The sequence below is a fragment of the Lontra canadensis genome, unplaced genomic scaffold, assembly GCF_010015895.1.
Source record: "Lontra canadensis isolate GAN:19392208 unplaced genomic scaffold, GSC_riverotter_1.0 scaffold45, whole genome shotgun sequence".
NCBI lineage: Eukaryota > Metazoa > Chordata > Mammalia > Carnivora > Mustelidae > Lontra > Lontra canadensis.
This window is the reverse complement of record NW_022631039.1, coordinates 5,567,532-5,635,815: the sequence shown is the minus strand read 5'-3', so window position 1 is coordinate 5,635,815 and position 68,284 is coordinate 5,567,532. Positions and strand designations below refer to the sequence as shown.

General features: G+C 55.4%; 3 protein-coding genes and 1 long non-coding RNA gene across 7 annotated transcripts in view; 3 read left to right on the top strand and 1 right to left on the bottom strand.

Moving 5' to 3' along the window:
* EIF4H (eukaryotic translation initiation factor 4H) overlaps positions 1-4,145 on the top strand; it is a 21,819-nt gene extending 17,674 nt beyond the window's left edge. Inside the window, exons 5-6 of the mRNA XM_032872421.1 lie at positions 3,578-3,715; positions 4,006-4,145. Coding sequence (XP_032728312.1) covers positions 3,578-3,715; positions 4,006-4,145 — 278 coding nt within the window. The remainder of the gene's footprint in view (positions 1-3,577; positions 3,716-4,005) is intronic.
* Positions 4,146-11,359: 7,214 nt separating this feature from the next.
* On the top strand, positions 11,360-25,799 carry LAT2 (linker for activation of T cells family member 2). 4 transcript variants are annotated; one of them, XM_032872419.1, is made up of 13 exons: positions 11,360-11,440; positions 15,139-15,261; positions 15,667-15,706; positions 18,209-18,252; positions 18,403-18,463; positions 18,675-18,712; positions 18,984-19,019; positions 19,102-19,144; positions 19,552-19,607; positions 20,648-20,716; positions 20,966-21,037; positions 21,443-21,564; positions 25,196-25,415. In XM_032872419.1, exons 2-12 carry the CDS (start codon positions 15,150-15,152, stop codon positions 21,544-21,546), a joined length of 675 nt encoding a protein of 224 aa, XP_032728310.1. In that variant the 5' UTR covers positions 11,360-11,440; positions 15,139-15,149; the 3' UTR covers positions 21,547-21,564; positions 25,196-25,415. The 4 variants fall into 4 exon arrangements, with proteins under 4 accessions (XP_032728310.1, XP_032728309.1, XP_032728308.1 ...); XM_032872418.1 differs by lacking the exons at positions 11,360-11,440; positions 25,196-25,415 and adding exons at positions 12,502-12,589; positions 25,653-25,799; XM_032872417.1 differs by lacking the exon at positions 11,360-11,440 and adding an exon at positions 12,566-12,589.
* Positions 25,800-27,089: 1,290 nt separating this feature from the next.
* On the bottom strand, positions 27,090-43,453 carry RFC2 (replication factor C subunit 2). Its single transcript, XM_032872415.1, has 11 exons — positions 43,319-43,453; positions 40,458-40,527; positions 37,724-37,765; positions 37,292-37,398; positions 35,808-35,909; positions 35,159-35,259; positions 32,604-32,761; positions 32,337-32,402; positions 30,866-30,946; positions 29,023-29,136; positions 27,090-27,497 (listed from the first exon to the last, which is right to left on the bottom strand). The coding sequence occupies exons 1-11, from the start codon at positions 43,423-43,425 to the stop codon at positions 27,387-27,389; spliced, it is 1,059 nt and encodes a 352-aa protein (XP_032728306.1). The 5' UTR covers positions 43,426-43,453; the 3' UTR covers positions 27,090-27,386.
* Positions 43,454-47,489: 4,036 nt separating this feature from the next.
* LOC116876332 lies at positions 47,490-51,847 on the top strand. The gene is made up of 4 exons (XR_004384375.1): positions 47,490-47,503; positions 48,375-48,423; positions 50,421-50,726; positions 51,834-51,847. It is a non-coding gene; the product is annotated as an uncharacterized LOC116876332 (long non-coding RNA).
* Positions 51,848-68,284: the final 16,437 nt, after the last annotated feature.

The window sequence follows — 68,284 nt, the reverse complement described above, 5'->3', positions numbered from 1 at the left end:
TTTTGTTTCTGTTGGAGGCAAGAACTCTTCTCTTAACTCCTGTGAGTTTCTCATCGCGTGAGTTGTCATCTTTCGGTGAATTTTTCCGTGTTTGTGCAGCAAGGTAATGGTACAGCCTCAGCTTTTCTGGTGTGTATCTCAGGAATGGGTGACCCTGGAGAATCTAGGGGTGGGTGGGATCCCCCGGGATGACTTCCTTTCTGGGATCAGCATTTACAGTATTGCCATTTACCTTTTGCAGTGGCCTTGCTGTGAGCAGCCTGGCCAGACCACTCCATTAGCTCATGGTGTAGGTGACCTTTTCCTGAAAGGTCTCCAGGCGAGCACCCAGCCTCTGTCGGCAGCGGAGTGTGTGGGATAGGACCGGAGAAGCTCCCCGCTGTGGGCCGGTGGACTGAGCCATGGCCCGGCTCGGCCTTGCCTCAGCCTGCAGTTCTCGTCGGCGCCTTCATCTCAGGAGCCCCCTGGGCGGCGCGGGTGTGCACGGACACATGGAAGCACGCTTGCCTCCAGAACTACTTGCAGGAATAGTCCGGAGGCTTTGGAAGCTTACGGGAGGCCTCGTGTCACTATGATTCTTGGTGGCCCCCTCTTGCGTGGTTGAAGTCGTGGAACTCCGCTCCCTCCTTGGTGGGCCAGATCCACTTCACTGTTGTCTTAACTGACCCGGGGCCGCATGGCTCCCCTCATGAGGTCGATTTGCATGTCGGGCCTCTGCTTTGAAGGGCTGATCTCCTAAACATTTCTTAAACTCTATGTTGTTTGTTGTGGTGGTTTTTGTTTTTAGTTAAATAACTCACACAGGTAATAAAAATGGCAGTTGTCATAGAATGGTAAAACCATGAGAAACAAGTCTGTCATCTTTCCTATGAATTCTGCTCTCCCCAGGGTCTCCTAAGATAACATCAGTGTCCCCACCCACCCTGTTTCACCCTCCCCTCTCCCCATCAAACCAAATTGAGCATAAAGTATTTGGTGAGTATGGGAAGAAGTAGGACAAGCTGTTGTAGACCAAAATTCTTTAACATTCTTTTCAGTCCCACTAGAACTAAACAGATTACTGCTTATGTCCGTTGCATAACTCGGTTTCTTACAGCCAGTCAGAAATGAGCTTATTCATAAAAATACAGTCTGATCCAGTAAACCTGTAATTTTACGTATAAGCTGGTCTCTGATTGAAACACGCCGCAGAGGCCTTGCAGACTCCCTCCAGGTGCAGCCGTTAGTGGCCTGAGGAGTAGTGGTCTCGGACCTGCCAGTTTTGGATTCCTGGTACTGGTGGAACAGCCGTCGAGCTTGTGACTTGGGAAGCGTGGAGGTTACCTAAGGAACAGTCGCCTTAGTTGGATTTTTCCTGTCGGAAGCTGAGAACACAGACAGAGGCTGCCTCGACACCCGGCAGGGCCCATGTCCCACGGCAGGGTTTTGGTGGTCTTTAAAACCACATGTGCCCACACAGCGGAGTTAATGCCTATATGCGTTATTTGTGAAAATCGTCTTTTTTTTTGCTCTTTAAAAGAACGTTATTTTTATTTACTTTTTTATTTTTTAAAGATTTTATTTATTTATTTGACAGAGAGAGATCACAAGTAGGAAGAGAAGCAGGCAGGGAGAGAGGAGGAAGCAGGCTCCCCGCTGAGCAGAGAGCCCAATGCTATGCATGGGGCTGGATCCTAGGACCCTGGGATCGTGACCTGAGCCGAAGGCAGAGGCTTAACCTCGGGAGCCACCCAGGTGCCCCGAACGTTGCTGTTTTTAAAATCACACGTGCTTGTTACAAAAAAAAGACTCAAGCAATACAAAATACAAAGAAGAAAGCAAATAAAGTCCCACCACCAGAAGTAGCCTGTGCGTTAAACTTTGTTTAAAAAAAAACCTTACAAGGTTCTCAAGAATGCTGTGCTGCCTAAAAACATCTGTCTCCACACTTAATTAAATGGCATTCTTGAGTGCCAGACCTTGCTTTAAACTTCATCCTCTTCCCTGCTCCTTATCAGAAGAGATTTTGAAAAAAGGTTGTCACTTGCCATTCATGGGCTCCGGTTTTTCCTCTGCCAAACCCTGCCTCGCGCTCCTGGACAGAGCGGTTGTGTGTCTCTGCCTTGTCGGTGGGAGTGGGAGCTGACCTGTGTTGCACACTGGTAGCAGGAATTACTCGTGTAGGGGAAGTGACTTCCGTACCCACGTGGGAAGGTGCGCTTCCTAGTTTATTGGAGGAAAGTGTCAGGCTGAGTGTTTGAATACCGGTTATGCTCATTTAACCAACACTGTGAGCTCTGGTTCGAAGGATTCTGTAAAGAATCTTACCCCAGCTGTATGCCTCCCAGTGCGTTTTGCCCATCTCAGTGCTCCGGTTGGCCCGAATCTGTTTGAAATCGTTTTCATTTCTTGTTAAAATTGACGTTGTCCGACTGTTTCTGAGCCGGGTTTCGGGTAACTTGATCTCTGCCCCAGTCCCTTGGCCGCCCTTGCAAACATCGTATTCTCCACATTCAAGGGAGTTAGGGTTAAAAGCCTTGAGAACCCCAGGTGAGCAGACACCAGACCATTGCCCCCGGGGCAAGAGGCAGGGTCAGCGTCCTGAGAGTCTCTGGTCATGACGCTTTTGTCCGCCGATCAGCACATACCTTCTGCTGTGGATTTCTGTTTGAAAGACCCTTACTTCACCTTATTTCACGTGTGCTCTTGATTTGTGGTTCATCCGACCATGAACTCACAGCAGCCAGGACGCCGCCCGAGTGGAGCTGACCTAACGCAATTTTCCAGATGGGGTGTGGGACCGCCTCCTTGCGCTGCGAAGACTGGGCGACCCTGCCACGCTCCAGCCGGGGGCCGCTTAAAACAGTGCGGCCGCCAGAAAACCTGGCACCAAACAGATTGAAAAGACAGAGTCTGAGCTGAAACAAGAAGGCCAAGCATTGCCTCCGTTCAGCCTTAGCTGCAGGACACACGTCGGGGCGCTTGGGGGCTCAGTCGCTAAGCGTCTGCCTTTGACTCTGGCCATGATCCCAGAGTCCCGGGATCGAGCCCCGCATCGGGCTCTCTGCTCAGCGGGGAGTCTGCTTCTCTCTGCCTGCCTCTCTGCCTGCTTGTGATCTCTGTCAAATAAATAAAATCCTTATAAAACAAAACAAAAATATATAAATAAAAGGCTGCTTAGCTCAACCCCCCTCTAGATGGAAGTGTTTCAGTGAAATGTGAACCTAGAGAAAAGTTGAGGCTGTTAAAGCCTGCGGAGAAAATCCTCTCCACCCGGCTGAGCCGCGTCTGGCTCTGCAGCACTGGGGAGGAGGCGCAGCTCCCAGCAGGCCCCGGGAGCCCGGCCGTCCTCTCCTCCACAGCGGAGCAGGTGTGCGGGTGGGGGGCGAGGTGCCCCGTGCCCCGGTGCGCCCCCCTCTTACGGGGGCGAGCCCAGCACATACGTGCTTGGTTGACAACACAGGTGCCTGCATTTGCGCTGTATTTCACAAAAGCTGCCGATGTTGGATGAACTAAAGAATTTCAGACCAAACCGGCTGCGTGGGCAGCTCTGAGCCAGTAGCTGAGAAAGTAACGCAGTGTCCCCTTCCTTCTTCAGGCTTCAGGGATGACTTCTTAGGAGGCAGGGGCGGGAGTCGCCCCGGTGACCGGCGAACGGGCCCGCCGATGGGGAGTCGGTTCAGAGACGGCCCTCCCCTCCGAGGGTCCAACATGGACTTCAGAGAACCCACAGAAGGTAGGACGCTGCTTCCTCCCCGGAGGGTGTCTAGCCGGGGTGCGCTGGCTGTGCCCCCCCCCCCACAGGCCTTCCCGTGCCCCAGGCAGTGGCTTCTGTGGCCCAGCCCGTAGTCTTAAGTAGCGAGCTGACCTACGATGTTCGGGGCGCGCTGGGTCTTCGTGGCTGGCTTGCTGGTTAGGAAGCAGGCCGAGTCGGGGCTGGGGGGCAGGGGGGCCGCAGGCGGGCCATTTCACCCGCACGGGGAAGGGGTCCGTTCTCGGTCAACCATGTTGGCTTTTGTCCCGCAGAGGAAAGAGCACAGAGGCCGCGGCTGCAGCTGAAGCCTCGCACCGTCGCAACGCCGCTCAATCAAGTAGCCAACCCCAACTCCGCCATCTTCGGGGGCGCCCGGCCCAGAGAGGAGGTCGTTCAGAAGGAGCAGGAATGAGCGCGCGGCGGGAGTGGGGTGCGGGGGGTTAGCGCGAGACCACAGCCCGGCCAGCCCCCGGCCGGCGCTCCTGCAGCCACCGTCCTGCGCCTGACCCCGTCCCCCTCTCACAGCGGAAACAGAGCTCGTGAGCGCATGTCGGCAGTTAACAAGTGGTTTTTAGTACATCCTTGGCTTTGCTGAACCTATCTCGTGCCTGTCTCGTGCTTGCTTTCTTTTTTTTCCTGCCACTCCTTGCCTCTCTCCCTTCTGTCCTCTCTCCTTCCTGCTCCTTGTTTCCTTCCTGCACATGAGCGTCTCCCGAGCGATGACGGCAGCCACCCGTGGGCGTTCTCTGGATGGAGGCGCTGCTCCATTTTTCTCCTGTGCTTTCTCTCTTTACTTTAGACGCACTGGCCAGACCCGGTGGTTTCTTTGAGTTTTCTCGGCGCTTCTCTCCTGACCTGCATGTTGAGTTGAGTTCTGTATTGCTGTGGCTTCCAAGGGGGGGAGACCAGGGAGGAAGTCACAGATTGGATAGCTTCTTGTTTTTATTCCGCTGTGATCAACATATACAGAATTTGAGGCACCTTGTTTCCAAAACAAGGATAAAATACCCGTTGATCCTTGAAAATTCCTTCTGTCCCTATTTATAAGCAGCCCTGTCTCTGCGGCTCCCTCGCTGCGGAGCTGACCCGAGCAGAAGAGGCTCCTCTCAAACGTGGAACCCGGAAGAAGGGGTAGCAGCGTGGCGGGCCGGAGAGGACCCGCCGAGCGCACCGCTGTGTTCACAGCCAGTGGTGTGCCTTCAGCACGCTGTGCGGGCTGGGTCCCTCCTTTCCGCCGGCCAGGGTGCTCTGGGGGGACCGAAGGGCGGCGGGCGGTGGCAGAGCCACACCGGGCTGCCCTGACCGCGTGGACGTGGCCGCTCCTCTGGTCCCCGCTGTGTGTGGAGCCCGCATCTCTCCCTTGTGTTCCTCTGTTCTTTGGTGTAGCAGCGAGCTCCTGGGCTTCCCGGCTTCCCTGGATTTTATAATGAAAACGGGCCTACAGTCTGGCACTTTACTGTTTTGCTTGATGAATTGAGGATTTTACTATGCAGAGCCGACAGGGACGTCCGGGTAGCCGGCGCTCAGCCACCGGGTCTCCTCTTGGGGGCAGAGCTGCTTGTCCCCACACAGTGAGTTCGGCACTTGGGGGGGGAGGGGGTGGCCGTGGCTTCGGAGCTGGAAAGCCTGCGCGTGAACAGCTCGGTTCTGCAGCGCCCAGTCCCGCTCCGGGCCGCGGGGAGCAGCTCGGGGCCGGCCAGCGGCTGGAGCCCGGGGAGGAGAGCCCCGCGCGCGTGCCCGCCGCGTCTCTGTCCCGGGGTCTCAGCAGTTACAGAACTCTCTCTCCTGTCCTTCCTTCCCCTGCCTCCTCTGCTTCTGAAATAAGAACCATTTGTGTGACACCAATGCTTAACTTACGAAAGACATGCATTATGTGGTTGTAGCCAGACCCGATGCTTTAGGTGACCTGCTTACATCTTCCGTGGGAAAAGATTAAGAACAAAACACATTCATCTAAACTTCTGGGCCACCCGGTTGACTTTTAAACGTAAGAACGGAATTCCAGACACTTCACACATTCAGCTATATGACCGAAAGGAAATCTATGGATATGGTATTTTGTGAATGATCTTTTAAATAAAAGAAAACCTTACGTAATATTTAATGCTTGTCCTTATTTTTGAGTTCTTTCCCGCTGCCCTCAACGTGAAATTGGCGCCGTTTTAAAGTCGGGAAGCGGCAGCCGAGTCTCGCGGCACAGGCTGCGGCTGCACGAGCCACGCGTCTCTTGCTTTGGGAACGTAGAGGAATCGTGAGATTCTTTGCAGAGCCAGTGATGATTAGAAGCAGCACACCAGGGTCTTCCCTTTTTTCCCTCACTTCCTAAGAACGTGATTTCCTGAACAGAGACCTTGTGTGCACAGGTGTGTGGCATGGTGTTTGATAAGGTTTTCAAGGCCGTTTCTGCCCAGAATGGGAGAAATCGCTGTTTGCACGAGGGGTCCCTGCTTTGAATAATGCTTGTGTTTAGCGGAAGTTCTGGGTGCTCCTGGGGACGGCGGTGGGGCCTGCTTCGTGGCCAGCGGGTGATAGGTTGTCGGGGGCACTGCTGGGCCGTTCTGTGGCCCAGGGGACAAGGTGCAGAGCTTTGCCGTGTCAGGGAGAGGCCCGGCTGGCGGCGAGGGTGCTGGCAGACGACTTGGCCTGCTGCAGGGAGGCGAGGCTTGCCGGCGGCTCACCCTGCAGGGGGAGGGCAGGCACTGTTCTGGTGCGAGCAAGCGTGGCTGTCCGTGTGGACTGCCCTCCTGCCCAGCCTGGAGGAGAGGACTTGATGCTCGCTGGTGTTTTCTCTAAGAGAGAGGGTCCCTGAGACCAAAAACCCTTTGCCCCACGTATCGTTGGGCCAGTGGCCGGAGGCTCGAAGCCCAGCTCCAGGAGGCTTCTTTTCAAAGGTCACTTGGATCCCAATTCTGAAGGGCCTGTGGCGGGTTCAGACCCTGGGGTCATCCGGGTTTCCAGAGGTTTCTTGGGACTGAAGCGCAACTCCCGTCCGGCTGTCTTCCTCCCTCTCTCTCCCTGTGACTTCCCCATGGGTGTGATCGGGACAAGCTCCTCTTTCTTGGCCCCTGGCGTTTGTGCCGTGCAAAGACGGCAGCTTAATACCCGCCTCCCATCCCGAAGTAACGGAATTGAGAGAGGAGGGTGTGTCTTTGCCCAAATCAGCACCTAAGCAAATGGGTTCATTTTCACAAAGGTTTGCGCACAGTATGAATGTTCCAGAGATAGGTTTCCGTCTGCATTGTTTTTGGGGTTTTTTTTGTCCCTGCTGTTTGGTTTTCTTTTTTTTTTAAAGATTTTATTTATGTGACAGACGCAGCGAGAGGGAACACAAGCAGGGGGAGTAGGCGGGAGAGGGAGAGAGAGAAGCAGGCTTCCTGCAAGCAGGGAGCCCAATGCGGAGCTCGATCCCAGGACCCTGGGATCACGACCTGAGCCGAAGGCAGAGGCTTTAACCCACGGAGCCCCCCAGGCGCCCCCCGTCCGCTGTTCTTAAACTGCCCTCAGAGAAACCAGATGTAGTGGGATGTCAAGCAGGGCCGTTTTAATAAGGGGCTCAGGTTTCTGAGAATGTTCTTACCTCAGAGCCCATCTTGTCAGGGGCCAGACTGTTTCTCCCAGTGCCAGGAGAGGAGAAGTTTGCATACCCAACTTCCAGAAGCCAGGGCTTCCCATCCTGACCGAATCGTCTTGTTCAGGGAGGTCCTAGCAGGAGGCAGAAAGGAGGAGGTCAGGAGACGTGCGTTCGGGTCCCAGGAGGGTGCTGGCATTGTGGCCTGGCCTCTGCTCCCAGTTCAGGATCTTCAGGAAGGGCCTGGCTTTCTCGCTGAAGGAGGTTACTTGGTCGTCACTTGGGCGAGAACCAGTTTCCACCAGCCTCTAAAGGAGCTCCTGCTTGAGACTCCGTAGGAACAGATCATGTGGGCAGTGAGATGGTGCCCTGTGGCCCTTAAGGGTTCTTGCACCTGGTGGTTCCTATATTTTTCCGTTCTCTGTGCCCAACATGGGGCTTGAACTTAGGACTTTGGGATTCAGAGTCGCACGGTCCACCGACTGGGCCAGCCAGCACCCCCCGCCCCCCCCACCCGTTGCTTTAAAGCCTTCCTTACAACTGGCTCTTCTCACAAGTCCTTAAAATACTGTTGTTTCCTTCTGTCCTTTTCTCAGATTCCGCCCGGCTGCGGGGGTCATGTGGGGCCACTAGCCTGTGCAAGGTCTGCTCTCCGGGCGATCATCACGGCAGTAGGACCTGCTGGGGCCCATTGTCGTGCGCGGGGCTCCTTGGTCTCACGGAGAACGGGGCAGGCCTTCCGTGCCAGCCCCTCCTCCAGGTCTCGCCCTGTGGACTTCTCACCAGTGCTCTTACCGGGAAGTCCCGCGGGGAGGCAGACAGGGTGTCCCCTCCCGGAGCACCCTTGTCAGCCATCCTCAGTGTGTCACAGGTGGCTCTCCTGCCCTATGCTCCCCAGATCCGGTGTGCCCGGCACGCAGGGCCATGAAACGGCCCCCGGCTGCGGGGAGGCTGTGTGGCCGGCAGGTTGCGGCGGGGGCCGGGGGGGGCGTGCTCCTGGTGCTTCCTCGGGTCTGCCCTTTAGGTCCACAGGCTTCTAAATCCACACATCTTAGTTCCTTCTGCAGTTTTTGGCCATGAACATGAACCAAAATAACGTACTTGACTCTAACCTACTACTAATCTCTGCCCGCCTCCGCAGCCACCCCCAAGGTGCAAAATACCAAACACAAATGAAAGCACACTATTTCACAATGGCAAGTGGTGTTCCATTTGGAATTCTGTTCACGGTGGAAGGCAAGGTGACCATTAGTAACATCATTAGCGGCCCAGAAGCTTATCTTTCTGAATGGGACGGGGCGGGAGAGAAACGTGGGAAGCTTTTCAGGCAGCCCAGGGATTCTGCAAATAGCCACGATTCCCTTGGACTTGGTAGAGGGATTGCTGACATGCATTACCCTCTAGTCGAAATTAAGAGTGTGCTCACTAGATAACCTTTTTAAAGTACTCTCTCAAAATACAAATAAAATAAGAATGCTATCCTGCCGCACTAGCAGTCCCGGCTAGTAAGTCAAGATCACACGGAGGAAAAAAAAAAAAACAACACGCCCCCACGCCTGCCATCACGACCCGACAGACCAGTGGCTAGAGAGTTTGTGTCCTGCAGAGGAGCGTGTAAGTCGGAACTACACTTGGGGACTTCACTTGGGAATGGAATGTCCCCGTGTTCTAGAGCCCAGTGGTTCCCCTCCCTGGTATGAGCCCCAGAGAAAGCACATTCACAGCAGCAGAAGCTGTGTTCAGATGACGGAATGGCCCGGAGGCGCACACAGCATCGGGTCACAACGCAATAGAGGGAAAATAAGCCCGACGCGGTCAGATGGCCTGGTGCTCATAAAAAGTACAAACCACTTCAAGAACCTACCTACACCTAGAGGACAAAGCAAAAGAAGCAGGTCCTGAGGTCGGGGGAAGCAGAAGGATGAGGATACTCTAGGTTCCTTTGGGTAGTGAGTTCACAACCACAAATAAACGTCAGATTTGGCTCGGGAGGAGAGGGTAAACGGAGGCTCGTTGGCACCTTAAGACGTGGAGTTGGGGGTGGCAGAGATATGTGGGGCTCCAGGGCGTTCTAGAATGTCGTACACTCTTCGGTGATTTTTCTGAAAAAAAAAAAAAAAAATGGCACAGCGTCCCATCAGCCTTTAGGATATCTATGACCCCAGAAGACTCTCAGCTTGGAATTGCTGAGGTTTTAGAGCTGTCGCTTTGCTACCTGGGGATCTTGATTGGGTCCCGAGTGTGCGCACAGCCGGCCCCTTGGTGAGCTGAAAAGCCAGTGTGTCTGGAGTGATGACGGTTTGGGGATGGATGGTGGTGATGGTTGCACAACACTGGGAAGGTAATGGTACCAAATCATAAACGGTCATGAGAAACCTGTAATACAAAAAAAACTACTGAATTATAAAAAAAAAAAAAAATTGAAACCTTTGATGCAACTGGATGTGAACTGTCATTTTTCGAAGCCTATTTTCTAAGTCACAACTCTGACTTATAAATAACATAGGACCTTGGAGGACTTTGAAAATTGACCAGAAGGGGGACAGCCTCCTTTTTCCACGCAGGTACAAAAAGGTACAAAAATTATTGGAGATGGGAAACGGGCTTGGAGAGGGTCTGAGGGCTCCCAGGTCCCACTGCAAATTGACCTGGAGACTTTGCCAGTGGTGAGAGGTCACGTCTGCCATTGCCAAGGCCCAGGACAGAAGTCAGGCATAGGACAGCTCCTTCCCATCAGACGGGGAGCCTCTGTCAGTCTCTGCCACCTGGAAACCCCTGGGCAGGCACCCAGTCCAGGGGTCAAGGGGCACCAACGCCAGCCCACGTGAGTGGGGACTGGGCAGGTGGTCCCATCAGGAGGGCTGCTGGCGTGCACCCACCGACCTCCCTGCACTTGCGGGTGCTGGGAAGACAACAGACTGCAGACTGGGGTTCAAATCCAGCATAGCTTCCGTGGGCCTCCAGGCTCATCGCCTGGGTAAGTGACATCCAAGGGGCCAGTTACCAAGGGAACCGAATACAGCGTTGCCCGGCGTGGGGCAAGGGAGTGTGGCGGTGCCCGCACAGGTCTGGGAGTCAGCTGCAGGAGGATGAGGATAGGCGCCCGGGGCAAGGCCCACAGGATTTCCCACATCAAGGCCGGGCAGGTGCACTACCCTTCTTCCCCACGGGGTGGCAGCCCCGGGCAGCCCTGGCCCTGGCCCGCTGGTGCCTTTGGGGCTGGGCCTCCTGAGCCCTGGCCGCCCCGGACAGGCCGGAAGAGAAGCCCAGTCCTCCCGCCTGGGGAGGCGAGGGGCCCTGGGACCAGGAAGCCCAGGTCTGAAATGCCAGACTGATGGGGGTTTCCCTGGGGTCTCCTGGGAGTGTCGGTGCCACCAGGGGTTTGATGGCCTTGGGCCAGTCACTTACTGCCCAGTAACAGGAGACACGGAAGCGCCCCGTATGTTTATGGGCCCCCCCAGGAGCCGGCGATGGCAGGACTAGCAGCCGCAGGAGGGCGACTCTGGGAACTGTGGGGGAGGGGAGCAGGGGGGAGCCATGGCTCGTGGCTCGTTCCCCCCTTCTCCAGCCCTTCACCTCGCCTCCCCGTCCCGCTTCCTCTGACACGTGCCCTATGACATCTTTTTCTGTGTGTGTGTCTCTCTCCGGGCCTCTCCCTCTCCGGGTGTGTATGTGTGTGTTGGTGTGGGGTTCAGTGTGTGTCTGTCCGTGGCTTCCTGCTCTCTGGCCGCCTGTGTGTGTCCGAGGGCTCACCCCACTCCGCTCTCCCTCTCCCCGTCCCTCTGAGTGTCTCTTCCTCTTTGTGTGACTCAAGGTTCCGTGTGTGTGTGTGTGTGTGTGTGTGTGTGCGTGTGTCTGTCCGTGCGTCTGTCCTCTCTGAGCCTGGGCTGGTGTCTGTCTCTTGCTCTCGCCCCTCCGCCTGTCTCTCAGCGTCTCTCCCTGTCTCTGCGAGTGTCTCTGCGGCCCCGTCTGTGCAGGCAGCCGGGTCCGGCCGAGCAGCGGATGTGAGGGATGATTCAGGGCTGACAGGAAGCCCGCCGCCTCGCCCACTGCCCGCCAGTATCCGCGGTGTCGGCGTCCGCTCAGCAGGTGTGCCGGCTCGGCATGAGGGCGCCGCAGTGACAGGCCCCGGCTCTCAGGTGAGTCTTCCTCGGCAGTGCCCGGGGCCCGGCCCGGCCCGGCGTGGGGGGCCCCGAGGCTGCCTCCCACCAACCCTCCACGGGGGTGGGAATGGCCCTACGGGGCCTGCGGGGGGGCTGGGGGGTTGGGAAGTTGCTAGAATATCTGGCTCTCCCTCACTTGGGCCCCTGGCTGGGGACCCTCCTCTCGCAACCCTGCTCGGGTCTGGGGCTCCAGCACTTTCCCACCCTCGCCTTCCCCAGCCCAGCCTACACGGGCCTGGCGGGGGGGAAATCTCGTGGCAGGAGTAGGGGGGGTCTCATTGCTTCCAGAGACCCGGTGAGGGGCCAGACCCATGAGCCTTGGTTTCTTCATCTGCGAAATGGGACTGAAACATCCCTGCCGCTAGGCTGTGGGAGGACGGGTGAGACTCTCTGGGCAAGTGTGCCCAGAGCCCGCCCCAGACCAGAGGGAAGCAGCCTTCCCCCTACGCCGCCGCCCCTGCCCTGCCCCAGCCTGGCCCACCAGCCCTCGGCTGCGGAGCTCCTTGACCCCGGCCGCCACCCTCCCCCACCTCTGCCCCAGGACCAGGGCTGCCCGGGCCCCCGCAGTGGCCACCTGAGCCTCCGGAGCCTCCATTAGAGGCCCCTGGGTCAGCCTCAGCTGAAGGCCTAGATGACGGGGGAAACGGAACAGAGCCCGGCAGATAAACCCCCCCAGGGCTCGGACCCAACCTCTTTCTCCTACCCCATAGGCCACCCTGTGGCCCAGGGAGGCCTCCTTCCGCAGGTGCGGCCTGAGGCGGGCTGGGAGTTGGGGCAGGAGGGTCTCTGAGGGCCTTTCCCGCTGGCCCGGCCCAGCCCCGAGGGCTTTCCCCCAGCTCGGCTGTTGCAAACTTTGTTCATCTGAAAACTGCGTACTTCCCTTTGTGCTATTTTGGCCTGTGTACCACGGCCTGTGGCCGCCTAGCTCCCCGCCCGACCCAGCCCTGCCTGCCCCTTGGGGCCCTTCTGGGGGCTCAGCCTCCTCCCCTAGCCCTCTTCCGCCAGCTCAGAACCTGGGTGGGAAAGCCAGGCCTGGAGGCAGGTTGCCTCCGTCTGGGGGCCGCCGACGGCCTGTTCCTCAAATCGGTCTCTCTTTTAAAAAAGATTTCATGGTTCTTACAAAAGGTAATACAAGACAGTGGTCAAAGAGCAGGGAGGGCCTTGGGGGTCGGCCTGGCCCAAGCTTGGGGATCCTGGCTCCGGGATTGGCTCGCTGGATGAACTTGGACCAAGTACTCCCTCTCTGGACCTCGCTCTCCCTCCCCGGCATCGCCCACGGTGTGTCTTGGTGTGTCTGGGACAACGGAGGGGCTGGGGCGGATCCCAGCCTACCCTGGGGTCCCGGCGTGATGGCCCACGTGCGGGGTAGGGGGCCGGTGGAGGGAGGCTCAGGCCCGCGTGCAGGGGTGGGGAACAGACAGGGATTCTCTGATAAGGTTGTTGCAATGCCCACCTCCTAGAGGCGGCCCCGTCCCCTTCCACAGAGACCCTGATGACGGCAAGTCACTGTAGCCATCCAGCCGTGTCTCCCCCACCTTCGTGCCTCATGACAGACCTGAGGGATGCATGTCATTATTTCCCTGCTCCATCCTGAAGGCCAGCGATGATAGACTTAATGGCGGAGGTCCCCTCGGCGCTCTCGTGCTCGCCTCTCCTCTCTCCCCCGTGCCAGGCGGGTGGGGTGGACCTGGCCTAGGGGGCAACTGGCCCCTGCTGCTTGTCCCAGGAGAGCAGGGGCATCCAGGAAGCAAGAGGGCTCTCTGGGGGCCGGGATGCCCTGGGATGGTGGGCCGCCCTTCCCCGGGACGGCGGCCTCAAGGGCCAGGCCTCGGGAGCATGAGGGAGTTCTCCAAACCAGAAACAGGGGCCTGCACAGGCTTCTCTCCGGGAAGCCCAAAAGCAGAGCCAGGCTGCTTATCATCTGCCAGCAGTTCTTTGGGAAAGGCCCTGGGTTGGTCCCCATTTTACAGATGAGAAGACTGAGGCTAACAGATCCCGAGGCACAGGCAGAAGTCCTCCCTCCACCGCCCGGTGCTCGCAGCCCTGCACCACCTCTAGGGCCCTTGGGCTGCGGCTTGAGGCCCAGCAGAGAGCCTGCCCCAGTGTGGCCTTGGTGGGTGGAAGCAGGAGGCTGTGCAGGCTGGGGGACAGGGTCCAGTCCCTGAGCACAGGGGTTCCCCACGGATGCCCTCCTATCCCATCACGAGGTTTGGGAATTCTGGAGTTCCCGCTGACTCACTTGGTGTTCGAGGAAGGAGAGCCGACTTCACTGGGACAGCCCCGATGGGGGCTCAGTGTGGCTCAGGCCTCCTTGTCATGTGTGCCATGAGGGCTCAGGAAGCTCAGGGAGGTGAGGGGGACAGCCCAGTGCAGCCGAGGCCTCAGGGGAGCCCAAAACAGGAGCTGGGCAGTACAGAGCTCAGCTTCTCCCTGCGCCTCGCCTTTCCCAGCTGTAAAGTGGGGAGAAGCCCTCCTCCCGGGGGGCCGAGCCTGCAGAAACAGACATGCACAGAGGGGACGCTCCTGGGGCAGGGCTTCCTCGGAAACCCCGCTATGGCCCTCAGTTGTGTCCCTGGCCACAGCCAGGAGACTGACTGGGTCTCTCGGGATGCCAAGATTCTCCTTGGAAACCCCCACAAGAGGGCTGTACTTGTCCTCCCTGGCCTGGGTGTGTGGCTGCCTATGGCTCGGTCAAGGACAGGCCATCACAGCTTGGCTCCTCCACTGGAGCCGGTCACTGACCCAGCAAGGGCCCATTGCCAGGCTGGGTTCCGAGGCTCCTTTCCCCGCAGGGTCCCCCCTCCCAGCACATCCCACCTCCACCAGCCCTGGGCAGCCCACCCAGTCTCTCCCCAGAGCACCCTTCTTTCCCTACCGCCCTCAAGAACCCCTCGGTGTTTAAAGAACGAAACCCCAGGAAGCCTGGGTGGCTCAGTCGATTAAGCGTCTGCCTTTGGCTCAGGTCGTGATCTCAGGGTCCTGGGATCGAGCCCCGCATCGGGCTCTCTGCTCAGCGGGGAGTCTTCTTCTCCCTCTGCCTGCTGCTCCCCTGCTTGTGCTCTCTCTGTCCCTCTCTCTCTGACAAATAAATGAATGAAATCTTAGAAAGGAAGGAAATCCCACTCCCAGCTCCCCTGAGAGGCATGGAGAGGGACAGAGAAGTGCCCTGGGGTGTGTGCGGGCTCCCAGGTCTCCTGTATGGAAGGGACCAAGGACTGAGGTCAGGGAGCAAAGCTGGGTTTGCAGGAGGCAACAGGTGAGGCAGTCCGGAGACTGGAGTTGGAATCCCGTCTTTCTCCTGTGCAGCCGGGATCCCCAGCCTCAGTTTCTGTATCTGTGAAATGTTGGGAGCCTCTCCCGCCACGGGTGGTTGTGTAGATTAAGCGAGGGCACTTTGGGACATATACACATGGGGCGGTCTGGTGGGTCCCCAGAACCTTCCAGCACTTACCAAGTGTGGGGGATGGCCCTGGGGGCCCGGGATGGAGGTCTGGGCTCAGATGGGGGCGCAGGCCTGGCTGTGGCCTGACTCAGTCCTCGGACAGGGAGGGGAGATAGTGCTCCCATGGCCTGGCTCCACTGCAGGGCTGTCAGGGGCTGGGGGTGACAGACACCCGACAGGGTGGGGCTTGGGGGGCTCTGGAGAGCTGGTCACAGGGGGTCCTACGTTGCAGCACTGCCGGACATGTGGCCAGGAGTGGACATGAACGTGGAGAGCGAGCTGCTGTGGCCCGGGGTGGCCCTGTTGCTGCTGCTGGGGACGGTGGCCAGCTTGTGTGTGCGCTGCTCCCGCCCAGGTAAGGGCACATGGCGGGGACAGGGGTGGGGTCCCCAGCCCTGGCTGTGGTCCAAAGGCGGTCAAACAAGTTTCACAAGGCAGGGAGGAGAGCCCTGAACCACCCGTGAAGACGGTGGGTCTGGCTCACTGTGGGGCTTTGGTTTTGTTGCGGCTGGGAATATTCTGGAAAAACGGGGTTGGGGGGGCTGCTGTGCTGCCTGCAGCATCCACCTTCTCCAGGCTCTGCTCTCCTAATAGCAAACATCCTATCCATGACGGGTGGCCCACAGGGGTGGGCGGGCCAGCCCCCACGTCCCATCCGAGGCCTGCCCAGGGCACAGGAGAGACAAGAGGAGGGGGGATGTCCGATCTCAGTTCCCACCCCAGCCTGGGGTCGCTCGCTAATCCGGGCTTGTTCTTGCAGCGGTGAAGAAGTCTGAGAAGATCTATGAGCAGAGGAGCCCGTGAGTGTCTCAGTGTCCCCAGCCCAGGGACTTTGTGTCCCCTGACTGTGGGCAAGCACATAGGCTTCCCCTCGTGTTGTCCACGCACCTCTGCCCTCAGCCCTCGCTCCCGCCGCCTCCACACTGGGCTCTAATGGGTCCAGAGCAGTTCAGGGAGGGAGGGAGGGACGGAGGGAGGAACCCGCGGGGCTCTCCACGCACTGTCCCCTCTTCCCTCCCCACCCCAACCTGGGCCCGGGAGAGCTTTGGGGAAATGGGGTGCCACTCTCTGGCGGGCCCCCCTCTATCTCCAGAGATCCACCCTCTGCCCCCAGCCTGGGGGAGCCCACCGGGCTGGTGCTGGGGCTTGACAGAGAGCCCTGCCCTCCCCGGCAATGTGGGGAGCAGAGACCGGGCACAGAGAAAATGTGAGCCACGCACAAGTCTCCCTGGAAAAGGCCAGCCGAGCTCTGGGAGGACGTGGTGGGCTGTCCTCGGGGGCTCGGGAGGAAGGCCTGAAGGGGGAGGTGGGGAGGATGTTAAGAAAGAAGGCAAAAAGGGACATGGCAGGGAGAGAACGGGGTGGGTGGTTCTCCCTGCAGGACTGGGGTGGACACTTTCTTCTGGGGACAAGGTGGCACGTGTGGGCATATCTGGAGAGGCGTGAGATGGATGAGGAGGGAGGAGAGCCTCGACTGTTGGGGAGAACCCATGGCCTCTGTCCTAAGGGCAGAGGGGAGCCACAGAGGAGCTGGGAGGAAGGAGGTAGGGGTAGAGAGGAAATGGGGTGGGGGGGTTCACTGACCCCAGGCCAGGCAGTGGGGTCCGGGCGGGATGGAGCTCCAGGCACCCCCGGGGCTAGCGAGCCACTCTATGTATGAGCCCTGGGAGGGTCAGCCGTGCTGGACACTGCCAACCACCACTGTGGCCCAAGGACAACCCAGGGAGGGAGGAGGGCCGCCACTGGTGTCCTTGCACTGAGCAGAAAAGTGACCGACGGAGCGCCTGGGGGCCTCTGAGACCTGCGTGCGACATGCACACGGGCCAGCACGCCTGCTCACACCCACCTGCCACCCCCCCATTGCTGTCCAGGGGAGCGCTCCTCTCCCTGCTGCCCGTGGTGTGTGTGTGTGTGTGTGTGTGTGTGTGTGTGTGTGCACGCGCACGCGCACACACACTCTCGCCAGGGGAAGGAACTCACGTACAAATGCACACACACACCCTTTCTCATTTCCTTTTGCAACTGAAAAGCCACAATGAAGTTTGAAAATAGAATGTCCCCATCCATGCCCACCCCTGGGGCCGGGGCTGGGCTTTTTCAGGCTTTTCTGGCCACTTGGTCCTCCAGATGACCAGCCTACGGTCTTCACTGGGGCTGCCCCCCACCGCCCCGCCCCTGCCCCCAGGCAGGCCTCCCTAGTCTCTCCTCCTCTCTGCCCTCCTCTCTCAGTGCCTGCCCACTCCGGGCCTCTGATCGATGATAGAAACATAGGCTGTTTGAGCCAGAAATGAAACCACCTCATAATGGGAAGTGGAAGGCTGGGCCTGGGCAGGAGGAAGCCGCGGGGGCAAACTTGGGTTCTCCCCACTTCTCTTGGGTTGAGTTCTGCCCGTGCAGTTAGGACATCCTTCCTAAATCAGGTCACCCTGACCCCTCCCCAGGCCCCCTACACCAGAGCTCCTGGAAGGCTGGGCCAGGTGCCCCTTCTGGTCCAGAGGAGGAACCCAAAAGGCTTTAATGTCTAGCTAATCTGCTCTACCATCCTTAGCAGTGGCTTCCATCCTCAAGGGGACTTCACGCTCCAAAATGGCAGCTAGAGCACCAGTCCTCACCTGTGTGTTCCAGGCAGTAGTAAGAAGGAAGGACAAGGACAAAAAGGGTGCACTTCTGTTGGCAATGCCTCCTCTAAAATCCCAACAATCTTGGCTTGCGTTTCATTAACTAGAGCTTAATCACATGGCCACACTCAGGCACGAGAGAGGCTGGAAGATACAGTCTTCTAGATGGACCTATATAAAAATCCATTTCAGAGGAGGAAGGAAATGCCGGGCATGGCCAGCTACCTTGCTGTGTCTGCTAAGCCTTGAAGTTACCTCGCCAGTTATGTGGGAGTGAATGGTGTGTTTGAACCTCTCAGGAAGGCTGGTTACCCTCTGGTTGATGTCCCTGAAGAGTCGCCGGACCCTCACCTCAGAATCAGAGGGCCACTGCCCCAGCCCTGCCCACAGCCCTTCTGGACCATCTCCGGGGGTCCTGGGGAGGCCGTGGAGGCTGCTGGCTCCAGCTCGGGGCTGTACGAGAAGCGTGGACGCCCGGTGGGCAGGGTTGGGGAGCAGTCCAGAGAATGGGGGCTTCGGGGAGCCCTGGATCTGGGGCCCAGAGAGGGGTCAGCTCCTCCTCTCTCTCTTGCCCTGGTCTGCCCCTCCCCACTCTGGTCCTCGTCCCTGTGTCTCTTCTGTCTCTCTGTCCCTTGGGCTGTGGGGGGCCAGGCCCTGGTTCAGCACAGCTCCGTGTTTTTCCAGGGAGGAGGACCAACAGAACTTTGCAGTGGCCCGGACCTATTCCTGTGAGTCCCCGAACCTAAGGGTCCAGGGACGAGGCTCAGGGTTGGGGTAGTCCATCTGGGGACTGCGGCCAGGCCCGATCTCGTGGCATGGGGGGACGGCGCTGGCAGGCTGGCCTGGGGGCCCAACCAACACCCCTTTGTCTTTTGCAGTGGTCAGGCAAGCCTGGCCTGGGGCCCTGGTGGACATGGACTCCGACGTGGCCCTAACAAGGTAGGACTAAGCGCCCTATCCCAGGCCAGGAGGGGTCACAGCCCCATAGGAGGCCATGGGAAGGTCCCCACCTGGCTGAGCTCAGGCCAAGCCCTTGGACCTCGGAGCCCCAGAGCTGGACAGTGAGGTTCCCACGAGGCCGTGGTTCCGAAACCCTGGGGCCTCTTCCCCACCGGCCCCCCTCAGCCCCTCCCTCGCCCTTTTCCTGCAGGAAGGACAAGCTGCTGCGCTTCTCCCCCAGCCTCGAGGGTGAGTGGGCCTCAGACACAGGGGTGGGGCAGGGGTGAGGCGGGCTTGAGGCAGGTGAACATCACGTGGGACAGGTGCCGCGCGGGGAGGCCCAAGGGCCCGGGGGAGTTGGGCCAGGAGGGCCCGGGGTTGGCCTGGCCGGGGAGGAGGCGGAGAGCAGGTGTGAAGGTGGGAAGGCAGGAAACACCTGGGCCCTTGGAGGCCCTTCCCTGGGGCGGGGGTGGGGCGGGGGCGGGAGGAAGCCGTGAGCCCAGCCCAGCCTTTCTTCCAGATTCTGAGTCCTCCAGGTACCAGAACTTCAGCAAAGGTGGGTGGGATCCCGGGACGCGGGGGCTGCGGTGGGGCCCGAGGTCCGAGCGCTCAGGCCTGACCCTTGCCTCCTCCTGCAGGGACCAGACTCGGACCCAGATCTGGCCCTGATGCGGCCCACACGTGAGTGGCCTTCTCTGGCCGGCGCCTCCCCCCTCCCCTCTCACCCCCAAACGTCCTCCCTCTAGGAAAGCTTCCTGCCCTAGAAGCCACGGGGGGGCCGAGGAAGGTGCTCGGTAGCCCACTTCCCCTCATGGGGCCATGTCCCTCCTTTGTGGGGACAGGGATGTGGCCCGGCTCTAGGGCATCACCCAGAGATAAGTTCCATGAATCTCAGAGAGCAAGAATCAGGGATGTCTCTCTGTCTCACGGATGGGTCACCTGAGGCCCAGGGAAGACGGAGACTTGCCTTGAGTCACCAGTCAGGCCAACTGGAGCCACACGGGGTGGCGGCTAGAGCATCCGCCATGACCCCCTCGGCCCAAACCCCGGCCTGCCCAGCCACCTCTGTGTCTGTGTCTTCTTGCCAGAGACCCCATTTCCATGGACTATTACAACTGGGGGCAGTTCTGGAAGCCCCAGGAAGGTGAGGGGGAGGAGGCAGGGAGGAGGGGGCTGGGGAACGGGGGGACGCAGGCGGTGGGGGCAGGTGCCCCAGAGCAGAGTAGGGAAGGGGTGTGTGTGGGAGGCAGGGAGGGGAGAAAGCAGCAGAGGTGAGGGAACAAGAAGGGGAGCTGGGAGGAGGTAGCGGGGGGAGTCTGAGTCCCTCGTCACTCAGGGGCCCCCTCAGGGCTGGGCAGCCCCTGATGAATGCTGTGGGACCTCGGAGGAAGGCCCCGGGCCAGGCAGCCATGCTGATACTCGGAGCCCTACAGGCTCTAAGGAGGCTGGGATCTTTGGACCTTAACACCTCAGCTTTAGGAAGGAGAAACTAAGGACCGAGGCGGGCAGGGCCTGCTGGGAGGAGCTCAGGTCCAGGCTTGAAGCCCACACCCACCCCAGGCTCCTGCCTGGGCCACCCTGGGCTGCAGGGGTGGGGCACATGGCAGGCAGAGAGAGGGGTCCTCTTCTCCCCACCCCACCCCTGCTGAATATGGGAGGGACCCTCCTCCCTTGACGCCGCTTTGGCACAGATGGCTGCCACCCGGTGGCGCAGCAGTTGGAGCTCAGCTTGCAGGGGCGACGAGGGGGTGCCAGGCTCTGCTAGGCCACACTCCGCCTAGGCCCACCCTGCCTGCCTGAAGGTTAGTCTTTAGGACAGCCTAGGCCTGCTTCCTGTCTCTCCTCGGGCCCCCAGTGGCTTGCCCTGCCCCTCCCTGCCCGGTAGCAATGGGCCTTCCTCCCTCCAACTGTCCAACTGCCTGATTGCAAACCCGCCCCTCATGTCCCCTCCCCCCGTGCATCTGGGGTGAACTTGGAGGACCAGGAAGGAGCCCAGGGTGGAGGCCACTGGAGCCAGGCCAGCGTCCACTAAGAATCTTGTCCAGGAGAATGTTCCGAGACCCCGTGGGGGACACATTGGGTAGGGGGCTTGGCAGGACAGGCCAAGACAGGATGGAGGGAGGAGGAGCCAGGCCCGCCGGGCAGGGCCCCCCAGCAACCTGACCCTCACCCCTTCCCTGGCAGATGACGACAACGAGGATGCCAATTCCTACGAGAACGTGCTCATCTGTACGCAGAAGGAGCCCGACTCAGGTGAGGCTGCGGCCCGGGGACTGGGCAGGGAGGCCGGCCTCCTGTGCTGGGCCCACCTGTGCCGGTCAAAGTCACCGCCCGCCTCCAACCCAGAAGGTTCACCCTTTGCAGGAGCACCTGGGTGAGGCCCCAGGGGTCCCGGCCTCAGTGAGCATGCGCAGACAGGGTGCCTTCTTCCCCTGAGGGGCCCGACGACCAGCCACAGCGGCGGCCGCCTGTGCCAGCCCCTCTCCCGGGGTCTCCTTGCAGGTGACGAGGGATCGGAGGACTACCAGAACTCCGCATCCATCCGGCAGTGGCGGGAGTCCAGGAGGGCTGTGGGTATGTTGGGGGAGAGCAGGGGCTCCGGACTGGGGGGGCCTGGCCTGGGAGGATCGGGCAGGTGGGGTGTGGGGAGGGAGGGAGCATCGGTCGTGGGTGGGGGGCTGGCCTGGGAGGATGGGGGCCGGGCAGGCTCCCCTGCAGCTCTTGTAGCTGATTTCACAATGCAGCCTCTGGTCCATCCGTGGCCACCGTGGCCTGGAACCATGCCAGGCCCCCTGGGTGGAGATCTCTGGCAAACCCCAGAGATGGGACCGGTGCAGTGTTCTGTGTAGCATTTCCTGTAGGCTGTTCTGCGGCATCTGGGGGCCTGGGCCCGAGCCCCTGGCCGGGGGAACAGGTGTGGGTGTGTCCACATGACCCGTCTGCCCCCCGTCTGCCCCCCATCTGCCCGCTGGTCCACAGAGCGAGCCCCGAGGGAAGAGCCTCTGACCCTGGCAGGCAGCCCAGATGAGGACGGCGACGACCCCGATTACGTGAATCAGAGTGTGGCAGCCACAGAAGCCTAGGAAGGCTCTGGAAGGAAGGTACGGCCACTCCTCTCCAGTGGCCTCCGCCCAGGGTGGTGGACCTCACAGGCCTGAAGGGGCCCCATCCCATCCCAAGGGAAAAACAGGGCTGGTGAGCCACGGCGGGGGTCAAGGGGTTGCACCCATGGGTGCTGAAATGGCGGGCTCTGGAGGGTGTTGGGACTGAGCTCCTGAGCTGTCTGTGCCCACCCTGCCCCCAACACCACGGCAGGCCTGGTGACGTCACAGCCCCACGGCAGCCACAAGGGCCTCAGTCCTCTGTCGGGGGTGTCAGGCCGAGGCAGCTGGAGAGTTGTGGGGTGAAGGGTGGGCCCCGGGGAGCTCTCTGCAGCCTCGAGCGAGGGACTTAACCTTGTGGGTTAACCCTGTGGGCCTCTTTCCCTCACTTGCAAAATGGAGCAAATGGGACACAGCACGGGAAGGACACAGGGGTGGGGGTGGGACTGGGGGGTAGAGGACGGCGTCCGTGGGGGTCGCGGCTGGACCTGCTTGGGCTCCCCAAACGCACAGGGCACTCAGCCTCCCGCCCCGGGGCCCACTTAGAGTCAGGGAGCTGCTGGGGCCCCGGCTGTAACACGGCGCGGGAGGCGGGACTGACCCCAGAGGGTTCTTGAAGGCAGGCGGGTGGGCAGCTCCTGGGCTGGGAGAGGAGGCCTCGGAAGCATGAGCCCACCGCTCACGCACTCCCCGACAGCTCCCGGGCCTCTCCGGGGGGCCAGTCAGCCTCAGGTGCTGGGGACCCAGCAATGAACGAAATCCACCCATGGGCACCCGGAGGGTGCGTCTCTTGATCTCAGGGTTGTGAGTTCGAGCCCCACGTTGGGTGTAGAGAGGAGTTAAAATTAAAATCTTTCTTTTTTTTTTTTTTTTAAGATTATTTATTTATTTATTTGACAGAGAGAGATCACGAGTAGTCAGAGAGGCAGGCAGAGAGAGAGGAGGAAGCAGGCTCCCCACTGAGCAGAGAGCCCGACGTGGGGCTCGATCCCAGGACCCTGAGATCATGACCTGAGCCGAAGGCAGAGGCTTAACCCACTGAGCCACCCAGCCGCCCCTAAAATTAAAATCTTGAAAGAGAAAAACACCTACCCAAATCCCTGAGCATTCAGGGCGTCACTCTGGTCAAAGCGAAGACACAAGATGGCTGTGGGCTGAGAGGGAGGACAGGAAGGACAGGTAGCATGTGAGGGAGTGATAAGCTCCACAGAGACAAACCCACAGGCAGGAGGCCGCGGACAGCGGGGCTGGGGTGGCCAGAGCAGCTGGGGGTGCTCCCTGCCTGCCCCGCGGGGGGTGGGGGGTGGGGAAGGATGTGCAGGGGGGCAGAAGCGCGCCCAGAGGGTCTGACAACAGGGGAGGGGGCAGCCCTGGGTGGGGGGGCGGCCTGGGATCCTGGGAATGGGATCCTTGGCTACCGGGAAGGGAAATGAATTCAGGGGACAGCAGAGACCAGTGAGAATCCAGGTAAAGGGTGGAAGCAAACATGCATAGAGTTTTCTTTTGTCTCAGATTTTTTTAAGTTTATTTATTCTGAAGTAAGTTGAACACCCAACATGGGGCTTGAACGCACAACCCCAAGATCTAGAATCACACGCATTCCCGACTGAGCCAGCCGGGCGCCCCGTCTCCGTGTATTTCTGAAATGTCTTCTTGATGGCTTCGTCGACCCATCGGATCTCTGGTATCATGTTGGTTGACCTCCACGTGACTGCATTTTTCCATTTTTTTGGTGATTTCTGGCTTCGTCACCTTGTGGTTGGAAAAGATGTATGGTCTGATCTCGATCTTCTTACGTTCACTGAGCCTTGTTTGGTGGCCTCACAAGCGGTCTGTTCTGAAGAATGTTTCGCGTGCACTTGGAAACAATGTATTATTGTTTGGATGGAATGTTCTGTGTTTTCCTGTGATGTCCGAAATGGCAGCTGTTTTTTTGTCTTTTGTGGTTTTTTTTTATTTTTTATTTTTATTTATTTATTTTTAAAGGTTTTATTTATTTATTTGACACAGAGAGAGATCACAAGTAGGCAGAGATAGAGGGGGAAGCAGGCTCCCTGCTGAGCAGAGAGCCTGATGCGTGTCTTGATCCCAGGACCCTGGGATCATGACCTGAGCCGAAGGCAGAGGCTGCAACCCACTGAGCCACCCGGGTGCCCCTGGCGGCTGGTTTTGAAGGCGGATCCCATGGGATTCACTGATGCGCTGGGCGTTGGAGGCCAGGTAGAGAAGAGCCATGGGCTGCAGGTCTTTTGGCTGGGCGACGAGAGGATGTCACTGTCCCCAGTGAGAGGCTGTGGGCAGGGCAGGCCTTGTGGGAAAGCCAGCTTATTTCTGGACCTGTTCGGCTGGAGCTGCCCACGCGGGGAGAAATTTGTAGCGGTCAGCTGGACAGCAGAGCCTGGACTGAGGGAGAGGCCAGGCTGGAGACAGACGTGAGCTATCATCATTGAGAGTGACAACTGTCAGCCCCTGGGGGAGCAAGGCCGGGAACAAGGGCCAACCCTGAGGCCCGAGGCTGGGAGGTGAAGCAGAAAGGGCAGCGTCCTGGGCCGGAGGAAGGCACTTGGGAAGGGTGTGAGCAGGCACAAGGCAGGCGGAGATGCACTGAGCACGGGTGGGTGCTGGTGAGATTCAGAGGTGGTGGGGGAAGAGCTTGCTTGTGTTCGGAACACAGGAGCCCCCAGACGGGGAGTGAACATTCCAGAAGCTCCGCTTCAGAGGGGAACAGAGATGTGGGGCAGGTTTTTGAGCTGTAAGGTGGGTTGGTTCAAGCTTGGGGTCTGGCCGAGGTTGGACCTGGCTCGTGGGTGCTGTCCCACTCCGGGGACTGGACGCCACAGGCTGGCATCTGCAGTGGCCTGCTGAGGGCCAGAGGGACCCGATCTCTGGGTTCAATGAAGTGGAAGGTTGGCTCGGTGAGGCAGAAATGGGGCTGAGTTAGAGCTGATGCTCCTGGCAGGTCGCTTCTGGGTTGGAGGGGAAGGTCAGTCACCAGTCCTGTGCTGACAGACCCCAGCCTTGGCCAGGATCCACGAGCACAGGAATTTAGGAGGGAAAGAAGGCTGCTTGGGGCGCTGAGCCTCTGCCTTTGGCTCAGGTCATGATCTCAGGGTCCCGGGATCAAGCCTTGCATGGGGCTCTCTGCTCAGCAGGGAGCCTGCTTCCCCCTCCCCCTCTGCCTACTTGGGATCTCTGTCAAATAAAATCTTTTTTTTTTTTTTAAAGATTTTATTTTATTTATTTGACAGAGAGAGATCACAGTAGACAGAGGCAGGCAGAGAGAGAGAGAGAGAGAGAGGGAAGCAGGCTCCCCACTGAGCAGAGCCCGATGCGGGACTCGATCCCAGGATCCTGAGATCATGACCTGAGCCGAAGGCAGCAGCTTAACCCACTGAGCCACCCAGGCGACCCAAATAAATAAAATCTTAAAAAAAAAGAAAGGAGGCTGCTCGATGGGCAGGTCCTTCTCAGCCTGGCTGCAGGAAAGTGGCTGAGCATTGACCATCACCATGCCTCCCTCACCGACCGTGACCGTGACCTAGCCATCCCGGCGCCAGGGTGGGGGCGGGGAAGAAAGTGCTAGTCCAGGCCACCTTCTCTCTTCTAACAAACCTTTTCGGTCTTCATTAAGGAGCCGAGGGAGCCACTAGGTTGAGGGCTGTTCACTGCCTCCCCTGGGGTCACTTCTCTCTCGGGAGCTGCCCAACCTCTAGACGCCCCACGGTCACTCCTGGGAGATGCACCGAGACATCCAGAGGACCATCCGTCAGGCCGTGGGGGGCCGGCCGGGGACAGGACGGTTATGCGGGGAATCAGCCCCTGGCCCGGCTTCTGCGAGAGCCCAAGTCTGAGGGCAGCGTAGCTTCTGCCCTGACCGATGCTCCGGGGTCAAGGCAAGCGGCCTTCCTGTCCCCACGTCTGAAAAAACACTGCGTTGTCACTGGGATTCCTGTGCCTTTTTGCTTCGGATTCAGATTCGAAATTGCTGACTCGTGTCAATGGCTGGGATCTTTTTTGTGAGCCGTGGACGTGTACAGTTAATTTATGTGGGTGGAACCGTATTTAATCATCTACATCCCCGGGTGCAGAATGTCGTCTGTCTCATCTCCTGGAAGCATTACACGTCATGGCTGCTGTCGGGGGGGCCCCGGAGCCCCATTCTTCGGGTTTCGGTCCACTTGGAAGCGGTGAGGCTACAGGACAGCCCTTCCGTGGGGACGTCCGTGTGGGCAAAGCACATGATGTTTCTGGAGAAGGAGCAGCGCAGAGCGGCTGAGTGGCGCCCCTCTCCGTTGTCCCCGAGTCCTCCCCGGCCCCAGGACTGGACTCACTGAGCTGAGCAGGAACACAACTGCCTTGTGGGAAGCACAGGGGCCCCCGGGGACTTTCGGAGGCAGATAAAGCCACAGCCAGAGGGACTAGATGTTTCCTTCGACTGAAACGTCTCAATAAAGCCTGTTCTTACTAGCGATTCTCGTGTCTGCATTTCCTGCTTCGTGCAAAACCTTCCAGGGGAGCGGAAGTCAAGCCTCTTGCCTAATGGAAAAGGACACTGAGGCCCTGAGAGAGAGAGAAGGAGAGCGAGCGAGAGCTGGGGACAGGAACCTGGTCCTGGAGGCCACACTTTCCAGGGCGCTACACTGACTTTCCAGAGTTAATGCCATCAGTTAGGAAATGAGAAGGAAAAACAGAACACAGCTGCTGGCCCCTTGTTCCTTCCCACCCAGTGTCCCGATCTCCCAGGCTCAGAGACGCAAGGGGTACAGTGGGGCTACGGAAGGGGGTCTGGGCGGGGAGGAGTCCGACCTCCACGGTTACGGGGTGTGCGGCACAGACACGCGCCTCTGGGCCCTGGCCCTCCCCTGCAAACTCACAGGGATCACGAGCCTCCAGATAAGGGTAAGATTGGGAAATGTCTTAAATGTTTTTTAAAACCTTACTTTGCCATTTTTGAGGACCTTAATTCTTCCCCACCACCTTTTCCTAAAAAAAATTTTTATGTATTTGAGAGCAAGGGAGAGAGTGGGGGAGCATGAGCAGGGGGAGGGGCAGAGGGAAGGGCAGAAGCAGGCTCCCCACGGAGCAAGGAGCCCAACGTGGGGCTCGATCCAGGACCCTGAGATCATGACCTGAGCCGAAGGCAAGAGTCGGACACACCTGACTGAACTACCCTGGCGCCCCCTTTTTTCTTTCTACTTTTATGTACACCAGCATTTTTTTGTAATTTAAAAAACGGGGAAAAAATTGTACCTCGTGGGGGAGAAACAATCATACAAGGTAATAGAAAATTTACTGGGGAACAGAGAAGGCCAGTGGGCAGGTGTCACACCACTGTCCCCGGTGACCCCTGCCGGTCCTCTCTGAAGGCCTCACTGTCCCAGGCTGTTCTGGGACGTCCGTCTCCATCCCATACCCCATAGAACTGTCCTCTAGGCTTCTAGAAGCACTGAGATAAGTGTCACCAGCTTAGTCTCTCCATCACCTGTTCCACTTGCCAGACGCTGGGGACACTCAGAGACGGGATGCCGGTTTTCCTTGTGGCCTGGCGACGCCACCTTAGCGCCGACAAAACCATACAGCATTTTTATTAACGAAGATGCCACATAAGCCCAGGTCGGGTGCCAAGCCCTGAGGTTCTCTGGGCCCCTGTCACCCTGTCACCACGTTTGTGAGTCGGAGGCTGACTGCAGACACTCATGGACGTGGAGTGAAGGCCACGGTCGAGGGCAGCCTTCTTTCCAGATGGGTAGGCACTGACTCCTGTCTCTCGCCGATGAGGATTCTCAGGACCCTCATCATCCCGAGCAACGAGTTCTCTTGCCCTAACTGGCCACCGGGGCCATTGTCTTCTGACACAGCCTGGCCAGGAGCCCTGCCATCTGCAGGAGAGAGTTCACGCCTTCTGCTATCTTCATATGCGTGTATCCGATTTCCTGAAAAACAAAGCACACGTCAAGCTGGCTGGTAAGTGAGGGAGTAAAAGGTTTTTTCATTTGAACTAGTAGTTTCCTTAAAACTGATACAGCGAACTCAAATTTCAGCTGGAAAATGAACTCTGGGTTGTCATGGGTTTTGTCTAAAATTCAGTTTATTTTTTTCTAAAAGGATGTGGGTATTTCCCTGCCAGGGACGGTTAAGAAAAAAAACAAAAACAAAACCAAAAAGCCAGGCTTGAAGAAAATTTTAAAATCCTTAGAAAACACACGTCTGATAAAGGACTTGAAGCCAGGATATAGAAATAGGTCTCAAAACTCACTAAGAAGAAAATGACCCAACTAAGAACTCGGTGGATTTGAAGAGATGCTTCATTAAAGGGAACGGAGGGCAAATCACGTGCTGTTAACCGCTGGAAACACACCTTAAAGCCAGGACGAGGGGCGCCTGCGGGGCTCCCGTCAGTTGTGTCTGACTCTTGATTTTGGCTCAAGCCATGGTCTCAAGATCATGAGATTGAGCCCTGCGTCACGCTCCATGCTTGGCGCAGGGTCTGCCTGAGACTCACTCTCTCTCTCCCTCTCCCACTACAACCCCCCCCCCCCCCCCCCGTACTCTCTCTAAAAAAAAACAAAAAAAATCTTAAAAAAAAAAAAAAAAAATCAACCGAACACTGCCAGTGCTGGCTAGGCTGCGGGGCATCTGGAACGCTCGCTCGCCCCTGGCTGGGAGAAATGCACAAGCTATAGCCGCTTCAGAAATCGGTTTCCCAGTTTCTTAGAAAGTGAAACACACCCTGACCATTAGAATAAGCCATCCCACCTCCTGGGAAGTTGCCTGAGAAAAAGAAAAACGTATGTTCACATTCACACAGATTTGCATATGCAAATATTTACAGTGGCCTTACTGACGGTCACCCACACCCGGACCCGCCGGTGTCCTTCGAGCAGTGAACACACAAACCGTGGTTCGCCTCTCGGCAGTGAGAAGGAGCAACCCGCCGACAGACACAACACCATGAACAAACCCGAAATGCATTAAGCTAAGCAGACTCAAAAGGCTACCTTCTACTTGATTCCATGGTCATTTCCATGGGACATTCTGGAAAATTCTGTCCCGCCAGGGAGAAAACAGAGCGGTGGTTTCTGGCTGCTTGGGGAGCTGACTGGCTACAAAGGGGCACATGTATTTGGGAGGTGGGGAATCATAGAACCGGTCCGACCTTGGCTGTGGCCTTTAGGAGACCGAACACTTTTGTCAACAGAAGGTACCTGAGAGGCTCCGTTGTACTTTATGTCAATTATACCTCAATTAACCCGACCTTAAGAGTCAACAAACAAATCTTGGATGCAGAGGGCACCCCAGGCTGCTGACCAGCAGAACAGGCTTAAACCGGCTCCCAGCCCCAGGACCACCCGGCCTTGGGACACTCACTGAGCCCAGGGGCCAGGCCCCGGGAGCCAAACCAAGACACCGCAGCGTGGCCCCGTTCCCCAGGAGAGCCACTGCGAGACTCTCACCGACCTTGATGAACTCCAGTTTCAAGTACTCCGCCATCTGGAAGGTTTTACACACTCGAAAAATGTTGCCAATGATGTCTTCCGGAGAGTAGCCGAGATGCCACAGGTGAGCGAGAATCTAGACAGAGGAAGAAACGTTGGGTGACAAGGGTACTGGGGGGGAGCGAGGGGACGAGTCTTGGGCCCGTCACACAGCAGGGAGTGGACAGATCATCCTCGGCGACCCAGGATCCAGCAGAGCCACCGGGGGGCCACGGCCTTCAGCCCGCCTGGGGATCACTGGAGTTTCCCAACAGGCAGAGATTCTATTGCAAATGTTTTTTTATTTTTTTACTATTATTATTTATTTTTTACAGTGGGCTCCATGCCCAATGTGGGGGATCCCGAGATTAAGAGGCACATGTGAGGGGAGCCTGGGTGGCTCAGTGGGTTAAGCCTCTGCCTTCAGCTCAGGTCATGATCTCAGGGTTCTGGGATCGAGTCCCGCATCGGGCTCTGCTCAGCGGGGAGCCTGCTTCCTCCTCTATCTCTGCCTCTGCCTGCTTGTGATCTCTGTCAAATAAATAAAATCTTAAAAAAAAAAAAAAAAAAAGTATTCCAGGGTCGGGGCGCCTGGGGGCTCAGTCGGGTTAAGCAAATGACTCTTGGTTTCGCTCAGATCATGTTCTCAGGGTTCTGAGATCAAGCCCCGCAGCGGGCTCTGAGCTCAGCGCAGTCTGCCTGCTGCTCTCCCTCCACTCCTCCCCCTGCCCGCTCATGCCCTCCGTCTCTGTCTCATGAATAAAAGTAAAAATGCTTTGCATGGTCTCCTATGACACCCACGTCGTGGCTCTATTTTCGGGTCCTAAAAAGTGACATGAACCACGCCAGTGAGCACCGGAGGGGAAGCGGAAGCAGCATCTGCCTGCCTGGTGCTCCCTAAGGGCTGGGCTCAAGTGCGCCCCCTGCAGGCCGAGCCTCCACCAGGTCTCCACGGGAGCAGGGTCCTGGCCTCCTGGCCTGTCGGCGTCCAGGCCCGGGGTTCCAGCCCCCCTCAGCCCACTCAGGCGACTGGGTCTGGTGGGACGGGGTCTGGGGTCCCTTGTCTCGCCTTTGCTGTGGCATCTTGGGGTGGATGCAGGGGGCACGGAAGCTCTGGGTCCCTAAATCTGAAGGCTGCCTCTGGGTTGTGTGCCTGGGTCTCTGCCTCAGTCTCCCCACCTCGCCCTTTGGTGTTTACTTATTTTTTTATTTTCTATTTTTTTTTCACCCCTTGGTTTCGAATGACATCTGGCCCTGCCCTAAACCCAGCCCACTTCTGGCCTAGTTTGGTGGGAGCAAGGGGAGGGAAACCCGCTAGGATGGGACCAGTGGCCTTAAATTGTACCACTGCCACCCTTGGGGACCTGAGGGTCACCTGAACTGTGACGATACCCCCCAGAATCCGCACACGGGACCAGGCTCCGCATGAGGCCGGAAGCCCTGGGTCCTGCTTCTCCTGGATGACCAGGGACCACTGGGTCCCAGAACGCCATTCCTTGTCCCTCGGGGGGACAGAGGGCCAAGTCTCCCTCGGCCGACGCGGGCGGCATCACGGAAATGTAAGGAGTTGGGCTGGTCTCTCCTCAGGTCTTGAGGGGACAACGTTCCCCTGTGGAGCATATAATTATAGGACAAAGACGGGGCTCCGAACTGCGGGTTGAATGCCTGTCAACAGTGATTTAGAGCAAGGAATCCAGCCTCCCAGAATCCGCCTCCTCCTGTGGGGTGCACCCAACTCCTCGTCTCACTCTAAGAACCGAGGGGAGCGACGCGTGGGAGCAAAGTCCCCGCACCTCCCAAGTCAGGGAAGGAGGAGGGACGCCCACCTTGTAGGCCTCGTCGATGTCCGCGTTCACACAGTGCTGGATCATCTCCTTCACCAGCAAGGGGTGGGGCTCGTCGCAGACCTGGGCAAACCGGAGAGAAAGGCCGGTCGGGGGCTGAGGGGGAGCCCGGACACACACCAGCGTGTGTCATCGCCTTCTCTGGCCAACAGGACCCCAGAAGGCCCCGTCACGACCGAGCGAGTCACCGGAGGATGGTGTCAGCCTTCCTCGCTGGGCAGGAAGTTCTGAGCCCATCATTACAGACGGCCCAAGCACCGGGGGGTGGGGGGTGAACACGGGGCGGACAGGAACCTCTTGTCACATGAAAAGCCATCGATCAGTCACACACACCTTAGGTCCCTCGGAGGACCGCTCGCCCAGAACCACTCATAAACTATTTAAGAACTGGGACCAGCCTCCCGCCTGGAATGGAAACAGGCTTTCCTGGGACAGGGTCCCCCACCTCAGCATGTCAGCGTGAAGACGGGCCTGGGGGCGGTGGTGCAGGTGTCCCTGAGCCTGGGGCTGGCCCCTCCCCCACCCTCCACCTCGGGACCCACATTTAAAACTTCTTCTTTACGCAGCTGAGGAATCACTGAAGGAGACATCTGAACTTAACCCTGGACTGTGTTGGCTAACTGAATTTAAATAAAACAAAAAAACCCACGTTTTTAAGTTTTTAAAGTCATCTCCATGCCCAACGCTGGGCTCGAAATCACAACCCCGAGATCAAGAGTTGGCGCCCCACCCTCTATCTACAACTTCTAAAGGAAACCCTCTGCTTTCTCCCCTAGCCCCACGCACCCTAGAACCTCTCAGCTCAGTTAACTCCCCCCAGAAATCATGCTTTCCAGAGCCCTGAAGGTCTGCGCCAGGACGCCCAGAGCCTGAAGGATTGGAGACTAGAGTGTCCCAGAGCGTCCCTGAAAACAGTCACCACCAGGGGCGAACCAGGCTTCCCAAGCAGCTTTCTTTGCCCACAAACTTGCTAAGAATAGCCATGGTCTGAACGCATGGACAGCCCCACCTGGGTTTTACCCCCAAGTAAGGGGGAAAGTGTAAGACAGGCAGGTTGTCAGGATGGGTCAGTGGTTTTCAAAAGCATTCCCAGGACAAAAACCTTGGCCAGCCAGAGAGTGGGAGTCTCTGTCCTTCAGCTTGGTAAGCGTGGGAGGCGGGCAGCAGGGCTCGGTGGCCCCTCCCACCTTCCAGCAGTGGGACGATCCCTGGGGCAGCGGGGAGCCTGTGTCCTCTGCCCCCACTCTGCTCCCAGATCTGAGAACCCCTGGGCGTGGGGTGGCGTGAGGGCCCTTGGGGTGCACCAGCACTTCCACTTCCCCACATGCGGGGCGCTCCCGAGACCCTCCGATCGGCAGGGCGCACGGAGGGGCCCCAGCACCGCCACAGGGCGCCCACTTGCCGCTGCCAACCGGCTCTGCAGAATCCCCAGGGGCCCCGCGGGCTCCAGTACCTTGAACACATTCTCGCTGTTAATAAAGCCGAATCCTGAGAAGGTCGACTGCACGTTGTTCAGCGCCTGTGGAAGACACAAGCACACGTGGAAGGCGATTTTCAGTCCTGACCATCGTCACCCCCCCAACACCGGGGTCCGACCAGAGCACCCTCCTCCCAGGTCTGCCCCAGGGAGCGGGATCCAGGTCTCTGCACAACGGCCCCCCCAGAACAAGGCACACGCAGCCCCGGAGGTAGGTGGCCAAGGGGCCTCAACGGCACGCACCTGCCTCATGTCTCCCTGCGCCGTGAAGATGACAGCTTCCAGGCCGTCGTCGGTGTAGGGGACCTTCTCCTGCTCCAGCACCGCCAGCAGCCGGGCGAGGACCTGGGCGTCGCTCAGCTTTGTGTATCGGAGGACAGCGCAGCGGGACTGGATGGGCTCTGACCAGGACAGGAGGGTCAGGCTCACAGCAGAGGCTGGCGCATCCCCGACAGCCCCAGGACTCCCGCCTGGACACCCCCTCATGCTAGGAAGCCCCTGCTTGGGACACGCACCAGCCACAGTGGCACCAACGCTCCCTCCCCGGCCACGGCTCTCCGCTGGCTCAAAGCATCAACCAGCGAGCCTCCCCTGCACTGCCCTGGATGGCCTTGGATGGCTTTGGCTAGCCTCGGCTTCTAGAAGGGGAAAAGACCCTCTGGGATCAAGACACCCAGGAGCCACTGCGGGCGGTTGAGTCAGTGTGGGGTTTCTGGTCACTGTGTGAGTGTGAGCTTAGTGTCCCCACCCGCCTGTCCAGGGTGAGCAGGGACATGGGCATGGTTTCTCTAAGGCTCCCCAGGAGACTCTGACCACAGCCAGGACAGATAGCCACTAGAGAGGTGGGTCCGGGATTCTGGACGCCACCCTGCCCCTCGCTTTAGACTGGGACAACAGCTTCTCCATAGTCTCCAGGCCCCCATCTGGCCTGTGTCCCATCCCCAGTGCACACGCACACTTCCAAGGAATGCACTCCTGTACATTTATGTGCATTAAGGAAACGTGGGAGTCCTACGAGTCAGTCCATTTCAGTGTATCCGAAATCAGGAAACTCTACCACAGAATCTTAATTATGTATTTGGCTTATCAGCATCGATAAGAGGTTCATAATTAAAAGCAATTAATATTCCAGCTACACTAAAATTTTCCCTTAGATTTCTCTCTTGTGCGCAACACTGAAAGCTGAGTTCGCGGAATTTATTATTTTTAAGTAGTCCCCACCCCCAGTGCGGGACTCGAACTCACAACGCCGAGATCACGAGTCACCTGCTCCTCCAACCGAGCCAGCCAGGCGCTCCAGGGCCCCCAGAATTTAAATCTGCGTCAGAATAAGGCGGCCTGGGCTCCCTCAGAGCGCGGGTGTCTCTCTTGTCGCTGGCATGAGTCCAGGACCCCCACTAAGGGTCCATGACAAAGAGTGTAAAAATCACCTCTGGGGCAGGGCACCAGGCTGGCTCGGTCAGTCGGGCCTATGGCCCTCGATCTCAGGGCTGTGACTTTGAGCCCCACCGGGTGTGGAGAGGAGTCAAAAATAAAATCTTTCAAAAAAGAAAATAAAAATCAACTGTAGCGATTCGATCTTGAGCTATTTCCTCTAACACTAAGAAATATTTTTTTGTGATTTCATTTACGTGGCTGTTGCAGCTCTTTAGACATTAAAACAAAAAAACAAAAAACAACAACAAAAAAAAAAGGCCGGGATGCTGCGCGGGTCAGACAAACTGACAAGGGAGGGCCGGCACGCTCTGCGCACGACCACGGTGTCAAACCACCGAACGTACGCGTGCATGCGCAGCCCGTGCGAAAGGCACCTGGGGAGGGGGGTCTCCAGGCAGGAAACCACTCCTGCCCTCACACGTGTGTCACTACACTGGTGATCTTGAAGATCGAGAACATTCTCACTCAACGGCCCATGTTCGCCCCCAGCGCCGTGTAGAACAAGCGTCAGCGATGCTGAACGGGTCAATGAAGAAGTTGTGAGCATCTGGGACGGGTGGAAGGACGAGAAGGGTTCCTGGTGCCACGGCAGGCCCGCCACGGCTGGGAACCAGGACCTCGAGGTGCAGCATGGCCGGCCACACGCTGGTCTGCGGCTGCGAGCCGTGGCCTGGGCGCAGAAGGGCAAGTCCGGGGGCTGTGCTCACACAGGCTGGAGGTCAGCGGGGCGGACGTGATGCAAGAGAGGGGGAAGAAATGGGGAGAGAGAACCAAAGTGGGACAGAGGCCGCTGTGGGTATCGCAAAGGGAAGAAAGTGCCCCGGGCAGGAAGCTGAGATGGGCGGGGGGCAAAGGGGTGAGGAAGCAGACAGACTTCGGGGGAGGGAGGGCCAGGCCCGAGGTCAGAGCGGACTGCCGGGCGAGCCTGCACAGGGGAGGCAGTCCCCGGTGACGACAAAGCGGCAGGTGTGGACTGAGTGTGTGCCAAGCTCCCAGTGCACAGGAAGTACAGGAGAGCGCCTGGGGCAAGGCAGTGACCGTGACACTGTACCCAGGCCAGCGAAATGTCACGTGTGCCCATGATGGTGCCAGAGCCCGACAGACCCGGGGCTCCAGTCCCGGCTCTCCTGCATGCTGTGTGACTTTGGCCAAACTACTCAACCTCTCTGAGCTCCAGTTTTCTCCTCTCGAATGTGGAGTTAAGAAGACCTTCACATAGAATTATGTAAGATCAAATGAAAAAGTTGATTCTGCAGTGCTCGGCCCGTGGTAGGCAACCCAAAACGCCCTACCCTTCTGCGGCTAAAGAGCCAACACGAGCACCCCGGGTGGAGGCCAAGCCACCCAGAGCTGACCCTCACCTATGATTTTATCGGAAGCATTACAGGCGAGAGCAAAGCGAGTCGTTTTGGAGTAGATTTCCATGGTCCTCCTCAAGGCTTGCTGGGCTCCATCAGTCATGCTGAGAAGAAAAACGCAAGCGGGTAGTATGCAACCAGGGCCCAGGGCCCGCTGGACACAAAGCCCTCCCTAGAGAGCCTGGGCACCCTCAAGTCCAGGTCATGGTCCTGGGGTCCTGGGATCAAGCCCTGCCTCCGTGGGGTTCCCTGCTCAGTGGGGGGTCTGCTTCTCCCTCTTGCTCTGCCCCTCCCCACACTCGTGCTCCCTCCTTCCCTCCCTCCCTAATACTAAAATCTTTTTTTTTTCTTTGAAGTGGTTAAAATGGTAAATTTGATGTCATGTGTACTGACCATGATAGACAGAGATATCATTTAAATCATTCCCGGGAAGCTGGAATGAACCCATTCATTGACACGGTCTTCCACGAATGTTCCTAAGTAGCTTAATGAAGATAAGGTGTCAGGTCCCTGTTAAATTGCTTTTGGAAGATGTGATAAGCCGGTCTGCCACGGTCGGGCAGAGGGGAGACAGCTCTCCACCCGCTTTAATTAAAGCCTGATAAGAGACGAGGAATCGAGGTCACTGTGCACTTGGCAAAGCAGTCCCTACCTGTCTGCCTCGTCCAAGATGATGATCTTGTGCCGCCCTTTGGGAAGCGTGACCTTCTGCTGGGCAAACATTTTGATTTTGTTCCTCACCACATCGATGCCCCTGAAACAACAAGGCCTCGCTGTCCTGTCGCCTTCCCAGAGAGACCCACGTACCCTCAGGGGGCTTCTAAACCCCAGAACACACCACCACGCACACAAGTGTAATTTGTAAGTTTTCGGGGCAGTTCTGTGTATCAGGATTAACGTTTCACTACTTTTTTTCCTTCTTGGAGGTCCTCCAACAAAACGAAGATCAAATTCACTTATTCCTTTTGGTAGCAAGAGAGGCATTTTCTCTTGCAATTACCCTGCGAGTTCCCCGGACCGTTTGATAATCTGAGATACGTCATGAGGTCTCTATGACCTTATTCTTCCTGTGTTTTGAAAAGAAAATGGCAATGTCATCATCCGAGTGACTGTTTCCTTGTTCCTTATCATTCCCAACTACGCTAAAAACAACCAAAAAAAAAGAGTAAAGTCTTACGAAAACGCAAGACTGTCGCACTTGCCTAGGATGCTGCGGTAGGAGGGAAAACTGTCCCCCTGGCCCGCCCCATCCTCCGATGTTTTGCGTTGCTAAGGGCAGTGCACTCTCTAGAAGCTACAAAAGAAGTTCAAATACACCATCTTTGTTTTTTAAAGCATTCTCGGACCGCAGCTGAAAGTTCAAAACTTTTTCATTTTCCACTCACAAAAGATGAAAACAAATGACAGGGAACATTCCATATTATTAGACCAATCAGAAAATGGCCACAGAGAGGCGAAGGGCAGCATTTCGGGCCGTGAAACCGACCACAGTCACACCATCTCAGAGCATGGGGTCCTCTGATGCCAAAATCGTGGGTGAATTTCCTCAAACTTTAGCATCAAGGAGTGAACAACATAGATCTACGGACAAAAAATAAATATATTTTCAGCCGACCGGTCACTCAACAGGGAGGACTTCATTCCCTAATATCTTCTGACCAGAACGTGGACCATCCTGTTTTGCTAACAGGTCATGTGACAGTATTCGCTTATCTTTAAAGATGCTTGTTTGAGGGGTGCCTGGGTGACTCAGTGGGTTAAGCCTCTGCCTTTGCTCAGGTCATGATCTCAGGGTCCTGAGATCGAGCCCTGCATCGGGCTCTCTGCTTGGCGGGGAGCCTGCTTCCTCCTCTCTCTCTGCCTGCCTCTCTGCCTACTTGTGATCTCTCTGTCAAATAAATAAATAAAATCTTAAAAAAATAAAATAAAAAAAGGAAGCCATTAAGTCAGTGCTTACGATGCTACGTGGACAGGCAAGTGACGCCCGTTCTCGTTCACGGGGAAGGATCAAAGGAAAACACAAAGCTGGCGAGACAAACCCCAAGTACAACACAGACCTGCAAAAAGGCGGTTTCTATGACAGCTCAAACGTCAAACACTCGCCACCCGTCACGCGGTCCAAACTCCCAGGTGTACCTGTCATTGGAGGCGTTGAGCTCCAAAACAGCATCCTTGAATGCCGGGCCCAGCAGGGCGCGTGCCAAACACAGGATGCTTGTAGTCTTGCCGGTTCCTGGGGGGCCCTGGGGAGGAGACCGCAAGGGCTCGAGGCTGACAGCACGAACTTGCCTTTGCTCCTGAGCTCTTGTCCCCCGCCGTTTGCGCTCACCTCCCCTTCGAACTTCTCCCCAACACCCCCCCACACACACCCCGCACACATCAAATCAACACAGCCTCCCACCCACAGGACCCCCCGACCAAGTGGGGCGAATGCTTCCCTCTGCCAAGGGGACTGGCAAGGGCTCTGGTGACCGTGGGCCCCTGGGACAAGGGAGCTCTGTGCACTGAAGCTCTTGGGGAGAAAGTGAGACTCCAAGACCTTTAACAGGGCCAGGACGGGGGACTTACAGCGATGATAATATTGGGCACGTTTCCTTCTCTTGCAAAGACCTGGAAGAACAAAGGTGTGTCCGAACCGGTTAATCTGGAGACCCGTGGTGCCAAGGCTCCCCAGCCCCAGGGGCCCGCACGGTGACACGGCCACAGAGTTCTCCACATGGATGCCCCATGAAACTCTCAGCTCTGCATATTCCGAAGCGAATTCCCCACTGCCCGTCATACCCAGGGGACACCCGTGCTTCTCCTCACGTGGGCCCTCAGTGCCATCTACCCTACCTAGGCCACGCCAGGAACCTGGAGGTCACGGTCATCCTTGACTGGGCCTCCCGCGCTCCCCTGGCCGCGCACACAACGCCTCAATCACAGATGCTTGGCCCTTCCTTCTCCTCTGTTTCCACGTCCTTCTTTTCAGCCCCACTGCCATCTCCTTCTCCCATTTACCTCTCACCTGGATGGTTTTTAACTGACCATTAACTAACTGGTCTCCGGGTCCGCTAATCCTGTGCCACACCCATGCATTTTCTCTATTGTGACCGTGGCCAACTTTCTAGAATGCCATTTATCAAAACATTTGCACCTGACGCAGCCCTCGGATGACTCCTGTGAGCCCCAACTCTTATATAGGGCTCAGGAGGCCCTGCCCACCTCACCAGCTCATTCCCACACCCCAATACAAACACTCCATGCCCCTGTTCCTCTGTGGGCTCCACAAACTGGCAACATCGGCATCCCCGGGGGCGAGTCAGAAATGTACACTCTCAGGGCGCCTCAGTGGCTCGGTTGTTAAGCATCTGCCTTTGGCTCAGGTCACGATCCCGGGGTCCTGGATCGAGCCCCACATCGGGCTCCCTGCTCCGTGGGAAGCCTGCTTCTCCCTCTCCCACTCCCCTGCTTGTGTTCTCTCTCTCGCTGTGTCCCTCTCTGTTAAATATATAAACAAAAAGTCTTTAAAAAAATAAAAAATAAAAAGAAATGCAGACCCCGGCCCCACTCCCTGGGTCAGGATCTGCATTTTTAACGATGCCCCCAAGCAATTCATCCACCCATTAACGTCTGGAAAGCCCTACTCCATATTCCAATCAGATGGCATCAGCCCACCCCCAACAAGCTAAGCTGTCTCACCTCTGGGCCTTTGCACATGCTATTCCCATTTGCCTTGCCTCCCTCTGCTCCTGCCCCCCGCGTCTGGCTAACTCCCATTTACTTAGCTTTGCGTCCCTTCTTCCACGAGAACTAAGACACTGGGAGCAGGTTAACGCCCTGCACCCCATGTGCTTCCACAGCACCCCCCTCGCCTCCGGCAGAGTGCTCGCCACACGGCCTGTGGACTTTGACCCCTTTGAGACTAAGGCCCACACAAGCAGGGGTCCTGTCTATTAGGCTCACCATTATATCAGCAGGTCCGAACCGTGCACCGTATCTGGCCTGCAAACATTTGTAAAATGAACTCATTTGTAAAATAAACAAATACCTTGGTAGCTGTTAGAGTCTAAGTCCCCTTTCCTGCAGAGACTATCTACGTGATGCCTCACAGTAGCTGGCCTTCTAGATTCCGCCCAAAGGGCTCTAGGGAGAGATTTCAAAGCTTGCCCTATGGTGCACACTTCTGCTCACTCCTGTTCCTGTCATCCTGAAGTCGGCTATGCTGTCACTTAGTCCCTCTAGGCGGGAGCTGGCAAACTATGGTGGAGGGGGGTTGGCAGGAAGGGGGCGTAATCCAGCCTGAGCCCTGTTTATCTTTTTTTTTTTTTTTAATTTATTTATTTTAGGGGCACCTGGATGGCTCAGACGGTTGGGCATCTGCCTTCGGCTCAGGTCAGGATCCCAGGGTGCTGGGATCGAGCCCCGCATCGGGCTCTCTGCTTTGAGGAGAGCCTGCTTCTCCCTCTCTCTCTGCCTGCCGCTCCCCCAGCTTGTGCGCTCTCTCTGTGTCAAACGAATGGATAAAATCTTTAAAAAAAAAAAAAAAAAGATTTATTTATTTTAGAGAGATAGAGAGAGGGAACATCAGCGGGAAGGGCAGAGGGAAAGGGACAGAATCCGAAGCAGACTTCCCGTGACCTCGAGATCATGACCCAGCCGAAATCAAGAGTCAGATGTTCAATGGATTGGGCCACCCAGGCACCCCAGGGCCTGTTTTTATAAGCCCCCTAGCTAAGAATGATTTTATGATTTTTTTTTAAAGATTTTATTTATTTATTTGACAGACAGAGATCACAAGCAGGCAGAGAGGCAAGCAGAGAGAGGAGGAAGCAGGCTCCCCGCTGAGCAGAGAGCCCGATGTGGGGTTTGATCCCAGGACCCTGAGATCATGACCCGAGCCGAAGGCAGAGGCTCTAACCCCCTGAGCCACCCAGGTGCCCCTGATTTTATGATTTTAAAGGATTGTTTAAAAAATTAAGAATACTAGACAAAGCCATTATAGGGTTTGCAAAGCCTAGGATACCTGCTAGTCAGCCTTTATGGAAAAAGTCTGCCATCGCGGCTCTAGAACCATAGGTCAGAGAACCCCTCTCCGAGAAGCCGGCGCCTCAAACACGTGAAGGTAGCCACCATGGTTTCTGGTCTTCTCCAAACTGACCAGATCGCAATCCCTCAATTCTTCTGCATTTGTGGCCTGCCCCATTTCTCACCACCTTGGCCGTCTTCCTCCAAATGCCTTCCTCGAGCTTGTCAAAACCACATAATACGACCTAAGATCATCTCTGGAAAAACAAAACAAACCAAAAAAAAAACCACTCACCTCCAGCCTGCTCACTGTGTCTTCATTCCCGACAATTTCATTCAACTTTACTGGCCTGTATTTTTCCACCCTGTTTTTAAGAAAACGCATAAAGAAAAAATAAAAGAAAGAAAACGCGTAAAGATGTGACTATTTTCACGTCAGGGCTCAGGAGCAAGGCGCTAAAGGCCCTTCCCGAGGGCTCTGTCGGAAAATTATACACGTGCAATTTAAGCACAGTAAATGCTTCAGGTTTTAAACGTAAAGAGGTAACCCAAGCGCCAATGGAAATGCTAAGTGCGTAAGAATTGTACACCGAAGCCTTTAAACCTGAGACATGGAGACACACCTGTTGTTGCTGGAGAGGGGCCAGAGCGGGCCATCTGGAGCGCCGTGACGCCGGGCCGCAGCATGGTCGCCCATCACAACAGAAGCTCAGCACACGAGGCGCTGACACCATCCGATCCAACAGACCCGGGTGCAGCCGAGCTCCCGTCCTATCCCTTACCTGTCAGTTTCTGCAGACTGGTGCCAGGTGCCCAGCTGGGCTGGCTAGACAGTAACCACAGGTCTGCCCTGTGATCCTACAAGGCTATGGGAAGTGGACGGGATAGTGGCTTACTCAGATCAATACTTCTCACGTGCACACACACGAATAGGGGGATAGGCAGAGAGAGAGAGACCCTTCAAGCAGACTCAGCGGACTCCCCAGTGAGCTCAGAACCCAAGTCGGGGCTCGATCCCATGACCCTGAGATTCACGACCTGAGCCGAAACCACGAGTCGGATGCTCCATCCCCTGGGCCGCCCAGGAGTCCCCATACCTCTCTCCTTCAAATGAATAAGCAAGCCATGTTATGAGCAAATGACTTTCTTTAGCTCGGAGAACAGAAGTGGCAGCCGATTTGTAACAATCTGACCATCAGCACTTCCTCTGCCCTTTATGACACTCTCTGATTTACCCTCAGCTTACACTGGCTATGGGCCGAGTTCTGCTGCAGAAGCAGCTACGCACAAAAAAGCTTGTCTGCTGTGTGCTGCGGTGAAAAAAGAGCTCCCCTCCAAGACCAGCAGATAGAGCGTGCTTGTTGCTATTCATTTCTTGTTCATACTCAGTCCTTCCCAGGTGCCGAGCACTGTATAAGGAGCTCGAGATCTTAGGGGGAGGCAATGTGGACAGTACAGAAAGGAGCGAGACATGGTTCTTGCTTTAAAGGCCTTCCCTACCAGCAAGCACGGAGAGCTGAGACGATCCTCCTACAGTGCTAACCAGGTTCCAGAAACCCGGGGCTGTGGAATCAGCACCTAGGAATATCAGGGGAAATTTGAGCTAGACCGTGGACATGGCAAACATGCTGGTCCTTCAGGGCCTCCACAAGGGCTCCCCCTGCCTGAAAGCTTTCTCCACGATGCCGCTTGGCTCACTCCCTGAGCTCCCGTCTTTGCTCAAATATCATCTCATCAAAGGCCTTCCCTGACCACCAGAGTCATTTACTGCACACCACCTGTCATCATCAAAGATACTCCATTATCTACTGGTTTGTTCTTTCTTCTTTCCCTATCAAATGGAAGCTCAGGATAGCAGATTGTGTTTTGTATAATGAGATATCCTAAGCATTTAAAGTAGTGTCACGCATAAAAAAATGTAACTCAAGCCACATATGTAATTTTGCACCTGCTGGCGACCCCATTAAAAAGTAAAAAGAGGGGCGCCTGGGCGGTTCAGTGGGTTAGGCGTCTGCCTTCGGCTCAGGTCTTCATCTCAGGGTCCTGGGATCGAGCCCCTCAGACCCCGTACATGCGCATATGCTCTCTCAAATAAATGAGCAAAAATAATTTAAAAAAAAGTAAAAAGAGGGATGCCTGCGTGGCTCAGTGGGTTAAGCCTCTGCCTTTGGCTTGGGTCATGATCTCAGGGTCCTGGGATCGAGCCCCACATTGGGCTCTCTGCTCAGCAGGGAGCCTGCTTCCCCCTCTCTCTCTCTGCCTGCCTCTCTGCCTACTTGTGATCTCTTTCTGTCAAATAAATAAATAAAATCTTTAAAAAAAAAAAGGTAAAAAGAAAATAGGAGGAAGTTAATTTTACTAATAATTTTTTGAACCTGATCTATTTGAAAGATCAACATTTTCCACATGGAATCAACATAACAATTACGAATGAGATTTTTCTAATACCAAGTCCGGGAACTCCGCTGTGTTTTGTACACTCAGGGACCATCTCAGCTGGGACCAGCCACATTTCTAGGGCTGTCAGTGGATTCGAGGGGCTAGTGGCTGGGGGACGGAGCAATGCTGCTACAGATGTTCTAGAAAGCTACACTGCGCCCCATTTAGGCATCTGCTCAGGACAGGGGTGGGCTGGAGGAGTGGGCACCCATGGAGGGCGGAGAGTAAACCATCCCCACGCGCAGAGGCGGTGGGACCGGAGCGGATCGTCCACACCACACCTGTGCCCCCGGCAGGTGACTTTCCAGGTCACCTTCCAGGTCACCAGCTCCTCTCCGCGACCCCGGATACGCCTTCCGCACACAACCCCGAGTTCGGAACCGATCGGACGCTTCCCGCCGTCGGAGCAGCCGCAGACACAGCTCCAGGCGCTGAGTGGTGGTCTCGGGGGTCAGCTATGACCACAATGAGCTCTGCTCCGGCCAAGACCCCGCTTCCAGAGTTCAGACCGGCCACTCCTGAGCCCAGGCGTGGCCACCGACGCTCGTCCCTCGCCCTCTCCAAACTCGAATCTACTCGATGCCCCCCAGGGGCCTCCTGCTCCGCTGAGGACCCCCTAGAACGAGCTCCCGCCCCGAGGGTCCCCCGGGGCCACGGCCCGCCAACTCGCCCACCCACCCGTCCAGAGCACCCATCGTTCACGGTCTGGGCCCTCACCACGGCAGCTCGTAGTGGCCGGCGCTGCCCGGGCCCTTGCTGGGGGCGGGGGCAGGGTCCTGGGCCCCGCGCTCGCCCGCTCTACAGCCGCTCTCCTCCACCTCCATTCTCCCGCCGCCTCTTCCCGCGCCGGAGGCCCCGCCCCCGTGACGCCATCACGCGGGCCCCGCCCCTAGCACCCGGCGGACGCCGGGCGGACGCGGAAGCGGTAGGCCACCCCCCCCCTTCCGCGCCTGCGCAGAGCGCTCCGGCGTGGCCGGGGCGGGGAGACACGGGTTTCTATGGAAGTCCTGGCGTCCAGACGGGCCGCGAGACGAAGGCGAGACCCTGCCACGTCGACCTCCGAGAAGGCAGGTCGCTCCAGGAAGGGACGTTCGGCGGTTTTCGTCTCTGTGTGATTTGTGCGGGAGGCCCTCTGGGCGCCCCGGCATCCCTGGGCGCGGGGAGAGGCGGGTGGGAGCATCCCACCGCCGCCCAGGTGCGGGGCGGACGGCGGACTCGGGCGGGCACCGCGGTCTGGGCAGTGACCTATGGGACCTGACCGCGCCCAGCTGTCCGGATCGCGGGTGGAGACGCCGGCTGCCACGGGGTGGGCTCCTGCGCCCTGGGACTCGGGGCTTGCGGTCAGGGAGGTCTCACGATGCCGGGGAGTGGGAAGCGCTCGGTGTCCTGCCGGAATACTCCGTCCTGACGAGTGCTTCGAGCCTTGTTTGGGGCTCCTGTCCTCCCTGCTGGACTGACCTTCGCTCACATAGCCCAGGTGTCATAGTAATGATTAACAATAAATAAAAGTGATGAACAATAACTGTCACTGTGCGTTAGACCTGGAGTGGGTACTCAGGTGTATCCGCAGGAACAGGCTTGAGAGTGATTGAGTCGTGTGTCTAGCGTCATTTAGGGGAAGTGGGGGAGCCAGGATCTGTTCCCCACCAGGCTGCCAAAGCAGTTCCTATAAAATTCCGTTGTAGTGCACTTAACCGTATCGCATCATAATTTCGGGATAAAAACTGGGTTTTATTATTATTATTATTATATTAATATAATATATACTATTATTTCATGTCCAAATGGAAGGTAAGACTTGGGACCCGTTAGCCTCTATCCCTAATGCTTAGCACAAGGCCTGGCGCATTGTAGATCTTCTCATTCGAGTGTCTTTCCTGAACAGTGGGGATCCCCGTTTCCAGAACAGTTTGGATCAGCTGTGAGGAACTGGGTTGCTTTCCCCAGACCGCAGATCAGAACCCCAGTGGCTGTTTTCCTTCCATCACCAGTTAAAGTCTCTATATATTACCGGTCGAAGACCTTGTCTTCCGGGTGATTGATTAGTCATTCAAGTAAACATGGGCTCCAAAGGCTATATCCCAAGTGATTCTGTTCAGTTTTTTATCCTGACCTTTCAATTTCCTTTCCCCAATTACGGATATCTCTTGGGGAAGACATTATTGCTCTTATACTCATTTTCGTGTGAAGTGTGTCAAGTCTGTGTGTCATCTCCCCAACCTGAGGGATCAGCTCCTTGAGAATGAGGTGCCTGCCGCCTGATTCCTGGTTCCTCCCCTCGACCACAGCAGACGCGGAGTTCGTGTCTGCTAATGGCTCATTTCATTCCAGTTCCACAGCCAGGCTAGCGAGTTCGAAGCCGTGAGCACAATTTGCAGTTGTGTCCTGTGAGATGGACGGGAACACGTGATGCCATTTGGGCAGGGACCACAGATGACTCAGATTCTGAAGCAGTTTGTTCTCCTGGTGCTGATTCCTAAAGTCTCCAGGTGGGGAAGTTGCTCAGTGTTTTTCTTTTCCCCTTTTATATGATTTTGGGGGGAAAAAACGCTTGAAGTTGACTCTCCTTCTTCCATTCTCCTTTAAACTAAAGGAGCCGTCTTGCACGTTTCGAAAATCCCTGTTCACGGATCCTTTACTTCTCTGGAGAAGATACAAATCTTCTCGAAACACAAACTCTCTTTGAAGCATCTTTCCCTTGGGGTGTTTTCCATGTGGTAATACTAATATTTTCCTTCTAGTCATACACCCCCTTCAACCACATACACAGCTTAAAAACAAAATATTTTCAGTAAATAGAGAAAACAGTGTGTAATTCTTAACCCTTTCCTGGTTCTTTTTGCAAAATCCCACTCTACAGGAAGCTTGTGGGGGCGCCCAGGACTCTGCATTCACTGTTGCACTTGGAATGCAAGGAGAATCAGAGAAGGAGGTGACCTTTAGGGCAGAACTGCGTGATAGGGTTTTGTTGTTGTTGTTGTTGTTGTTGTTTGTAACAAGGCTTTTTTATATTGAGCTGTCTGTGCCTCGTTGAACTTGGTCCCAGACAGAGCTCAGAGCTTAAAAACTCTGTCCATTGCTATAGAGCCGCTCAGCAGCCACGTTGGGGGTCCCAGGTGTGTTGGGGAAACCACAGGTCAAGGAACAAACCAAAGGAAAGGTCAAGGACAAGCCAAAATGAATTCCTCCTCTTCTCTCCTAATAAATCGGCGAAATCCCAGGAAATTGAATCTGCACTTAGGCAAAGCCCCCTGACTCTTACCACACGAGGGTAATTAGTTATACAAAAGAGGAAGGACATGGAAAGCAGAGAAAACAGAAAACAAAATCCTTGGGACTCTTGGGTGGCTCAGTGGGTTAAGCATCTACCTTTGGCTCAAGTCATGATTCCGGGGTCCTGGGATTGAGACCTGCATTGAGCTTCCTGCTCAGCGGGGAGTCTGTGTCTCCCTCTCCCACTGCCTGCTACTCCCCCTGCTTGTTCTCTTTCTCTTTCTTTCTGTCAAATAAATAAATAAATCTTAAAAAAAAAAAAAAGTCCTTGGGGTGCCTGGGTAGCTAACTCGGTTAAGCCTCTGACTCTTCTTGATTTCAGCTCAGGTCATGATCTCACGACCATGAGATCGAGCTCTATGTCGGGCTCCATTTGGCCGTGGAATCTGCTTGAGATTCTGTCCCTCTGCCCTCTCCCTGCTTTCTCTCTCTCTAAAAAAAAAAACCAAACAAACAAACAAACAAAAAAGAACTTTCACCAAAAGCCAGAGCATTCCCATCAAATTGTTAGATGCGGGGGCTCCTGCGTGGCTCAGTGGGTTAAGCCTCTGCCTTTGGCTCAGATCACGATCCCAGAGTCCTGGGATCGAGCCCCGCATTGGGCTCCCTGTTTGGTGGGGAGCCTGCTTTCCCCTCTCTCTGCCTGCTGCTCTGTCTACTTGTGATCTCTCCTTCTCTATCAAATAAATAAATAAAATCTTAAAAAAAAAAAAAAAAGGCTTGGGGCGCCTGGGTGGCTCAGTGGGTTAAGCCTCTGCCTTCGGCTCAGGTCATGATCTCAGGGTCCTGGGATCGAGCCCCGCATCGGGCTCTCTGCTTAGCGGGGAGCCTGCTTCCTCCTCCCTCTCTCTCTGCCTGCCTCTCTGCCTGCTTGTGATCTCTGTCTGTCAAATGAGTAGATAGAATCTTAAAAAAAAAAAAAGGCTCATTATGTAGTAAAAAAGCATATATCCTAAAACATATCTACACCATAAGGATTGTTATTTGGGTGACATTTGTCCTCGGGAATTGCTCTGTTGATGTTTGCGGAATTTGGAATCTGGTAGAAATCATTCAGCCCAACTCTGGGTTCCCATCTTTAACAAATATTGACTGAGTGCCTCCAGCCACCACGATGGGCACGGGATGTGTGGACAGGGCAAGCTTCCACCCCCAAGGAGCTTAAATTGTAGGGAGGGAAACAGGCACCAAGAAGCCAGTCCTATGTCGATTTAATTATAATCACGGTTGAGTGTTGGAAAGGGCACTGAATGCTTGGAAGGAGAGCATTGGTGGGGTACCACGCCACCTGAGAAGTCAGAAAGGGCTTTGCTGGGGAGGGGACGTTTGACCTGAGATCTGAACCCTGATCCCTGTCTGAGAGCTGAGTGCCTGTTGGCTTTGCCTGGAAGGTGGCCCCCAATGCCCTCCCTGTCTTCCATTGCTCTCTCTCCCCCAAGAACCCGTTTATTTCTGTATTGTCTTTACGATTATCTGGATTTATTGCCTTATTTACTATTCGTTTCCGCCCCCCCCAGAATGACAGCTCTTCGAGAACAGGAGCTCCCTCCCTCCTGGTCACCACGGCATCCCTGTGGCCTGGCAAGGCCTGAAGGACATGACGAGTCTGCAGTGACGAGAGGATCCAGGGTGAGCGCGAATCAGGGCTGCAGAGGAAGGGGGCCTGCCGGGGCCAGACTGTGCAGGACCGGAGAGGTTAGGTAAAAGCAGCAAGGCCCAGTTTTTGTTTTTGTTTGTAAAAATTTATTTATTAGAGAGAGAAGGAGAGTGCAAGAAGGGGGAGGGGCAGAGGGAGAAGGGGCTCCATCCCAGGACCCTGAGATCATGACCCGAGGCTAAGGTAGAGGCTTAACCCACTGAGCCACCCAGGTGCCCCGAAGAGTTTATTTTGATTTGTGATCTTTTTATCTCTAAATTTAAAATTATAAAACATGTGAAACATAATGAAAATAATATCAACATTCATATACCCATCCATCAAGACAGATGTTAAAATTTTGCATCTTGGGGCGCCTCGGTGGCTCAGTGGGTTGAAGCCTCTGCCTTCGGCTCGGGTCATGATCTCAGGGTCCTGGGATCAAGCCCCGCAACGGGCTCTCTGCTCAGCAGGGAGCCTGCTTTCTCCTCTGCCTGCCTCTCTGCCTGTTTGTGATCTCTGTGTCAAATAAATAAAATATTTTAAAAAAATTTTTGCATCTTTTTTTAAAAAAGAAAACATTATAGGGGTGCCTGGGTGGCTCAGTTGTTAGGCGTCTGCCTTCGGCTCAGGTCATGATCCCAGGGTCCTGGGATTGAGCCCCACATCAGGCTCCCTGCTGGGTAGGAAGCCTGCTTCTCCCTCTCGCACCCTCCCTGCCTGTGTTCCCTCTCTCGCTGTGTCTCTCTCTGTCAAATGATCAAATAAAATCTAAAAAAAAAAAAAAAGAAGAAACCATTATGGATATCGCTAAAGATCTCTATCCTATTCTTTCCTTTTCTCTCTCCTATCCCCACTTTACAGAAGAGGAACCCAAGGCAGAGAGGTCAAGCTTTGTCCCCAAGATCTCTTGGTGAGTAGGGGGATCTCTTGGATCTACCCTGGGTGGTCTGAGCCCTGAGCCTGTTTTACATGCTTTTGTCCTTTTTTTTTTTTTTTTTTTAAGAGCTCATACAAGCAGGTGGGGGTGGGAAAGGGCAGAGGGAGAGGGAGAATCTTAAGCAGGTTCCACCACCCAGGCTTGATTGCACAACGCTGAGATCATGACCTGAGCGGAAATCAAGATGCAGACACTTAACAAACTGGTAGAAATAGAAAAAGAATTGCGAGGTTCCAAGCAAGAGACTCTTCAGTTTAATTAGGGTCATTAGAATGACCTTATGGAGTAGGTCTCCAGGCAGATCCTCACAGAATATTCAGCGTCAAGGTAGAGGGAAAAACCCAAACCCTACAGGGCCTTGTATGTTTTACCTCCACAAGGCCATCTCCCTGACCTCCCTTTCTACCACCCTTGCTCTCATACACTGTTCCAGGCACAAAGGCTTCCTTGTACTCAGTGAGAAGGGCCTAGCACATCTCTACCTCAGGACCTTTGCACTTGCTATTTCCTTGGCCTAGAATGCTCTTCCCTCAGATGTGCACGTGGCTGGCTGGCTCTCTTACCTCATTCTGGTCTCTTCTCCGTGTTACCTATTTGTTGAGGCTTCCCTGTTCCCTTCCTTCCACCTGTCCCTTTCCCTACCCTGCTTTCCTTTTTCTTCTATAACATGTAACTCTAGCTGATAAATATGTAGTAAGTATGTATTGCGTCCCCCCCGTTAGAGTATGTTTCATGATGGCAAGGATTTTTCTCCATATTAGCCACTGCTGTGGCAGCGCCTTGAATAATGGCAGCATTCAGCAGATGGAGATGATAGGTAGATAGATAATTTTTGGCAATAAGAATAACGGTTCTTTCCTCCTTTTTTTTTTTTTTTGAGTATAGTTGACGCACAATGTTCTTTTAGTTTCAGGTGTCATTGAGAAATATTTTTGGAATAAATGAATAATCCCGGGGAGTTTCAGAATTACAGACATGATGAAGTCAGTCAAAATTTTACATTAATATTTTTCCGTAGCACTCAGGTATAATCATTACATATTTGGTCTTTTAAGGATTTGAAATGCTTAAGAGAACTTGACATACTAGTGTCTATCAAGGGAACTTTATGATTCTAATTCAAAATGTCAAATTGCGGGGCGCTTGGGTGGCTCAGTTGGTTAAGTGTCTGCCTTCAGCTCATGTCATGATCTCAGGTCCTGGGATCCAGCCCTGTGTCCATCGGGCTCCACGCTCAGTGGGGGTGCCTGCGTGTCCCTCTCCCTCTGCCCCTCTTCCTACTCGTGCTCTTTCTCTCTCAAATAAATAAATCTTTAAAAGAAGAATAAAAAGTAAAGTGCCACTCAGTGGTCAAGTACTATTATTATTGCACATGAGAAAACCCCGGGCCACTGAGATATGTGGCTGGGCCACAGATGGCCGCTCAAGCATCCCAGCTCCCCACCTTGGACAGCTGCCTCTCTGCCTGCTGTCCCCGGAGTGAATGTGGGGCTGGTGACCGTCTCCAGGCCCTGCTGAGGTTCAGTAATAGTAACTAACAGTTGGCCTGGGTAAGGGGCTTTACCCGGACCCCATATGGCCCTCTGGGAGGCTATTGTCATCCCTATTACAGACATAGAAACTGAGGCACCTGACAGCCCAGGTCTTTTGGGGAGTGGGAGGTGGAGCCCAGATCCAGCCTGGTGGCCTGACCCAGAGCTATGCTCCCCACTGCGTCTGAGCAGCTGCTGTCATCTCTGCCCCTCCGAGGACATCGTGGCCTCCCCAGGAGCTTCCTGGGCCCTTGGTTAAGGTCATTACTCTGTCCATAGAGGAGGCACACCTACCAGAAGGACCCTCCCTCTGGGTGTGTCTCCGCCTCTCCTGGAGTCTCTCCCCAAGTCTGGCGTGTGTCTCTCAGTGTGTGGCTTGCAGCTGTCATTCTGGTTAACGAGGTCACTGGGTAACCTCCGCCTGGCCTCTCTCCACAGGCGTCCCAGAGAGGGAAGCCCCTTTGACAATAACCGTCCTCACTCTGGAGCCGGGACGCGACTCCCGCGTGGAAAGTTCACAAGGGACCAGCCCCCTGGGAGCACTGTTCTGGGAGCACTATTCTGACCACAACAGGTGGCGCAAAGTGAGTTTGACAGGAGCTTCATGGCTCGAGAATCCTGGCAGGTATACAGGTGTCCCCCAAGTGACAGGCGACACCTGGAGACCTGACGGAGTGCCAGGCCCCACAGGGAGATGCCCTGCGAGCTAGGTCTTCCAAGGAACCCCAGCCCAAGCTTAAATCCGTCACGGGAAGTACCCGTTCTGTTTAAGTGCCTTCTGTATGCAAAGTTTGTCCTTTTAGCTAGTTTGTTAAATGTTCATAATGGGTAAACTTCGAAAACTGCTTCCACACGCTTCCTTGCCTTCTTAGGGAAAAGGAAGGGCACAGAATTTTTCCTGGCGCCCCGGGGACCATGGGATCTGCGTGCTGCTGTGTGGGCCTGATCCCAGGGGTACGAGCAGCACTGCCAGGCTGTTGGCGCACACTGTGGAGCCTGGACCTCTAGGCTGTTTGGGTTCCTTACCCTAATTCTGTTCCAGTTGTCCAGTCGTCCGGGCTGGCCCTTCTTCCTGTCCTCGTCGGCATGTCTGCCCTGGCCTTCCTGTGGCTGCGTCATCTGCTGAGGGACAAGGGGGGACCAGAGCACCCAGCTCATTCCACTTCTGTCCACTTACCCCTCCGGCAGAGGCTGGTGCGAGATAGGAGTGCCGATTTCTGTCTTTCAAGATTTTTTATTATTTTTGGTTCACCTGGTTGGCTCAGTCGGTTAAGTATCTGCCTTTGGTTCAGGTCATGATCCCGGGGTCCCAGGACTGAGCCCCTTGTCGAGCTCCCTGCTCAGCAGGGAGCCTGCTTCTCCCTCTCCTGTTCCCCCCTGCTTGTGCTCTCTCTCTCACTGCCCCCGCAAATAAATAAATAAAATCTTCAAGAAAAAAAAGATTTTTTATTGTTTTTAAATCATCTCTGCGCTCATTGTGGGGCTAGAACTCACAACCCCAAGACCAAGAATTGCGTGCTCCATCGACAGAGCTGGCCAGGCTCCCCAGGAGTGCGTGTTTCTGCCTGGGGGTTGATGTGGTGTGCAAATCTACACACACGTGCGCACATTAGCTGTAACATACATGGTGTGTAACATATAACATGTATGTATATGTCATTACTGCTTTAATGTTCACTTTCTTTTTAAGTTTTATTTATTTATTTATTTTTTTTTTTAAAGATTTTATTTTATTTATTTGACAGAGATCACAGTAGACAGAGGCAGGCAGAGAGAGAGAGAGAGAGAGAGGGAAGCAGGCTCCCCACTGAGCAGAGAGCCCGACGCGGGACTCGATCCCAGGATCCTGAGATCATGACCTGAGCCGAAGGCAGCAGCTTAACCCACTGAGCCACCCAGGCATCCCTATTTATTTATTTTTTAAAGATTTTATTTATTTATTTGACAGACAGAGATCACCAGTAGGCAGAGAGGCAGGCAGAGAGAGAGGGGGAAGCAGACTTCCCACAGAGCAGGGAGCCTGATGCGGGGCTCGATCTCAGGACCCTGAGATCGTGACCTGAGCCGAAGGCAGAGGCTCAACCCCCTGAGCCACCCAGGCGCCCCAGCTTTTTGAGTTCCAGTTAGTTAACATAGATCATGTTAAGCCAATATGTTATATTGGCTTCATAATTTTCACCTTCTTCATAAGCACCTTTTAATAAATGCATTGACTTTTTCTATTTCTTTTCCGTGACTTATCTGTTTGCCTGTTTTTCTGTTCCGGGCAAACTGTAAAGCTCTTTGGGAGAACGGTTTGTCAGTTGCTAGCAACGCTTTATTTATTTATTTTTTTAAGATTTATTTATTTCTCATGTGAGCAAGGGGAGGGACAGAGGGAGAAGGAGGGAAATAATCTTAGGCAGGCTCCACACCCGGCTCAGAGCCCAGCCCGGGGGTCCCATCTCAGGACCCCGACGACATGACCCAGGCTGAAATCAGTCAGATGCTCAACCCACTGAGCCATCCAGATGCCCCTCAGATTTTATTTTTAAGACATCTCTATGCCCAGAGGTGCCTGGGTGGCTCAGTGGGTTGAGCCTCTGCCTTCAGCTCAGATCCTGATCTCAGGGTCCTGGGATCGAGCCCCGTATCCGGGCTCTCTTTTTAGTTGGGAGCCTGCTTCCCCCCGCAGCCCGCCTGCCTCTCTGCCTACTTGTGATCTGTCTCTCCGTCAAATAAATAAGTAAAATCTTAAAAAAAAAAAAAAAAAAAAACAAAAAAAAACCTCTCTCTACCCAACGTGGGGCTCGAACTCACAACCCTGAGATCAAGAGTCGCAGTTCCACTGACTGAGCCAGCCAGGTGCCCCTGGAGTAAACCATCCTATCTGAAGTCTTGCTGCGTCAGGGGTGGTTCAGCTTCAGCTGGGAGCAGGACACAAATGTGGTCTCAGGAAGCAGCGGTCAGGGGTTCTCCAGCCTGACTGCACAGAATCACCCAGAGCGTGGGACACAGATGCTGAGGCTGGGGGAGGGGAGGCACCACAAAGGTTCGGACGTTGTAGGTCTGGGGGCCTGCACACACAGCAGGACCGAACCTCTGCCCGAAGACCCCAATAAAGGGATAAAGGCAGGGACCGCAGTGTGAGTGGGGTGTGGGGACTCTCCCGGCAGAACTGTGCTGGCCCAGGCCCTTTAGGCTGCTCTGTGGGACTTTCTCTTTTCTTTTGCTTCCTCTCGGATTCTCTGTGTCATGGAGCATTTGGACAGCTAGATCCTGGAGCCCACTTTAAGCTAAGAAGCCCTACAACAGAGAAAAACTACATGTCCACCCAGGATCAATTAGGGGTTGACTGGCTGCATTTTTAAAAACCTCACCTAGGGGTGCCTGGGTGGCTCAGTGGGTTAAGCTGCTGCCTTCGGCTGGGGTCATGATCTCAGGGTCCTGGGATTGCCCCGTGTTGGGGTCCTTGCTCAGTGGGGAGCCTGATTCTCTCTCTGCCTCTGCCTGCCTCTCTGCCTGCTTGTGCTCACTGTCAAATAAATAAATAAATAAATAAATAAATAAATAAAATCTTTGCCGGGGGGGTGGGGGGCACCTCACCTAGGCAGTTTGACGGTTCTTTCTGTACCAGTGTCCCCAGGACATTCTTCTCCGGGTGAGGTCACGCCTACCATCTCTGCGCCACCTCCACTGCAAATGGGGTGCTTCTCTTGCGTCCAACTTGGGGGTGTATTTTTTTCCCCTGAATCCCAGAGATAGCCAAGCATGGGTGTGTCCCTATCTGAAGAAGGCATCTGAAAGGGAAGCCTCGTCTGAGCTTGCCCACTTGCACACCGCATTCTTCTGGAAGCCCCAAGGGCATCAGTTCCAAGAAGGTGCGGCTCCCAGATTGAAATATTTGCCCCACACCAAAGGTGGTGGGGTGCAGGGTATAACTTTGGAAATCCTCGATAACCTCAAAGATTCCACCAGAACTATGGCTTATTCTGCCCCAGGGAGGGTCCTTGGTGTGGGGAGGTAGTACACAGGCTATGGGGTGGGGCGGGGGGGGGGGTGACACGAGCAAGAGACAGATGCCCAGAGACACAGGTGGCAATCGGGCCATGCCTTGATTCCGTCCCCCCATCCACGCCCCCGTTCATTTATTCAACAAGTATTTCGTGAACGGGACCAAAGTCAGGGCCCTGTCAGCATGTGGGATACAGCCGAGGAAGGGCTTCTGCTCCCCAGGGCACATGCGGTGGGAAGACCAGACCGGCTCTGAGCCCAGACGTTGAGGACAAACATCAGGAACAGTTTCTTGGAGGAAGGGATGCCCAGGTCAGGCCCTGAGAAGGGAGCGGGAGTTATTCTCCTGGGAGAGCCCCAGGGGTGCTGCTGGCCCCAGGTTCCAGAAAAGGGTGTAGTCCACGCGAACATGGGGAGGGGGTCTCCAAGACAAGTCAAAGCTCAAAGATGTAAGTTCACCGCAGGAGCAGCAGCGAGTGAAGCAAAGGTACAGCCTTGGGGACGGCCAGAGCTTCGCAGAGCTGAGACAAAGGGTGTCCAGGTGCAGGGAGAGCAGGTGAGGGGCTGGAGCGGGGGCTAGGCACCCCTGCAAGTGCCAGAAAGCCTGCCCGAGTCCCCAACTTAGAAAGGCGGGATGAAGGAACGCTGTTGATCAGGGGGATGGCTTGGGCTAGGTGGGGACACCAGAAGGTTAAGCCACACCCCGTCTCGCTTGGAGGGTACTGGAGTCCCAAACTGGGTCTCCAAGCTGGGGTGCAGCCTGCACATGCCCCCCACACCCGACCGATGGAGGAGCTAGAGGTGGGCGGGTCCGCACTGCGCGGCGCCCCGAGGTCCCCACTCAGGGCAGCCCCTGCTCCAATACCACCTCTCCCCCACCGCCCGCAAATATTTACATCCTGTTTATGCCGAGGCCTCCCAGGGCCTCCAATTTTCATGAATAAAATATGAGTTTCTAGGCCAAGCCAAGGAGGGAAGAAACCCCCTCCTGCTGGTAGGGACCAGAGGCAGTTTAGTGCTTCGGTTGCTGTCGCCTCCCGCATGGTATTTGGAGGAAGTTTGAATTGGCCCATCAAGGTGACCCAGGCGGGAGATTGGGCATTTTCTAGACCTTCCCGGGGTTCTAGGAACTGAACCAGGGGCGGTGCACATCCCCTGAACTTGCCTCATGAGACTGTTTCCGGAGACACCCAGACTGTCACTCTCCTATCCTTCCGAAATGTCGTTCAAGTCCAAGGTTGTCATTGGCAGAGGCTGACTTTAGAGATAATCTGGCCCAATGCGCTCCTTTAAAAAAAAAAATCTTTTTTTAAATTTTATTTATTAATTAGAGTGAGAGAGAGAACGTGAGCAGGAGGGGCAGAGGGAGAGGGCGACACCCCCCTCCCCAGCAGGGAGCCCAACCAGGGGCTTCATCCCAGGACCCTGGGATCCTGACCTGAGCAGAAGGCAGATGGTTAACTAACTGAGCCTCCTTTTAAGGAAGAGGAAACGGGCTCAGAGGGGCAAGGGGCTTGTCTGGAACCACTTGGGCTAATCAGTGATAAGCTGTCAGGGTTCCCTGTCACCAGGTCCAATACTGGAAAATATTGGAATTCATAGACAACATTTTACAGAATGGTTTTGGATTTTCAGAAAATTAAGCAGATAGTACAGGGTTAGTACAGGTCCCACAGACCCCATCTCCTGGCACACAGTTTCCCCCATTAGTAACATCTCAGGTGAATATGGAATGTCTATTACAATTTTTCTTTTTTTTTAAGAAATGCTTTGGTTTAGGGACGTCTGAGTGGCTCAGTGGGTTAAGCCGCTGCCTTTGGCTCAGGTCATGATCCTGGGATCCTGAGATCAAGTCCTGCGTCGGGCTTCTTGCTCAGTGGGGAGCCTGCTTCCCTCTCCGCCTCTACCTGCCACTCTGCCTACTTGTGCACACACACTCTCTCTCTCTGACAAATAAATAAAAATCTTTAAAAAGAAAGGAAAAGAAAAATGCTTTGATTTATTAAGTAGACTCTACACTCAATGTGGAGCCCAATGTGGGGCTTGAACTCATTACCCTGAGATCAAGACCTGAGCTGAGATCAAGAGTCAGACGCTTTGGGATTCCCGGTGGCTCAGTCAGTCTAGCCCCTGCCTTTGGCTCAGGTCGTGATCCTTGGGTCCTGGGATGGAGCAGGGAGTCTGCTTCTCCCTCTCCCTCTGTCCCCCGACCCGCCTTGCTCTCTCTCTCTCTCAAATAAATAAAGTCTTTTTAAAAAACGAAAGATTCAGGGGCGCCTGGGTGGCTCAGTTGGTTAAGCCGCTGCCTTTGGCTCAGGTCATGATCTCAGGGTCCTGGGATCGAGTCCTACATCAGGCTCCTTGCTCGGCCAGGAGCCTGCTTCTCTCTCCACTTCTGCCTGCCTCTCTGCCTGCTTGTGCACGCTCTCTCTCTCTCTCTCTCTCTGACAAATAAATAAATAAATAAATAAAATCTTTAAAAAATAAAAGATTTAGAAGCTTAACTGACCGAGCCACCCAGGTGCCCCCATTTATTACCATTAATGAACCAGTATCAGTACATTGGTATTGACTGAGATCCATTGTTTGCATTAAGTTTTCCCCTTTACGTTCACTTTTATGGGTCTTGAGACATGCATAATGTCGCATAACCCCCCATTTCAGTATCATACAGAATAGTTTCCCCTCCCTAAAAATCACCTGCTCTCCTGTGTATCCCTCCCACCTCCTCCTCCCTACGCAGCCACAGCAACCGCTAATCTTTGTATGTTCTCCACGGTCTTGCCTTTTCCAGGATGTCACACAGTTAGAATCAAACGGCATGTGGCCTTTTCAGACTGTCTTCTTGCACTTAACAAAATGCATTACAGATTTTTTTCAAGGACCCCAAGAAACTTCCATCAGGAGTAATGGAGACCCTAGAGGTGGGTTGAACATTTCACACCCTTTGAACAATCACACTCCTTCCAAATTTCTTTCTTAATTATCATTAGAGGATTCAGGTCGATGCCTGGCGCTGCTTCTTGGAAACTCCAAGACTTTTTTTTTCCTTAGTCCTTCTGACACCTTCTCTTCAAACAATTTCTCCACCAATTATTTTCCCCTGAACGTTTGCTTCTCCCTTGGTCTTATTCTCTCTTCTGACCGCTCTGTTCAACCTCGATGGGAGAGAAAGTTGGAGCAGGTGGCAGAGAACCCCTGACCGATTCTCAGTGGGGATTAGCTGAGTGGCCCTGGGTCAGGGAGGAATTCCGTTTCTTTGGACACTGAGTGTTTCTTCTCTGCTGGATGTGTGCTAGAAGCCACTTCTAGGGCTGCCTGGGTGGCTCAGTCGTTAAGGTATGCCTTCGGTTCAGGTCATGATCCTGGGGTCCTGGGGTCCTGGGATCGAGTCTCGAATCCGGCTCCCTGCTCAGCGGGCAGTCTGCTTTTTCCACTCCCCTGGCTTGTGTTCTCTCTCTCTCTTTTTTTTAAGATTTTATTTATTTATTTGACAGACAGAGATCACAAGTAGGCAGAGAGGCAGGCAGAGAGAGAGAGAGGAGTAAGCAGGCTCCCCACTGAGCAGAGAGCCAGATGCAGGGCTCGATCCCAGGACCCTGAGATCATGACCTGAGCCGAAGGCAGAGGCTTAAACCCACTGAGCCACCCAGGCGCCTGTATGTTCTCTCTCTTGCTGTCACTCTCTCTCTCTGTCAAATAAATAAATAAAATACTTTTTTTAAAAAAGAAGCCATTTCCTGTGATATTTTATTTCATCTCTACACATCATTAGCGAAGAAATCCTTATTCCTATGTTTGATACTCGAGAGCAGCGCATCGAGGCCGTGAACCACGTGTCCAAAACCAGGCAGCCAGCAAGTGCTGGGGGCGGGTGGGGGATTTGAACCCGGCTCACCAGGCCCGACCCGAGCTCTAAAATTCAACTTCTTCCCTGAGCAGACCTTCATTTTCATTTTGATCCTAATTTTTAAAAAATGTCCCACATTCCCCTGGTTTTCACAGTGGCGTAACAGTGTCAGTAAAGAAAGTTCTGGTTTAGGAACTGCTGACCTAAAACCAAACAGGAAGTCGAGAATTCCAGGCTTAAATGGACCATCTGGGAATCTACTAGAATCAGTCCTGCCAGGGGCCTGGCAGTTTGCTCCGGCGCGGGGCTCAGGGGAGGGAGGAGGGGAGCCCAAGGCTACCCACAGCCCTGGGCCCACCTGCTGTCCCAGCGGCTGGAAGTTGGGGGCTGGAGGCGGGCCAGGGAGTGACATTCGGACTGGCGCACAGGGTACCGGAGAGAGACAAGCCAGGGAGGCAGGAGCTGAGGACCCAGCCACGGTGCTAATGAGGACCAGGGCTCTAGGTGGGGGCTGACATCAGGCCTGGGGGTGAGTGAATCACCGTGGGGGCGTTTGGACAGCCTGCCTGGCTGGGGCTGGTAAGTGTTTCCGGTGCACTGGAATGTTCCGTCTCAGGGAGCCCTGCCCCTGGGTTCCCGGCCTCTGGTGTACACCCCTGGTGAACCCCCACTCAGAGAGCGCAAGAGAGCGTAGTCGCTGTCTTACAGAGCACTCACAGCGTGCCAGGTGCCCTGTGAACTCTGGAGAAAATGCTGTCTCATTTTGCTCCCCCAGAGAGGGAAATTGAGGCACGGAGCTGTGCAAGTCGTTGTGCAAGGTTGCAAAGACAGTAGCGGCACCGGGATTCTACAAAGGCTGAGCCCCAGAGGCTACAGGACCTCACCCTACTGACCTTTATCTTTAGACTAGATAAAGGTCCCCCCCCACACACCTAGGATCCCAGATACCTTGGGACTTGGGTCTGAGGTGTCATCTCATCCCCTAACCTGAGGCAAAAGTGGAGGAGCAGGAGTGAGGGTTCTCAGACGTCTGGGGCCTCTATCTGGCTGGGCTGTAGGAAGGAGTACTCAGGAGAACCATGGGAGGGGGCGTCCTGGGGAAATAGGGTTCACGGGTTCTTTCCCAGCCCTGGCTCCCTGGGCTGCGGCTTCAAGGCTGAAAAGCTGAGGGCCCCAGTGGGCAGGTGTCCTCTCCAGCCACCCCGGACCCCCACCCCCTTGGCAAGCAGCACGCAGAGGGTGGGAAGACAAACGGCCGAACCCACATTTTTTTTTTAAAGATTTTATTTATTTATTTGAGAGAGAGAGAGAGAGAGGGAACACAAGCAGGGGGAGTGGGGGAGGGAGAAGCAGGCTTCCCGCTGAGCAGGGAGCCCGAAGCAGGGCTCCATCCCAGGACCCTGGGATCACGACCTGAGCCAAAGGCAGAGGCTTAATGGCTGAGCCACCCAGGCGCCTCCCGAACCCACATTTTAACAGACAACTGGAGTGTGACCGGGTGGCAGGACGGTTTAGGCTGAGCTCGCTTCTCCCGTCAAGCAAGGCTAAGGTCAATTCTGCAGCCATCCATGCCCCGACATGCGGCCCACGTCGGAAGAGCCCACCCAGGCGGGGGGCTTCCCTTTTACTAACCTCCCCCTTACTTCTTAGCAACTCTTTTTTTTTAAGTTTATTTATTTATATATATTTTTAGTAATCTCTACACCCCATGTGGGGCTCGAACTCACAACCTGGACATCCAGAGTCTCAGGACTGAGCCAGCCCGGTACCCCCAGGCGACTCTCCATCTTGGTTTCTAGCCTCTCAAGACCCTCCGAAGATGAACTCTAGTCCTCAATTTCATAAAATAAGGAAATCGGGTCAAAATATTCCGAGGTGTAGAGCATTACCGAAGAGTGTGATTTTGTGTTATTTATACATTTGTCCTTTTAAAAGCAAGTAACGAGCTTTCCAAATTTATTTTTCCTGGAAGCATGAATTAAAAATAAATCTAGGGGCACCTGGCTGGCTCAGCTTGTAGAACACGTTACTTTGGACCTCGGGGTTGTGAGTTCGAGCCCCACCTTGGGCATAGAGATTTCTTTAAAAAAATGTATATACTAGGGGCGCCTGGGTGGCTCAGTGGGTTGAAGCCTCTGCCTTCGGCTCAGGTCATGATCCCAGCGTCCTGGGATCGAGCCCTGCATCGAGCTCGCCGCTCGGCGGGAAGCCTGCTTCTTCTCCCTCTCCTACCCCCACTTTAATTCCGTCCCTCTTTAAAAAAATGTATAAATTAAATGTGTAAGCAGAGCTTGTTATTTATTAATATTCTGAAATTCCTTTGCAGAGCAAAAAAATTATCTTGTAAAGCAAATTAACTTAATTTTATTTATTTATTTATTTATTTATTTATTGTTTTAAAGATTTCATTTACTTATTTGATAGAGATCACAAGTAGGCAGACAGGCAGGCAGAGATAGAGGAAGGGAAGCAGGCTCCCTGCTGAGCCGAGAGCCCATGCGGGGCTCGATCCCAGGACCCTGGGACCATGACCTGAGCCGAAGGCAGAGGCTTAACCCACTGAGCCACCCAGGCGCCCCAATTTAATTTTATTAAAAAAAAAAAACGCAGCCCATGATGAGGAGTTCCTGGAACCTGGCCTGACACTGGGTAGCCGCCAGCTTTGCCAGAAAGAGCACCAGGTGACCGTGGGCAGAGTCTGTGGTCCTCATTGATTTCTCTTTACCTGTCTTTATCTGTCTGGGATTCGCTACTCTTGCAACAAAGGTTCATTCGTTCATCATTCATTCATTTATTTGAAGTTTTATTTATTTAGGTAATCTCTACACCCAACGTGGGGCTTGAACTTGTGACCCCAAGATCCAGAGTCACACGCACGCTCATCCGACGGAGGGAGCCAGGCACCCCAAGATTTGATTATTTAAACACTGAACATTATGCATTTATTTTGTTCAGTTTTAAAAATATGTAACATTCAAATATATATATGTAACATTAATCTCTATGGCAATTAGTTTTCTTTAAGAAACGTTCTGTAACGGAGTATATACCTGCGTTCTTTTAAACAAAGAGCCACATTACTAAAAAGTAAACCGAACATCTCTGATTTAAACCGTGAAGAAAATTATGATGAATGTGACCGTGGTCCTATTAAAAACTTGTGTCCGGAGCGCCTGGGTGGCTCAGTGGGTTAGGCTTCTGCTTCGGCTCAGGTCATGATCTCAGGGTCCTGGGGTCGAGCCCCGCATCGGGCTCTCTGCTCAGCAGGAAGTCTGCTTCCCCCTCTCTCTCTGCCTGCCTCTCTGCCTGCTTGTGATCTCTGTCAAATAAATAAAATCTTGGGGCGCCTGGGTGGCTCAGTGGGTTAATCCTCTGCCTTTGGCTCAGGTCACAATCCCAGGGCTCTGGGATCGAGACCCACATCGGGCTCTCTGCTCAGCGGGGAGCCTGCTTCCTCCTCTCTCTCTGCCTGCCTCTCTGCCTGCTTGTGATCTCTCTTTCTCTGTCAAATAAATAAATAAGATCTTAATAAATAATTAAATAAATAAAATCTTTTTAAAAAACCCTGAAAACATTTTACCCCCCATATACTTCCCTCCATCTTAGGAACCAAGGACGACGATGGTGAAGCAAGAAACCTGCCCCAAATCACACAGGAAGGTGGGGATAGAGCTTAGGATTCTACCTGCACGCCTGCCCTGATCCAAAGACCCCCACCTCATCCCCAGGCTGAAGGAGGGAGCCCCCGACCCTGATCTAGAAGCTCCACTGTGACTTGTCTCAAATGTTTCCAGGAGGCTCCACGGAGAAGACCAGGGTCTATGGGCTGACCCCAGCCCCAGGGTGCAAAGGCCAGAGGGCAAATCAGACTGCAGCCTGAATGTCCCTTACTGACAGGGAGCCGTCAGGCACCACAGTGGGGAGAGGCCACCCGGCCCTCTTCTCTGGGCCTCAGGCAGAGACCCCAGTGGCCCCGAAAGCTGGTTGCAGGCTGGGGGTGGGCAGGCAGGTGCCTCATGATTCAACATGTTGGGGGCCCTGGTAGATAATCCCCTCCAGATCTGTGGCAGCCCCTCTGACTTGCTCCGGGGCCTCTGGAAATTTCAGTTCAGTATTGGTTGGCCTGAGGGGAGGGGAGAGGGGTGAGGGGCAGAGGGGCAGAGGAGTGTGCAGGGGAGCTGTGGGTCCCAGGCTCCGAGTCAGCATCTCCCCCCCACCAAGCCCCGCCCTGGGTAAAGCCCCCTCGGCTACTCAGGGCACCAGCCCCGAGACCCCACGGAGCTCGACTGAAAGAGGAGAAGGGGATGCAGTGCCGGGGAAACTGAGTCAGGGGCAGTTTCCTGTCTCGCATGGAGCCCCAAGGGAGTTACAGAAGCTTCCAGCTCTCCAGGCTGGGGGAGGAGAGGAAGCCGCTTGCTGATGACATTCACAGACACCCTCGCTCCTGCCAGAGACAAGAACGCTGGTTCTGGCCCCTTCCCCCCTCCCTTGCCACATCCTTGGTCGGTGCTGACCGCTTCAGCCCATCTCTGCTCCTGCCCCTCCTTGCCCCATGACATGAAAGGACAGCGGTGATGACGCCCCTCCTGGCCCCTGTGCCCCCTTACTTAGCGCCGTGGTGCGGAGTCAGCCCCGGGCACCCAGGCCCGGGGTGTCTCCAGCTCCCCAGCGAAGCGGTCACGGCTTCGGTCCAAGTCAGTCTGTCCAGGGTCGTTCCCATTTTGCGGATCAGGAGACTGAGGCTGGGCCTTGCATCTCTCATCCAGGGTCACACTGCTGCTGGGCTGCCGGCAGGACAAGGTCCCTCGTGTCCTGCACATCTCCCAGGCCTGTGCCTCCATCCTCCACCGCACACCCCGCCCCAGGGCTGCGTCTCAAAGTGAAGGGTGTCTTGCGGATACCGGGTCAGGAGCTCTCCACCCCGATCACTCTGGTCGGGACCCCCCCACCGAAGCATCCTTGTTTGGGGCACCACATTTCCTTGGGCCCAGGATGGTCACAGCCGGCCTGGGCAGCAGGCTCAGAAAAACATGCATGGCCTTGTCCCTGCCCTGCCATGTGGGGCTCATGATGCCCAGGCCCTTGGGAGCTTTCTTAGGTGGGCAGCGGGGGCCCATCCTGCGTGCCACCTGCGGGGAGCAGAACCTTCTGCTCAGAGGCATGGGGGGCTGGGGGCCTCCTCTGGCTGGGAGGAGCCGGGGTACGGGGGAGCCCAAAGTGGGGGGGTTCCCTGTCCCTGATGATGTGATTTCTCAGTCCAGTCCCGGCCAGGGGTTGAGGCCCTGGGAAGCTGAGTAGCCATGCCTCTCTGTGCACCCCACCACGGCCCCACCCCCTTGTCCCTGAGCGCCCTCTTCTCCCGCCTGTCCACCTGTCACTGTGCTGGCCCCACATGGCCTAGGGAGCCAGGCTTCAGGTCTAAACTTCAGGTCCCTCCTCTGCTTAGAACGCTGCAGGGCTCCCTGTCGGCCTGAGCTAAAAGCCCACCTCGGGGCGCCTGGATGGCTCCGTGGGTTAAGGTCAGTGGGTTAAGAGTGGGTTCAGCTCAGTCATGATCCCACGGTCCTGGGATCGAGCCCCGCTTCAGGATCCCTGCTCAGTGGGGAACCTGCTTCTCCCTCTGCCCCTCCCCCTGGCTCTCGCTTCTCTACCCCCATTGAATCAATGAATAGAATCTTAAGAAAGAAAAGAAAGAAAAAGAAGAAATTCACTCTGCAGCCCTGCCCTGTGAGGGCAGGCCCAGCCACCCCTCTGACCTCATCTAAGTAAGCCGTGGTTCTGTGTGTTCCTGCTCCCTGTGTACCAGATTCTTCCCAACGTGCCCGTCTGGCTGCCCTGCTCTGCCTGCCACGCACTAACCCTTTAAGACACATCGGGCTGTCACCTCCTCCCGGAAGCCGCCATGGAGCATTAGATGGGCCCCAAACCACTCTGCCCCTACCTCCACCAGAGCCCCTCTTGCTTTATACGGTAGACGCCTGTGTGTGCACCCGCCAAGCAATCCCGTAGCCACACACCGGGCAGAGAGGGGGCTGGAGGCATTAAAGTAGTAAAAGGGGTTTTGTGGCTGAGACAACAGCAGTTTGAATATGAGCTCTCTCTTTTGTATATTACGCACACATGGACCACATCCGTGGGATGCAGGGCTGGTTTATGAAAGACGAGGCCACAGGGTAAGCTGTAGAGAAAGAGGCCACTGTTTTTAGGAGGTCTGGGGGCTCTCCTGATGCCGCTTGGCCTCATGGCACTTTATCCTCGCTGCGGAAAAGCTACAGGAGTTGGACGAATGACCTCCTTGCTTCTCCCCAAACATCTGGCTCAAAGGCCCTGGGGGCGTAATGATATCCAAGGCTCCGAGGGCCCCAGAAGGCAGTGGGGAGTAGAAGGACAGGACGGACTTGTGAGCTGGTCCAAGAAACGCCAAACTGGGCAGTGTCACTCAGTTAGGAAACCAACACCACTTAGGACACCAGGATCGGGTGGGGGCGGGGGGACCGAGAAAGTCACCGCCCTGGGTCTCGAAGCCAGAGAGAGCCTCCGAAGGACGCTGGTCCCAAATGTTCCAGCAACGGCTGCCAACTTTGGCCAAGTGTTCTCCACCCGCGGCGAAGTGAGCAACACAAGAACTTTCCAGAAAGCTGGATGGGCTTAACTTAAAGGGCCGTCCTTGATTCCAAAGGACGCCCTCACCTATTCCTGGTGCCAAAACACCCCTTCTTGTAGGAAACAGTGCGGGCGCCGTGTTTTTCCAGTGACTTTTCCTGGTAAAGTAACAGAGGAGGAAACTTTCTACTGGTCTCCACGGCAGAGACTGGGGTGAGGGGTGATGGGTGTGCCTTCTCTGAAGGACTCCAAGGACCCAGAGATGTCCCCGGGGCACCCGGGAGGGCGTGGGCAGCCCCAGGGAAGCAAAGGTCAGTGGGCAGTGTCCCAGGGAGAAAGATGCTGGCGGTCTCCCCGGGCAAGAAGCTTGCGGACACACAGGATAAACACGCTCCCCGGGGCGTGTCTCCACTCCGGGCCCAGTGATGCAAGGCACAGATGTGCAAACTTGGGAACAGGGAGACAGGAATGAGGACTGGCAGTTGTGAAGGTTGGAAACCAAGGGACTGGCAGGGTGGGGAGCAGTGGGACCTCCGCCAGCACCTTCCAGAGACTTCTCTTGGCAAAAGAAGACCAGGTACTTGGCCCAGGTCCGGACTCAAGGAGGAATTAAAGCCAGGAAGCAGGGGGGCATGAGGACCTAAGGCCTTGTCCCAGAGAGCGGCATCTCCACTTTGGCAAGAACCATCCCGGCAGCAAAGCCCTTAGACAGGAACCCCAGCTGCGCCCTCACAGTCTCTATGTGGTCTGAGGGGTGGGAAGTGGAGGCACTAGAGCACAACGACTGACTCCGGCCCTGGGCTTGGCGGGGAGGCTGGGTTCCCCATCCCCTACCTGCTCTGTGAACGAGTGTCACACCCTCACCAGTAACTGGGGCCAGAAGCAGACCCAGCTCCTGGGGCTGCCTGAGGATCCCATGAGTTTACAGACTCTCAGTTGCTTAGAACCACAGTAAAGAACACACACTGTACACAGAAGGCGCTCAAAAGGTGCACGTGGGACCTGGCACATTGCACACACAGCTCCTCTCAGCGTGGCTCTGGCCAGGGAGGGACAGAGTGGGTTTCCCAAGTTTCCTGCTCCGAGTCGCAAAGCCCGAAGGCAGCAGAGTTCAGATTAGAGTTCAAGGCGGCTTCTCCCTGCTCCCCCTCCACCCAGCACCTTGTCCACAGGAGCTGCGACCTTGGGCATGTCCCTTAACCTCTCTGTGATCGGTTTCCTCCTCTCTGAAACGCAGGGCCAGACCACATATAAAAAAGAACGGAGTTGGGGGGCGCCTGGGTGGTTCAGTTGGTTAAGTGTCTGCCTTTGGCTCAGGTCATGATCCCAGGGTCCGGAGATCAAGCCCCACATGGGCTCCCTGCTCCCTCTCCCACTCCCCCTGCTTGTGTTCCTTCTCTCTCTGACAAATAAATAAAATCTTAAAAAAAAAAAAAAAAGAAAAAAAAAAAAAGAAGGGACCCACAGTCTGCAGCCTGTCCTCCAGGAGGACAGGAGAACAAATGATGACCCCCATAGCAATCGGCCCCAGGCGGCCAGGACTCCATCGGTAACTGCCCGCTTCCCAAATTTTTGCCTTTACTCCCAACTTAGGACCGACACGAAAATAACTGAGTATGTTCCCTGGCCCATCACAGAGGCGATCTATACCCTGATTTTAGTTATCCTGCCTCCAGCTTCCCTGTGCCAACAGCCTCCCATCCAGACCTACCTAGCCCTTCCCTTTGCCCACTCGGAGGCTCCCCCGCTCCCTGGCTAGCTTGGAGTCTGGGAAACACAAGCGATGTGGCTGACCCCCTCCCTCCAGAGCCCGCCGGCTCTGGATAAACTCCCTTTGCTTCTTCTCATCTAAGGGGTCTTCATTTATCTCTGCAACCCATATACGGTCCGTTAGCTTGAAACCTGCCCTCTAACAAGCACTCGGCAATGCCAGCCTTCAGTTCACTTGGCCGGCCTCAGTTCGCCATTTGTCCTTAGGAAATTGGGGAGCCACGTGGACAAAGCCCCCAGGACCTTGAAAACTCCCCACGGAGGGAACCAGTAGCAGAGATCTTCCTTCAGCGCTGGGACTCCTTAGCTGTGGGGTGTTATCAGCCCCGGGGGTGGGGGGGGAGGTGCCGCTATCGGATCCTCGATCCTCTGATCTGATCTGATCCCATCTGATCCCGGAGGGCAGGCAAAGTCCAAGCTTTTGCAAGGAAGGGTGTGGCCTTGAGAGGGACGGCCTCTCCTGATATCTCCATGGTGATGTCACTCCCAGCCCCAGCCCGCGACTACATCCAAACAATCATTTTTTTGTGTGTGTTCTGAACAAAAACACAACATCTGAATAATCCTCTTAACAGAAGGTGGGGGGGGTTGGGTTGGGTTAAACACCCTTTTGTGAGTTAAGTAACGTGTACCTTGATCGTTGATCATGGAAAGATGCAGAAAAGGGGAGAGAAAAATCGCAAGGATTCCCTCCACCCAAAGCCCCCCACCGTTACCAGTTTTTTTTCCCCTCTGTAGTTTAAAAGGTTGGGAATCTACGATATCCACAGTTTTTATCTTGTGCATTTTTAAAATTGAAGTATAATTAACATGACAGTGTTCTATGTTAGTTTCAGGTGTCTGTGATGGGGATTTTTCTTTTTTTTTTTTTTAAGATTTTATTTATTTATTTGACAGAGACACAGTGAGAGGGAACACAAGCAGGAGGAGTGGGAGAGGGAGAAGCAGGCTCCCTGCTGAACAGGGAGCCCGATGTGGGGCTCGATCCCAGGATCCCGGGATCATGACCTACACCGAAGGCAGATGCTTAACCCACTGAGCCTCCCAGGTGCCCCTGTTTTCCCATGTTATTACCAATTTCTCGTAAAAAGCAATTCAGAGTTTATAAAATATTCCATCACGCCGATGTCTTGTTGGTCCTAAAAAATAAAATGCCACAGTAAAAAGTACACCAGAGAGGCAGCCCCCAGGCCTCCCCTGTGGTTGTCACCTCCCCAGGCCTCCAAGAGCTCTGCCCAGCCCCTGTGGCTCCCAACACACTTTTCCCATGAAAGCGCGCCACCCACCCCCTTTCCTATGGGGCTGCCAGTCAGGGCCAGTGTCAGCAAGAAAATGTCCAGATCAGCACTTTTGGTGGAGACAAAAGCTCTGGGTGAGAGGGCAGCTGGGAGGGCTCTGCCCCCCTAGTCCTTGCCCCAACCCATCATCTGCCCCTCCCCAGGCCTGACATCCTGGAAGCAGAAAACCCCAACCCCAGCTTCCACAAGACAGAAGCTCTTTTCTCACCTAGAAGGAGTCTGGCAGGTGAGTTTCCCCTTTGAGGCTCCGCCCCACGGAGTCCAGGGCAGGGGAAAGCTAGGACCTGCCTGCGTTGTTGGGCTGAATAATAGTGAGGGCTGTCAGTGAGGGAGGGCGCTGCTGGCGGGGGTGGGGGGTGGGGGGTGGTCAGGGGTGGGTGGAAGGCAGGAGGGGGTGTGGATGGAAACTGGACAGGACCAGGTGAGCTCAGGTACATCACAGCAGGCCAGACCCTGCACCCCGGAAAAACCCCTCCTCTCTTATTTTTTTAATTATTATTTTTTGAGCCCTGTCTCTCTCTCTCTCTTTTTAAGATTTTATTTGTTTATTTGACAGAGAGAGAGAGATCACAAGCAGGCAGAACAGCCAGAGAGTGGGAAGCAGGCTCCCCGCTGAGCAGAGAGCCCCATGCGGATCAAGAATCGATGCCTTATAGACTGCGCTGGCCAGGGGCCCCGAAGTTCACGTGTGTGAAAGGCTAACCATGTACTAGGTGCTGACTGCTCTTAGTGCTTCACGTAGATTAAGATACTTGATCTTGACAACAACCCTAGGAGGTGGTCTGTCA

Coding starts and splice junctions, on each gene's coding strand:
- LAT2 (XM_032872418.1), top strand. Junction 19,020..19,101: donor GTACCAGAACTTCAGCAAAG/GTGGGTGGGATC, acceptor CTCCTCCTGCAG/GGACCAGACTCGGACCCAGA. Junction 20,717..20,965: donor GCAGAAGGAGCCCGACTCAG/GTGAGGCTGCGG, acceptor GTCTCCTTGCAG/GTGACGAGGGATCGGAGGAC.
- RFC2 (XM_032872415.1), bottom strand. CDS start 43,425: ATGGAGGTGGAGGAGAGCGGCTGTAGAGCGGGCGAGCGCGGGGCCCAG. Junction 30,947..32,336: donor ACAGCGAGAATGTGTTCAAG/GTACTGGAGCCC, acceptor CGGTTTGCCCAG/GTCTGCGACGAGCCCCACCC. Junction 29,137..30,865: donor ACATCGACGAGGCCTACAAG/GTGGGCGTCCCT, acceptor TCCTCTGTCTAG/ATTCTCGCTCACCTGTGGCA.